This window comes from Oratosquilla oratoria, chromosome 8 (genome assembly GCF_046742065.1).
Source record: "Oratosquilla oratoria isolate Oo_2021 chromosome 8, ASM4674206v1, whole genome shotgun sequence".
Classification (NCBI taxonomy): domain Eukaryota; kingdom Metazoa; phylum Arthropoda; class Malacostraca; order Stomatopoda; family Squillidae; genus Oratosquilla; species Oratosquilla oratoria.
This window is the reverse complement of record NC_134784.1, coordinates 14,576,519-14,648,607: the sequence shown is the minus strand read 5'-3', so window position 1 is coordinate 14,648,607 and position 72,089 is coordinate 14,576,519. Positions and strand designations below refer to the sequence as shown.

The 72,089-nt window shown below is 38.3% G+C and overlaps 1 protein-coding gene across 1 annotated transcript; it reads right to left on the bottom strand.

The window, feature by feature from the left end:
- Window positions 1-13,513: 13,513 nt before the first annotated feature.
- On the bottom strand, window positions 13,514-57,538 carry LOC143027588 (E3 ubiquitin-protein ligase RNF14-like). Its single transcript, XM_076188923.1, has 7 exons — window positions 57,448-57,538; window positions 55,119-55,163; window positions 44,120-44,339; window positions 43,555-43,688; window positions 33,165-33,710; window positions 30,080-30,475; window positions 13,514-27,278 (listed from the first exon to the last, which is right to left on the bottom strand). Exons 2-7 carry the CDS (start codon window positions 55,119-55,121, stop codon window positions 27,099-27,101), a joined length of 1,479 nt encoding a protein of 492 aa, XP_076045038.1. The 5' UTR covers window positions 55,122-55,163; window positions 57,448-57,538; the 3' UTR covers window positions 13,514-27,098.
- Window positions 57,539-72,089: the final 14,551 nt, after the last annotated feature.

The window sequence follows — 72,089 nt, the reverse complement described above, 5'->3', positions numbered from 1 at the left end:
GTTGGAACAAGTTAGATGAGAAAGTGGTGTGTGCAAAAACAATACATGAATTTAAATTTTTTTTAGATAAAATGAGAAATGAAGACGGGACCCCACGAGCATAGCTCCCCTTCCCGTAAAATACAACTAGGTAAATACAAATAGGTAAATACACTTCAACGAATGGACGGCTTAGAAGATGTTCTGAAGAAAATTGAAGTTTTGTGGATCCCAACGCAAAGAGAAGTGCCTATTGTATTTACAGGGTGGGGGGAAATTGCTCGTGGGGTAGTAGGAAAGTAGGGAAAGAGGAAAAGGGGAGGGATTACTGAGGGAAATGGAAGGAAATGAAGAAGGAGTAGACTTGGCCCAGGCAGACAGGCGAAAGGTAAACAAACGGCCCCCCGACGACGATGAAATGTCCAATAAAAATGTAAAGATTAGAAGTATAGATAAGAGCAATACAGTAGAAAGTGATGAGAATATTTTCCAGGGATTTAAAGAGGGTGGGGGGGACACAACCCCCCCCCCCCGACTGACAAGACTAGAAGAGAAGGTCGATAAGATGATCGAGGACTTGGAGCGTAGGTTCGGTCATGTTAACAATATTATACGGAGAGTTGAAAAATTGGAAGAACTAGAGAAGGCGAACAAAAACTTAACTAAGGAAATTGAAGAATTAAAAAAACAGTTAAAAGAAGTAAAAGATGAGAATAGTGTCTTAAAGGAGAATAATAAGGAGAACAAGGAGGGTTAGAAAAAAATTCAAGAAAATAGCAAAGTGAACAATATAAAAAGGTATGGATAAAAAGGGAAATGAATAAAAAGGAAAGAGAGGAAGAAAAACAGAAAAGCAAAGGAAAAAAACGAGATAAGAACGGAGTCAGAAAAAGAGAGATTCTATTGGAGAGTAGTGAATATGAAACTAAAGAAAGTCGACATACAAGAGAAAAACAAAAGGGAAACAGAGAACACAATGGAAGTGGCAGAAAACTAAGAGTGTCTTACACAAATATAGATGGATTAATAACAGGATTGAATGAGCTGAATGATTATTTGAAAGAAAAAGAACCAGACATAATGGGAATTGTAGAAACAAAATTAAAAGGTCCACTACCACCCAACAGTGTAGGACATGATGCATATAATTATTGGATTAGAAACAGAGTGAAAAAGGAAGGGGGTGGAGTTATGTTCCTGACTAAGAAGGATATAAACGTGAAGGGTGTCACATATGGAAAGAATACAGTAGAGATGATAATGATGGAAGTAGAAGACAGAGATAAGAAGAGCAGAAAGTTTGTGATAAATTATGTGCCCCCGAAAACAGCCTCATGAGAAGAGAGTGAACATAAAAGTATGTTAGAGGACACAAAGATAACATTAAACAAGATAATGGAAGAGGGAGGAAAAATAGTTATGATGGGCGACTTTAATTGCAAAGAAATCTGCTGGGAAGAAATGACAGTAAAGGGTGGAGACGGCTCATGGGGAAACGCTCTACTTGAGATGGTTACTGACCATACAATGACACAATGGATACAGGAGAACACTAGGTATAGAAATGAAGAAGAGCCTTCGAGACTAGACCTAGTAATTACATCCGAACCTAGAATAGTGGACAAAATTGAATATAAAACACCAATAAGTAAAAGTGACCACATATTGATTGAACTGGAACTTAATGAAGAAAAGTATATGAAAAGAAATGAACAATATAGAAAAGGAAGAATGATGTATGAAAAAACAAACTTTGATAAAATAAGAGAATTCTTTCAAAAGGAAAACTGGGAAGAAATATACAAAGAAGAAACAACAGTGGAAGAGAAATGGAATATTTTGACAAAAATTTACAAAAAAAGGAGTGGAAAAGTATGTCCCAAGACAAAAACAAGAAAAAGAATATGTAAAATGCTGGTACAACAAAAGCTGTAGGGAGTTAAAAGACAAAAGAGACAAAGCCTGGACCAGATGGAAAAAAGACAGAAGACCTGAAAAATGGAAAATATATACCTGTTATAGAAATGAATATGTACAAATGTGCAGAGAGGAAAAGAGAAAATATGAAAAAGATATCATAGAAAAGTGTAAAGATCAACCAAAACTATTCTACAGATTTGTAAACAATAAACTGAAAAACAAACAAGACTTGGAGAAATTAAGACAGGAGGGAGTTGAATACACTGAGGAAATGGAAATGGCGGAAATTATGAACAAACATTTTAAATCAGTGTTTACAAGGGAGAACATACAACCTGAAGAGAACGAATGGAAAGAGAAAGTCCCCCCTATGGAAGAAATAGAAGTAACAAAAAATGAAATATTAACACACTTGAGTAATCTTGATGTCAGAAAATCGCATGGACCAGATGAAATAGCAAACTGGATACTGAAAGAATGCAGGAATGAGCTGGCAGACAAAATACATAGCATACTAAATAGTTCCTTGAAAGAAGGAAAAGTTCCAGAAGATTGGAATAAAGCAAATATAGTACCTATATACAAAGGAGGAAATAAAGAAGAACCTACCAACTATAGACCAGTCTCTCTAACAAGTACAATAGCAAACATTTGTGAAAGAATTATCAAAAGTAGATGGGTAAAATATTTAGATAAAAACAAAGTGTTAAATCCAAGGCAACTTGGATTCAGACAAGGACGATCATGCGTCACCAATTTAATATGTTTCTATTCAAGGCTAATAAATATATTACAAGAAAGAGATGGATGGGCGGACTGTGCATTTTTAGACCTAAAGAAAGCTTTTGACAAAGTACCACATAAGAAGTTGCTTAAGAAATTAGAAACTGAAGGAGGAATACAGGGCAAACTACTAAATTGGATGGAGGACTTTTTGCAAGAAAGAAAAATGAGAGTAGTGATAAGAAACCAGCACTCAAAATGGGATGAAGTAATAAGCGGTGTTCCGCAGGGAACAGTTCTGGCCCCAATAATGTTTGCTATATATATTAATTATATGGATGAAGGAATTGAAAGCTATATGAGCTTCTTTGCAGATGATGCAAAACTACTGAAAAGAGTGAAAACTGAAGAAGATTGTGAATCACTACAGAGAGATCTAAATAAAGTACAAGAATGGAGTAGGAAGTGGGAGATGGAGTTCAATACAAAAAAGTGTAGTATAATGGAATTTGGAAAAAGCAAAAACAGAATAACAGGAGCATATAAATTGGGAGAAGAAGGAATAAAAAAAGTAGAAAATGAGAAGGACCTGGGAGTCATTGTTATGAATAATATGTCACCTGAGAAACATATAAATAAGATTTTTGGAGAAACTTATAATTTAATAAGAACAATCAAAGTTGCATTTACATACCTGGATGAAGAAATGGTGAAGAAAATCCTAATCACCCTGATAAGACCAAGATTGGAATATGCAGCAACGATATGGTCACCAAGTACAAAAAAATATATAAAAAAAACTTGAAAGAATACAAAGAGCAATTACAAAATTGGCACCAACACTCTCAAAACTATCATATGAAGAGAGACTAGAAAAACTTGAACTACAGACACTAGAGCAAAGAAGAGAGAGAGGAGATTTGATAGCTATTTACAGAATCATGACAGGCATAGAAATTACTGACAGAGAGAATCTGATAAAATGGGATGACAGAAATACTAGAGGACACGGAAAGAAAATAAAAAAAGACAGCTATAGAAGAGATTTGAAAAAGAACAGCTTTCCTCACAGAGTAATAGACAGTTGGAACAAGTTAGATGAGAAAGTGGTGTGTGCAAAAACAATACATGAATTTAAAAATAGTTTAGATAAAATGAGATATGAAGACGGGACCCCACGAGCATAGCTCCCCTTCCCGTAAAATAAAACTAGGTAAATACACACACACACACACACACACACACACACACACACACACACACACACACACACACACACACACACACACTTTCGTCGGATGGACGGCGAGAATTGGAGTTCCGAAGAAAAAGCAAAATCTACGTGGATCTCAACGTCAAGGAAGTACCTTATTGTATTTATAGGGAAGGGGAAAGCTCGTGGTGTAGTGGGAAGGTGATAAAAAAGGAGAAGGGGATGGATTACTGAGGGAAATCGAAGGAAATGAGGAAGGGGAGGACTTAGTCCAGGAGGCCAGGCGTCTTGTAAACAAGAGAAGGACCGAGGATGATTTTCTAGACGAAGGGACTAACAAAAATGTAAAGATTAGAAATATAGATAAGAACAGCACAATAGAAGGTGAAGATAATAATTTCCAGGGATTTAATGACCGAACATTGGGAAAGTAGGTTTGGTAACATAGCAAAGATTGCGCAGAGAGTTTAAAAATTGGAAGAACTAGAAAAGGTGAACAAAAACTTAACTAAAGAAATAGAAGAATTAAAAAGACAGTTAAAAAAAGTAAAAGAAGAGAATGAGGAATTAAAGAGGAATAATAAAGACAATAAAGAGGCCATAGCAAAAGAAGCACAGGGTTGAAAACAAAACAAAACAAGAAAATAGTAAAGTTCCATTTACTGACATAATAAAACAGCAAACGAAAGAACAAACTGAAGACTCAGTTATTAAAGTGATGAAACAGAAGGAGAATATTGTAAGAGACTTAGCAGATAAAAAGAAATGTATAATTATATTTGGAATGGAAGAGAAATATAACCTAAATAGAACCACAAGAATCAATGAGGAAAAATAAAAAGTAAGCAGTTTACTAGAATTAGTTCAGGAAGATGAACCTGAAATCATGAAACAAATTGAAGAGATGCATAGACTCGGAAAGTATAGTACAGATAAGACCAGACCAATTAAGATTAAATTCAGGTCACAAACGACGGCAGAGAATATCTTAGCAAAAACAGGGAAACTAGCAGCAAGTGAACAATATAAAAAGGTATGGATAAAAAGAGAAATGAATAAAGAGGAAAGAGAGGAAGAAAAAATGAAAAGGCATGAAGCTAAGGAAAAAATGAGAACAGAACAGAGTCAGAAAAATATAAATTCTTTTGGAGAGTAGTGAATATGAAAGTAAGGAAATACGACATACTAGAGAAAAACAAAAGGGAAACAGAGAATACAATGGAAGTGGCAGAAAACTAGAAGAGTCTTACACAAATATAGATGGATTAATAACAGGATTGAATGAACTGAATGATTATCTGAAGGAAAAAGAACCGGACATAATGGGAATTGTAGAAACAAAATTAAAAGGTTCACTACCACCCAACAGTGTAGGACATGATGCATATAATTATTGTGTTAGAAACAGAGAGACAAAACAAGGGGGTGGAGTTATGTTCCTGACTAAGAAGGATATAAACGTGAGGTGTGTCACATATGGAAAGAATACAATAGAGATGATTATGATCGAAGTGGAAGACAGAGATAAGAAGAGCAGATAGTTTGTGATAAATTATGTGCCTCCAAAAACAGCCTCGTGAGAAGAGAGTGAACATAAAAGTATGTTAGAAGACACAAAGATAACATTAAATAAGACAATGGAAGATGGAGGAAAAATAGTTATGATGGGCGACTTTAATTGCAAAGAAGTCTGCTGGGAAGAAATGACAGTAAAGGGTGGAGACGGCTCATGGGGAAATGTTCTACTTGAGATGATTATTGACTATACAATGACACAGTGGATACAGGAGAACACTAGGTATAGAAATGAAGAAGAACCATCGAGACTAGACTTAATAATCACATCTGACCTAGAATAGTGGAAAAGATTGAATATAAAACACCAATAAGTAAAAGTGACCATATACTGATTGAACTGGAACTAAATGAGGAAAAATACATGAAAAGAAATGAACAATATAGAAAAGGAATAATGATGTATGAAAAAACAAACTTTGATAAAATAAGAGAATTCTTTCAACAAGAAAACTGGGAAGGAATATACAAAGAAGAAACAACAATGGAAGAGAAATGGAATATTTTGACAAAAATTTATATAAAAAAAAGGAGTGGAAAAGTATGTCCCAAGACAAAATCAAGAAAAATAATATGTAAAGTGCTGGTACAACAAAAGTTGTAGGGAGTTAAAAGCCAAAAGAGATAAAGCTTGGACCAAATGGAAGAAATATAAAAGACCTGAAAAATGGAAAATATATACTTGTTATAGAAATGAATATGCACAAGTGTGCAGAGAGGAAAAGAGAAAATTATGAAAAAGATGTCATAGAAAAATGTAAAGATCAACCAAAACTATTCTACAGATTTGTAAACAATAAACTGAAAAACAAACAAGATTTGGAGAAATTAAGACAGGAGGAATTGAATACACTGAGGAAATAGAAATGGCAGAAATTATGAACAAGCATTTTAAATCAGTGTTTACAAGGGAGAACATACAACCTGAAGAGAACGAATGGAAAGAGAAAGTCCCCCCTATGGAAGAAATAGAAGTAACAAAGAATGAAATATTAACACACTTGAGTAATCTTGATGTCAGAAAATCGCATGGACCAGATGAAATAGCAAACTTGATTTTGAAAGAATGCAGGAATGAACTGGCAGACAAAATACATAGCATAATAAACAGTTCCTTGAAAGGGGGAAATAAAGAAGACCCTACCAACTATAGACCAGTCTCTCTAACAAGTACAATAGCAAAAATTTGTGAAAGAATGATCAAAAGTAGATGGGTAAAATATTTAGAAAAAAACAACAACGTGCTAAATCAAAGGCAATTTGGATTCTGACAAGGACGATCATGCGTCACCAATTTAATATATTTCTATTCAAGGCTAATAGATATAATACAAGAAAGAGATGGATGGGCTGATTGTGCATTTCTAGACCTAAAAAAAGCTTTTGACAAAGTACCTCATAAGAAGTTGCTTAAGAAATTAGAAACTGAAGGAGGAATACAGGGCAAACTGCTTAAATGGATGGAAGACTTTTTGCAAGAAAGAAAAATGAGAGTAGTGATAAGAGACAAACACTCAAATTGGGATGAAGTAATAAGTGGTGTTCCACAAGGAACAGTTTTGGCCCCAATAATGTTTGCTATATATATTAATGATATGGATGAAGAAATTGAAAGTTGTATGAGCTTCTTTGTAGATGATGCAAAACTATTCAAAAAAAGTGAACACGGAAGAAGATTTAGAATCACTACAGGGTGATCTAAATAAAGTCTGGGAATGGAGAAAGGAAGTGGGAGATGGAGTTCAATAATAAAAAGTGTAGTATGATGGAATTTGGAAAAAGCAAAAACAGAATAACAGGATCATATGAATTGGGAGAAGAAAGAATAAAAAAAAAAGTTGAAAATGAAAAGGACCTGGGAGTCATTGTTATGAATAATATGTCACCTGAGAAACAAATAAATAAGATTTTTGGTGAAACTTATAATTTGATAAGAACAATCAAAGTGGCATTTGCATCCCTGGATTAAGAAATGGTGAAGAAAATACTAATCACTCTGATAAGACCAAGATTGGAATATGCAGCAACGATGTGGTCACCAAGTACAAAAAAATTTATAGAAAACTTGAAAGAATACAAAGAGCAATAACAAAATTGGCACCAAAACTCTCAAAACTACCATATGAAGAGAGACTAGCAAAACTTGAGCTACAGACACTAGAGCAAAGAAGAGAGAGAGGAGATTTGATAACTATTTACAGAATCATGAAAGGCATAGAAATTATTGGTAGAGAGGACCTAATAAAATGGGATGATAGAAATACAAGAGGACATGGAAAGAAAATCGAGAAAGACAGCTATAGAAGAGATCTGAAAAAGAACAGCTTTCCTCACAGAGTAATAGACAGCTGGAACAAGTTAGATGAGAAAGTAGTGTGTGCAAAAACAATACATGAATTTAAAAATAGTTTAGTTAAAATGAGATACGAAGACGGGACACCACGAGCATAGCTCCCCTTCCCGTAAAATACAACTAGGTAAAACAACTAGGTAAATACACACACACACACACACACGCATATACACACACGCGCACGCACACACACACACACACACACACATACACACACACACACACACACATATATATATATATATATATATATATATATATATATATATATATATATACACTGAAATGGAAGATTTGGGGATTTACAGGGTTGTAATGTTATAAGCCTACGGAATATGTGTACCACGTTTCAGTGCTTGAAAAACTGACAGACAGTTGCATCTATTTATAGATTGTCAGTAGACATTGATTGTGTAAAGACCCTTGTGAGTGTCGACTGCTGCAGTGTAAATTGGTCCAGGTAGAAAATAGAACAGACTTTCCGTGGTTTTGTGTTTATGCATGTAGAACACACGCGCAGGCTTGCGGCCGTGCGCGCACACACACACAAACAAACACATGGGAGGGTATCACAATGCAGCGAGGTCATGGGGACCATAAAAATGTTTGAAGGAACGTGAAGAAATACGGTTTTCTGTTAATATGCATAAACTCCTTGAATAGCCTGGATGAGGACAACAACCCACACTGGAGCCATAAACAAATCTATATCCGGGTATGGTGAATGGAGAATATGTGTATAAAACCTTTTAATATTCTACTTGAGAGCGATGAATGTGCTGCAAGAGGGGGGTGGGGCGCTGAGTGGACTGTGTCCTTTGACCTAGGGAAAGAGTTAAATGAAGTACCTCGCAATCGTCTTATGTGGAAACTTGAAGACTAAGATACAAACTACTCAAATTAATGAGAAGAGTGAAAAACGAGGATGAATGTAGGCTATTGCAAAAAGATCTAGACACTATATTTGCATGGGGCCAAGAATGGAAATCTAATAAAAAAAAAAATGCATGGTACTGGAAATGGGCATTCGCTAATATATATATATATATATATATATATATATATATATATATATATATATATATATATAACTATATATATATATATATATATATATATATATAAACTAGTCCTTAGGAAGTTAATCCATTACAAAAAAAAACATTAATAAATGAATGAATAAATAATAAAAATAAAAGAAAGATTTGGGAGTGTTGACAAAAGACAACCTGTCACCTGACACATATATCAGCTGTATTGTGGAAGAGACATGGACTGCTGCAGAATATTGAAGTGGCTTTTCACTGTATGAATGAAGAGATGGCGAAGAAACTCTAAGGAAACCTGATCCATTCAAGTCTAGAATATATGTCAGTGGTATGGTTGTAATGATGTACTTGGAGCATTGTATATCTCTTATTGTATATTGTATATATGTTGTAAGAATCAAGTGTTCTGCTGGCTCGCTCGAGAGTTTTCCCGCCGAACTGGCGTCCCCAAGCAGTTTTCGATCACGCTTTCGAACATACGCACGCTTTTGGTTGTAGTGCTTATTTAAGTGATTAAAACAATATTTTACGCTGTTAGTATTATTTCATAAGCCACCCTCGTACATGGTCCCTGTTTGAGTGTTTATTTATTGCCGTTTGGCTGGGGGCAGCCATGTTGGATTTTGTGTGGTTCAGTGAACAGACACCAGGAGGCAGTGTTGTTGAGCTATGTGGAGTGCTGGGTCCCCAGTGTAAAGGAAGAGGTGACTGGAGCAAGATTGGTCTAATACTGGTAGCAGAGCGTAGTTATGGCCTCTTCTAAGTGCCCTCTTTAGTTTGATCATGAATCTATGAAAATTGGAAAAAGGATATAAGCGTATGGACTGAGTTAACTGATTTAGCTAAAGATAAGCAGGCATTGGCTATATTCTCATCATTAACTGGCCAGGCTAGGACGGCGTCTTTTGAAATTTAATTAATGGTTCTGAAGAGTGAAATGGTGTAAAGAGCGTTATTGAGAAACTGGACACATTGTTCTTACCTGACAAAGGTCGACGTCAATTTGCAGCGCTTCATAATTTGTATAATTTCACAAGAAATGACAAGAATATTAATGAATATGTGAGTGAGTTTGAACATAGATAATTTTAGTTTACACAGGAGCGAATGACACTGCCGGACTCTGTGATAGCTTTTATGCTTCAAGCGTGAGACTCAAATTGTGACGTCAGCGATCTCCGAAATCAACCATGATAATATGAAATCTACTTTAAAACGTGTCCTTGGTCATCAGCAATTGAACTCAGGAGTCAGATGTGGACATAGGTACAGTGTCCCTCAAGCATTAAAGCTGAGCCAGTTTTTTGTGGACAGCGACCACATAAATATATCATCAGAGAGATACAGATTTTGAAGAAGAGGAAGAGGAGCAGCAGTGTCGACACAGGTTGACTTGAGTGATCAAGGACTAATCGAAGACTCAATCCTCTGGGTCGTGAAGGCCAAGTTTCACGTTGTGATATGTGATTCGCGTTACCATTGGGCTCGATATTGCCCGCATTCGTACGAGAATAATGAGGTGTCATTTAGGTATATCGGTGAACGAGGTACTGGTGATAATAATGAGAAACATATGATACAAATGGCAGTATTTGTTGGATATACCAATGATGAAAATATAAAAAAGACTTAAGATTATGCGTTTGGTCAAGGAGTCTTGAAATTGTAGTATTTTGGATATCGGTTATTCAACTACAGTTTAATTGCGATCAAGAGTGGTTGGATAATTACTTGAACAATCTGTGCAATGAAGAGTTGGCCATGGTGAAAGAAGAAAAATCTATCTGTACATTTACGTTTGGTGATGGTGTAACCTAGATCCATTAAGTGAGTAGTATTTCCATGTTGGATTGGAGGTGTGAGATCGGAACGGTCAACCGATGTTGTTGAGTGTAATCTTCCACTTCTGATTAGTAAGCAGTCATTGAATAATAAGAGAAATGGTTCTTGATTTTGGTTAGATTCAATGAAGATTATGAATAGATGGGTGAAGTTGAAGGTAGCATTGTGAGGTCACTACATGTTGCCACTGTTCTTGTGACTAGAACCAGGAATCCAGAATGCGTTGTTATCTTCACCGGATAGCAGTAAACTTCATTAAAACTTCATTGTCAATTTGGCCATCCGGGTGCGGAGAGATTAATAAGGATGCTGCAAAATACAGAAATGTTGGAGAGTGAGATGGACAAACAGATTAGAAATGTTACTGAAGTTTGTGAAGTGTGTATAAAATATAAATGCTCAAAACCTAGACCAGTTGTCAGTGTGCAGATGGCAGAGAAATCTAATTAAGTAATTGTAATGGATCTGAAACAGGTACAGCAACATCTGTTTCTTGTCTTAGTAGATCTTGCTACAAGATATAGTGTGGCATCAGCCATCACCAACAAATCTGCTAAGGCAGTGGCTGGCATACTAAGACATGTGGTAGATCATCTATTGGCACTCAGGAGGCATTGAGGAATGTGGAGGACATATGTGATCAGGAGGAGGTGGATGAGGATTCAGAGGGGTTTGCTTCATCTGCATTGACATCTGCAAATACCGAGGAAGTAGATGATAGTGGTGAGTTACACAAGGTACAACAAGGACAAAATGATATTGTGAGCAACTCTGATTTGCCAGAGAACTCTCGAAGAGAAACAAGACCATTTAAACTGTTAGTGGGGCAAAGGATCTGAAGACTGAATGAAAAAACTGGTGAGCACATGTCTGGAAAGAAAGTGAGCAGACGGGGTAAAGCTTAAGGAGAATATGAAAATTGGTTCAACTTCCATAAAGATTCTGATGGGAATATAGAGTGTATGGATTTTTTGGAATTTGCAGAATTGGAAACTCTCCCTGATGAAGTGGAGACGTTCATGTTTTACTCCACTGAAAAAAATATATACAAGCAAAGGAGCTAGTAATAAAAAATAAAAAAAATATGAGGTGGAGGACAGAAAACAGGAATCTAACTGTGGTGGGTTATCACAGAAAAAGTGAAAGATGGAAGTCCTATCAAGGCATGCCTTGTAGCAAGGGGTTTTGAGGTGGACACACCCAGTTTTAGGAAGGACTCCCTAGCTTATCTTAAAGATCTATCTTATTGGCTCTGACAATGGCTTCTGCATTTGATTGGGAGTGTCACAGCCAGGATGTGAAGTCAGCTTACCTTCAGGGCAACTACATAGAGCAAGAAGTTTACTTGCGTCCTCCTCCATAATATAGTGGTCAGCTTTGGAGACTGAAAAAGATGGTGTACGGTCTATGTGACGCAGCAAGAGCGTGGTAATTGTGTGTCAAGAGTCAGTTACTGTCTCTGTTAGCTGAGGTGTGTCCACTTGAACCATCCTTGTTTTCTTGGTATCAGGGCCCCGACATGGGTAAGTGCCACCCCCACACACCACCACCTTCCATATCTGATGGTCACTAGCATGATTCACATGTAACATTCATCCACAAAACGTTTATACACACAACTCATGATGAATAAATCATACATTAAAAGTACATTAGGGGGAATTTGCTTTACCTCCTTTTCACCCAAAATGCCGCCCCCCCCCCACCAAAACGTGCCACCCCGGGGCATTGCAACACCCCGCCCCTGCTTGGTATTATGGTGGTGAACTTCATGGTATCATATATGTATATGTGGATGACTTTCTCTGGATGGACACTGGGGTGTTCCAAAAGGTTATTAATGTTTTTCAAGGAGAGTTCTGTTTTGGGAGCACAGCATCATCTACCTTCAAGTACATAGGTATGGAAGTGGGCAATACGGCTGAAGGTATAATGGTTGGCCAGCATAGTTATGCCAGTCTGCTCACACCACTGAGTTTGGGGTGTTACAGGTTGGCCACTAAGTCCAGTTAGTTGTCGGACAATGAGAAGAAGGAATTCCATGCTCTGATTGGTCAACTGAGCTCGATAAGTACACAAACGAGACCTGATATTGCCTTTCCTGTGTGTGCTTCTGGCCTTTTGTGTGGTTCAGTGAACAGACACCTGGTGGCAGTGTTGTTGAGATGCTATATGGAGTGCTGGGTCCCCAGTGTAAAGGAGAAGGTGCTTGGAGCAAGATTGGTTTAATAGTCCCCATACAGAGTGAAGGATAGAAGCAAGATCGAGAGAATATAAAGGGCAGCAACCAAACTAGTTCCCAAGCTAGCAGATAAGCCAAGCCATATGAGGAGAAACTAAAAGTACTGGGTCTGCTATTGAAAGATTAAAGAGAAAGAGGTGATATGGTAACAGTATTCACGTACAAGGGACAAGAAAGGAAAGTCACCATGTAAGTGAAGTGGTGGAGTAATATAGTTTAGGCTGTCAGGCCCTACTGGGATGTGCTGTGCCCTCTGCATTGCTTCTGACCTAGGCAGTGGGCGAGGGTCTGGGATGGCCTTTCATCCATAAAGAACTGAGAGGGAAGCAACTGGATATTTGATGGGTGTGGGGGTGGGTATATGCCTTGGCTGGCTACCTTCCTTATGAGGGGAAAAACCCTTTTGATAAATAGTTTTGAGCAGGGCCTGTACCACTGGTGAATATTCTACTCTGGGGCAGGTTTCTGTCCATGTAGCCAAAAGCCATTTTCAATGTTTGTCAACAGTCTTGCCCATAATCTTGTTGACAGGCTTCTTGGGTGACACATTATCTATGACCACTGCGTATTGTCAATGCAACAGTCATCATGTAAATGAAAGGAAAAGTTAAAGTACATTCAGGCTATTGATTTTATTTTCATAAATCTTACACTGGGCAAATCTTGAATATATATTTTCATATTGACATCCTATAAAGACCATTACATACAAAGAAGGCACATTTATGTATGTATAGATATATCACAAGGGGATTTGCATATTCCTGAATGTGAGCTTTTCACTTTCACATGCTGAAAAGTATATACTTCAATAAAACCTTAATTACTATTTTTCTTCAAATGTAATGTCACACCAATCAAAAGCAAAAAATAAATATATCAAATGCAAAAATTTTATTGTTCGACAGGCTGATAACAAATCAACCTGAAAGTAATGTGGTGATACATAATATAATAAACATTTTCTTTTACCATTCAAGCCAATATATATGCAAATGAATATCACGGGGTCTTTAACATATACTGTATCCGTGCAATCTTTCAAATACACTCCTGTGATTTCATAAAAACAGTTCAAGAACCAATTTAAAAAAAAATCACACAACTTATATATACCTAGGGACATGTATATGTCTTACTAAAAACATAAAAAACAAATCTTAACACAGAATGATTTTCTATTATTACTTTCCTAAATATCACCAATATTCATGGTCTTCATAAAATACAGTACTTACTTTTATGTAGCACTGTCCAATATCACACTAATCTTTGTAGAACATAGTCAACACCAATTTCTACAGATTATTAGAGCTCTGCATGACAAATCCTTTCCTAATAATAAACACATTCATATGAACAATCCTCTGTTTAATATAAAATATCCCCACAAGGTGTTATGTCCTATTTCACAACAGTATATCCCTGCAGCACTTTGGAAGGGGAAAAGTCATTGCTTATGGTCTAATATAATGGAACTGATTGGCCTAAGTACAGAGATCACCCCCCCTCCAAAAAAAAAAAAAGTACAAAAAATATGCATCAAGCTTGTCCCAACTTTTTGAGTCCTAATACTACCTTGATCAGTTCTATGTCTGTACATGTAAAGCTTAAAGACAATCATATATTTGTGCTTAGTCTTTCAAATCCTCACAATTCCTTGCTTAAATAGCATTTTCTATCCTTTGCATTTCAACAAATTAACAACTCATTGGACTCCTTTCTCAGTTGATAATCCACTTTAACCTGTTGACTGTGTTGTTCTACTTATATCTATTCTGGCTGCCCCAAAGTAATTTCATTCACCTAAAGAACACCCCTCCCACATTCGTATGGTTAAACATTTTGAAAACACTATGATGTCAAACATTGAGGCCCTATTTAACCTCTCTTGTGGGCTCCACATTGGTATCCATGCATACAAATTTATCAATGGCTGTGAATATACATCTGCAAAGATGAATTCCAAAGCCATGAACCTCCATCAACGTGTTTACCAGTGCTCATAAGTACAAAAGCACTATAATACTGTTACCCATAGCAAATACAATGCAATACAACACAATAAAAAAAATTAGTTAACAGCCATGATTTTGTGATTGTGGGTGTGGAGCAAAGTCATGTCATGCATGGTAATTTCAACTTCAGATAAATCAAGATTATTAGGTAATTTGGATTGGCCTTCCTCCAATCGGTCTGATATACAGAGGGTTTATTGTATAACAAAACAAATTGTTTTAGAATGACTACAAAATATCAGTGTACATTACTAAATGTACTCTAAATTTTGCTATCCAATACTCTGAACTAAAGATAATTTCCATCATTCAACATCAATGGAATTCTTTCAGCAACATTAGTAATACCTGTATGGGTTATTGACTATACAGTTGTATGTACTAAATATTTTTGGGACTAGAGGCATAACAATCAATCTCTTGCCCCAGATCTCTCTTGCAGGAGATCCATGGTTCCCTGGTAACCTGCAACAACTACTGGATTGGCCCAAGTCACTCAAGGAAGACATACCAAGTTGTCATCTGGATATGGCTGGGGCAGAGGAGTACAAAATGAGGTCTTTGGTGTCTTCTATGTGATATTTGCACCCGAGGCAGTTTCTTTCAATGACCATGACTATGATGTGTTGATACTGCCTTAATGCAGGATGGTAACATGAATGTAGTTGTGCTAGTGTGGTTCTTGCTTCTCTTGGGAGGGACTTTTCTGCGAGGTTAAAGTTTGGACAAGTATGATATAGTAAGATGACAGTGGTAGGTCTTACATGTTTGTTTTGTGATCTGTGTGTGTGTGTGTATTTACCTAGTTGTATTACATGGGAAGGGAGTTATGCTCGTAGTGACCCGTCAGCATCAAGTTTTTTCTTAAAATCTTGAAGTCTTTGCACACACTGTTTCTTTATCTAAGTTATTTTATATATCCAGCACTCTGTGTGGGAAGCTATTCTTTTTCCAATCTCTTCTATAGTTATCCTTTTTGAGTTTCTTTTCATGGCCTCTTGTTTTTCCATTGTCATTTTTTAGTAAATCATTCCTGTGTTTTTGTGTGGATGTGTTGTGTGGTGCAGGTGATATGTGTTTGAGTGTACATATTGCATTTTTTTATTTTTTTTATTCACTTGTTTGTCCATATGAGATGTAATGAGATGGGTGAGTAGGGTTGAAGATTCTTGCTGCAAACTATATAACTATCATTTACATGTGTGTTCTATGGAAGTTTGGGGTGGTTTTGGAGCACCCTGTTCATATCTTCAATGTTTTACTTTGTATTGTTTGTAGTGTGTTTATGTTTGTATTACTGATTGTTGGGAAGAATTCTGTGGAGGGGTAGTTGAGTGTGGTTCTATGAACTGTTTGTAGACTGTGATTAGAGTTTCTTACTCCTGTTCAAATCCCATGCTTGCTACTGATTTTAGTATATCTGTTTCTTTGTTAATATTTACTGCCAGGTCTTTGAAGTACATGTCGATATCATAAGTGAGGTCCAGACTCTGGGTTTTTTTTCCCAATGAAAGGGTTTAGCCATTCAATTATACTATTGAACATATGTTCTCTCATTCATGGTTACCAGGAGAGAGTAATATTAGAGATGGTTTCTGAGGTGAGGCCTCTAATTCTGGACCTCATAAGTGAGGTCCAGAACTCTGGGTTTTTTTCCCAATGAAAGGGTTTAGCCATTCAATTATACTATTGGACATATGTTCTCTCATTCATGGTTACCAGGAAAGAGTAATATTAGAGATGATTTCTGAGGTGAGGCCTCTAATTCTATCATTTCTTAGCCATTATTCCTGTTTGTCTTAGTAATCTGGGGTGTTCTTAGCTGCTATTGAATAACATGAGAGAGTGAGGGTATTCCTCCTTGGGGGAACTCCATTACTGTTGTTAGTGAGAAGAGTGCTGATGGAATAGCCCTCAATTAATCAATTTGTTTGAGGTGGGTATATTAATTAGGTTTCCCTTATGCTATTAGTCTTTCTATCTCAGATATGGTGAATAGTAATTAAATTAGAATGTAGGGTGCACAGTTTTCTAGCAGTTTGATTTTAATACAACTATTACATTGGCTCTTTTACAAATTGTTAAAATTTTGTTGTACAACCAAGAATAATTTAAAGTTTCAGTCAAGGCCTTTATCATAAATGGGCCAAGGTGTTTTAGATGAATGTTCAAGATCTTATCTGGACCTTTTGTGTGGGAGTTTTTGTCTGAGATGAGAGAGAGGATAATACCTGTACAACACTGCTTCTGACCCAGGGCAGTGGGCAATGTGCAGGGATGACCCGTCATCCAGGAGGTGCTCAGATGGGAGGGAGGGTGGGAGGGGTGTGGAGTGTATTCAGGGATGAAATGGGTGGGAGTGATTTTATGCCTTCCCTTTTTGGCTACCTCCCTTGTAAGGGGGAAAAAGCCTTGGTATATGTATGTATTTATTTTTCTTCTTTTTCACATCTTTTATTTATTTTCCTGTTTTCTGGGTATGAAACTTGTTTCAAGTTACTGTTTTAGTGAAGGTACTTTTCCTAGGGTTGCTCCTATTGGTTTTTGAGTAGGGGGTGGATTCATTTTTAGTGTCCAATATTTTCTTTGTTTGTTTTCTCATCTATTGCATTTGTGTCTTTTTCAGAGTCACACAGCATTCAAAATGTTATGGTATTTGATGACTCTACACTTATTGTGGTGATTGTGATGGTAATGGTTGGAATGTCATCACTGTTCCTACTTGTGTTGTAAGAGACAACTAAATTGATTGAAGCAAGAGTATTCCCCTTTCTGTAAATTTCTCCAACAAAGAATCAAAGCATGCTTTGATTTGGCCATCCCAATTACAAGGGATAGAAATGTCATTGGCACATGCACATGGTAAACAAATAATTCTACTAATATACCAATGCATATAAAAGCACACACATCACTCCCATGACAAGCAAGAATTGCATTTGACTGCCTACATTCAGGTTGAAACTCCTTTGCTAAGAAAAAACAAAAAAAAAAATGGAATGAAAAGAAAAAATCTCTCACAGAAATGGTCTGGCATTAGACAAACTGCCTCAGAGGCAACCACTGCAGAGAAGACACAGAGAACCATACACTGCATTGTCCTACACACTTTTTCCACACAACATAAAATCCCTTTACGGAGTGAATCATGGGTTGAACCAGTGGCTGAGACCATTTCCTGGGGACCAAAAGTCTCTTTCATGAGAGAACTGGTACAACAGATTGAGTGATTGTATAACAAAAAAATTAATTGCTACAATTTACTTGACATATTAGAAAGAGAAAACAAAGGGCAAAAAGAAGATAATGAAAAAAAAAAAATTATATTTGTGATTAAGCAGAATAATAGAAATTAAAAACAAATAAAAAACAGAATAAATAATTGCATAAATAAAAGCTTCAATATAACTGTACCTGATAGGCCTACTGGGCTTGTACCATAAGTTAGGATGTACAAATCAACTTCAAAATTTAAAACTCAAAATTCTGGTTTAGGTCTAATTTGCCATATAAGTAGATAAAGACTAGGGTATAACAATACCACTAAAAATTATACCTTTCATTATGTAAGTATGCAGGTCAACCTTGTAAATTTCAAGATTACACTGCATGAGCTCAACCAGGAAAAAATATTTGATAAATTCTTACATTTGCTGTACTGCTTTTCACCAGGGCAAGGAGCTAATATAAAAGAAGGGATATGGGCATTGGATGGGTGGGGTCATATTTTGATTTAGTCACCCCCTTATAAGATGGAAAAGGGCTTTTATGTATATGTATGTATAGGTCTACCCCAAGTTTTGGAGGTATTTCATTTTTCTCTTATGTATAAAAAAATTAACTTGTACATCACAATTTACAGTAACAAAAATGCAAAGGTTATGTTTGACATACACAAGTCAAGATGAATTACAATTGAGACGTTTCACGATGATTTAACCTAATAAAATATGACATATAGTTAACAAATAATCATTCTTGCTGTTAAATTAAAATAAAAATACAAACATGAATTTGTGCAGTGTTTACAGTCTCGTACCTTTCCTACACATTCTAACCCAAAAGACTAGACCTGCCATGTACAAGGTACAGTAATATGCAGTCTTAATAAACCCTAATTTTATCTACAGTTCCCCATCAAATAATTAGCAATGATTCTGTCAAGTAGGAAGGCACAGAGAATAATAAAAATTTCTTTTACCCCATTCAATATCACACATTTCACTGATTTTAACTCGAACACCAGATGATTTTATTTACAAGTGGTGGCATGATAAAACTATATACCCATTCACCAAGGCTCTGAACTGAATGAAATATGGCACCATAATGGCCCAAACCTAACAAGTGCATTTCATAAATGAAAAGATTATGTCATCAAAGGACTTTGTGATTGACCTGGCAACAACATAATTCTTAAGTTGAGCATTATAACTGTAGTTAACCTTTTCAAGATACAAACAATGGAAATTGTGCATTTTAAGAAAGATGAACGAGAGTTTGAATTGGAAAAAATCAATATTTCATCCACGTTCTATGAGAAACAAGAAATTCATAATGCTTAATGAACTTTAAAAAAAAAAAAAAAATCTTACAATGGTCCACATACCTACATATACTAACAGCCTTTTCTCCCTTACAAGAGAGGTAGCCAGTCAAAGGCATTAATCCACTCCTACTCATTTCATCCCCATATACTCCCATTCATCACCCCTCCCTCCCTCTTTTCTTGGCTCTTCCTGGATGACACATCATCCCTGCATCTCGCCCACTGCTCTGGGTCAGAAGCAATGTAGCAAGACACAGCACATCCACAGCAAGGACATTTCATTTAATCGGTGACCTGTCCACTCCATCATCTCATGCAGAAAAAGAGAAGACAGAGAAATCCCTCCAGGCTGCATCAAAATATCACTCACACATACTCCCTCACTCCCCCAACCCCCACCCACTCACTTCCATGCATCACATCATCATTCATACACAGCCATTCTCCACCCATCCCTATCTTCCGTCTTCTCCCTTCCTTTCTCAACAGACATTCCCCTCTTTCCCAGTGTCCCTTTTACCCCATCCATCTCATTCTTGGTTCCCCTCATATTCACTCCTACCTCTGCCTTCCACACCTCTTTTACTAATTTTTCTTCATTCATTCTTGCCATGTGTCCAAATCATCCCAATACTCTTTCATCAACGCGATCTCCAAACTCCCTTTCCATCCCTGTTCTCCTCCTCACCTCGTTTCTCACTCTATCCAGCCTAGCAACCCCTACTTCTCAGGTATTTCATCTTAAACACAAGTAAACTCTTCTTCTCTTATGTTTCATGTTTCTGCCTCATACAGTGCTGTAGGCACAATCACCCCTTCATACACAAATAATGAGACCATAAGGAAAGAGGTAGATGAAAGAATTAAAGCAATGACCATAGAAGCAGGAAAAAGCATAAGAGAAAATGAATTGCAACAACTCAGGAATGATTGGAAAAAAAGACAAAGGAGAAGATAAGGTAATTTTCAAAGAAATAGTCCATCAACAGATGCAGGAAAAGGCCAAAGATACAGTTATTAAGGTAATTAAACAAAAGGAAGACCTAGTAAGAGATACAGTTGACAAAAAAAATGTATAGTAATTTATGGTCTACAGGAAAAACAAAATTGATTCCCGAGAGAAAAAGAGGACAAAGAAGTGGCAAAAAAAAAAAAAAAAGTCTATAGGCAGTACAGGATAATGAGCAAAAAATAGATATGGAAATAGAGAAAGTGCACAGAATGGTATGTAGAAGGAAAAAGTCAACCAATAAGATCAAGTTAAGGTCACAAATGGCAGTGGAAGAAATCTTAGCAAGAACAGGAAAATTAGCAAGCAGCAAACAATATAAAAATATATGGATAAAAAGAGACATGAATGATGAGGAAAGAGAAAGAATTAGGACATTAAGAAATGAAGCTAAAGAAAAAAAATGTGTTAGATATGAGACAAAAAATGGTATACTCAAGAAGAAAAAAAAAAAAAGTTCAGGGAATGAGATGGAGGGTGCAGAAAATTAAAATTAGCGTATACTAACATAAATGGATTGATCTCAGGATTAAACAAACTTAACGATTACCTGTCAGAAGCAAAACTAGACGAAATGGGAACTGTGGAGATAATTCCCATTACATCAGTGTTGAACATGGATTATACAATCACTGGCTTAGAAATAGGGAGGAGAAACAAGGTGGAGTTATGTTCCTGGTTAAAAAACTTAAATGTGACAAAAGTTACATATGGAGAGAACAAATGGATGATCACAAAAAGGGAGTTGAAGACAATGACATGAAAAACATAAAATTTGCAGTGATTTATGTGCCCCTAAAAATGGGGTCTTGGAGAAAGATTACTTCAAAATGTTAGACAATACAAAATCTTCAATAAATGAGATGCTGAAGGATGGAAGTAATGCAGTACTCATGGATGATTTTAATTGCAAAGAAATATGTTGGGAAGAGATGATAGTGAAAGGTGGAGAAGATCAATGGAGAAATGTATTATTCGACATGACTATAGAACATACAATGACACAATGGGTAAAGGAAAACACTAGATTTAGAAATAATGAAGAACCATCAAAACTAGATTTAATATTTATGTCAGAACTTGAAATAGTAGACAAAATTGAATACAAGACACCAATTGTGAAGTGACCAATACTACTTGAGTTAGAATTAAAGGAGGAAATATAAAGAGAAATGAGTAGCACAGAAAAGGAAGACTGATGTATAGTAAAACTGATTTTTGAGAAATTTAGGAAAAATTCTACAAAGAAGAAACAAGTGGAAGGAAAATGGATGATTCTGATGATCTGTACAGGAGTGGATAAATATGTACCAAAGTAAAAACAGGAAAAGGTGTACATTAAGTGCTAGTTTAATAGAAGGTGCAGCAAAGCGAAAGATAGAAGAGACAAAGCTTGGAAGAGTTGGAGAAAAGACAGGAAACCTAGAAAGGGGCAATTATGCATTAATCAAAGGAATGAATATGTAAAAATATGCAGGGATGAAAAATGTAACTATGAGAAAGACATGATAGAAAAATGTAAGGATCAGCCAAAACTATTCTATAGATATGTAAATACATACATACATATACCTTACACGGGGGGTAGCCAAAAAGAAAAAGGCATAGAAATCACTCTCACCCATTTCATTTCCCATATATTCACTCCCCTCCACCACCCTCCTTCCCTCCTATCTTGGCACCTCCTGGATGACGGGTCATCCCTGCATCCTGTCCACTGCACTGGGTCAGAAACAGTGTCACAAGACACAGCACATCCACAGCAAGGCCGCTTCATAAATTTGGCGACCCCCCCTCTCCATCCCCTCATGCAGAACAGGAGAAGACGGGGAGAAATCCCTTCGGGCTGCGTCAAATTTTTTCTCATACATACTTCCTCACCCCCCATCCCCCACCCACTCCCCCTCATGCATCACAGCATCATTTATACACAACCCTTCTCCATTTATCCCTATCTTCTGTCCTCTCCCATCCTTCCTCTACAGACATTCCTCTCTTTTGTAAAGCCCCTTTCACCCCATCCATCCATCTCATCCTAGGACACCACCTCATATTCACTCCTTCCACCTCCGCCTTCCACACTTCTTTTACTAATCTTTCTTCACTCATTCAAAGAAGAGAAAGAGGTGACTTGTTGACCATTTATAGAATTATGAAAGGCATGGAAGTCCTTTGATAGAGAAGACTTACTAAATTGGGATAAGAGAAACATAAGAGAACATGGAAAGAAGCTCAAAAAGGACAATTATAGAAGAGACCTGAAAAAGAACAGTTTTCCCCACAGAGTGGTGGATATATGTACCTAGTTGTATTATACAGGAAGGGGAGCTATGCTCATGGTGACCCGTTTTTGTATCTCACAAGATCAAGTTTGTTCTTAAATTCTTGTATTGTATTTGCACACACTATTTTTTCATCCAATTCGTTCCATATATCTATCACTCTGGGAAACTGTTCTTTTTCAGGTCTCTTCTGTAGTTATCCTTTTTGAGTTTCATTGCATGTCCTCTTGTTTTACCTCTGTCCCACTTTATTAAGTCCTCTCTATTAAGGCATTCTTTTCCTTTCATAATTCTGTAGATGGTTAGTAGGTCCCCTCATTCTTTTCTTTGTTCCAGGGTCAGCAATTCCAGTTCAGCCAGTCTTTGTTCATATGTCAGGTTTAAAAGTGTTGGGGCCATCTTTGTCGTTGCTCTTTGTATTCTTTCTAATTTTCTTATATTCTTTTTTGTACTGGGTGACCATATCAGCACTGCATATTCCAATTTTGGCCTTATCAGAGTTTGTAATATTTTCTTAATCATTTCCTTATCCAAGTATTTAAAGGCCACCTTTATTGATCTCAACAAATTGTATGTTTCTCCAACTATTTTATCTAAATGTTTATCTGGCGAATTGTCTTTGGTGATGATTACTCCTAGGTCCCTTTCAGAGTTTACTTTCTTTACCTCTTTTCTGTCAATTTTATAATGTCCTGATATTCTATTCTTGCTTTTCCCAAATTCAATTATACTGCATTTCTTGATGTTGAATTCTACCTCCCATCTCTTGCTCTACTCTGAGACTTTGTTCAGATCACTCTGTAATGAGTCACAGTCTATTTCGGAGTTTATTCTCATTAATAACTTTGCATCATCTGCAAAGCAGTTCATGTAAACTTTCAATACCTTCATCCATGTCATTTACATATATAGCAAACATTATCAGAGCTAGTACTGACCCTTGTGGGAGGCCACTACTCATTTCTTCCTATTTTGAATACTTGTCTCAGAGCATTACTCTCATTTTTCTTCCATGTAGTCCTCCATCCAATTCCATAGCTTTCCATGTATTCCTCCTATTGTTTTCAGTTTATATAGCAAATTTCTGTGTGGTACCTTATCAAATGCCTTTTGTAGGTCCAGGAAGGCAGTCTGCCCAGCCATCCCTTTCTTGCAATATATATATCAATCTTGAATAGAAAGAAATCAAATTAGTGGTACATGATCTTCCCTGTCTAATTCCAAATTGCCTCGGGTTCAATACATTATTCTCCTCCAGATATTTTGTCCATCTTTGATGATTCTCTCACAAATTTTAATTGTAGATTCCTTCTATTCCCTTTTCAAGTCCTAGTGGCTCCTCCTGTATTTCTTTTAGTATTTCTGTTACTGTATTCTCCTCTTTTTCCCTTTGGAACCTTATTAGTCCATGTTTCTCTTTGATACCATAGCTTACAATACATTTTTTTTTTGTCTATTGTGTCTCTTACCCATCTATTTCTTCCTTTATTACTTCTATCACCGTGTCCTTTGTGCTTTCATTCATTTGTTCTTTGACTATTTCTTTAAATAGTATTTTTTGGTTTTCTTTGTCTTTCATTTGGTTTTTAATTTCCATCATGTTTTATTTATTTTTTAATATTTTCACCAACTTTGCCTGTCTGCATTAATAACTTTTCATTAACTTCCCTCAACAATTTCATTAATATTTGTGTCTTCACTTTTCATCTTTTCATTATCAGTTTTTTTTACTTTAGCCAGTTCCTTTTTCATTTCTTCAATTTCCCTAATTCATAGTGCATTTTCCTTCCTCAATTCACTCACTTCTTTGTATAACTGGTTATAGGTGAAAGAAGAGTGTGTGCAAAAACAACATATGAATTTAAGGGCAAACTAGATATGGAGAGATACAAAGACTGGACACCACAAGCATAGCTCCCCTTCCCATAAGATACAACTAGGTAAATACAATCTCCTTTTAGTATTCATTCCCAAATGTCTACTTCTCACTACATTTTTTAATCTCCCAAAGCATTTACATGCTTCTCTCAATATACATTCTACCTCAACCTCCACTCCTCCCTTTCCCACCACATTCACACTCAAGTATCTAAAGCTATCTATTTCCTCCAGTCTCTCTTAATACTCACTTCCAATTTGCTGCCCTCCTCTCCCCTTGTACATCTCATCATCTTACTTTTACCCACATTTATCTTCAACTTCCTTCTTTTGCACACCTTCCCAAACTCTGTCACTAACTTCCTTAATCCCTTCTCTGATCCTGCTACAAGCACAATGTTGTCAGCAAACAACAACTGGCTTATCTCCTCCATTTTCTTTAACCATCTCCAATCCCCAGCCTATTACCCTTGTGTTTACCTCTTGCACCACCCCATCCATGTATAAATTTAACAGCCAAGGCAACAACACATCTCTAGCAAAGTCTCATCTTTACCTCAAACCACTCACTCTCTCCATTTCTAATTCTAACACAGGATCTACTACTCTTGTAAAAACTCGTAACTGCTCTTAACAGCTTTCCTCCTATCCCGTATATCTGCAATACCTCCCAGTGCCTTCCTGTCTACCCTGTCATAAGCCTTATCCAAATCCATAAAGGCCTAAAAAACATACATAACTTTCCCTAAAGCTTTCTCACATATCTGCCTTACTACAAAAATATGATTCACGCAACCCCTACCTGTCCTAAACCCACACTGTTCCTCTCCTAATTCTCTCAATCAAAACCCTCCCATATGCCTTCCCAACTACGCTCAACAAACTAATCCCTCTGAAACTACTACTCACACTTGTCCCCTTTTCCCTTGTAAAACAGAACTATACAGGCACTCATCCAGTCCTCCAATACTCTACCTTTTCTTTTATACAAATATTAAACAACCTCACCAGCCAGTCCACAATCACTGTGCCTCCCTTTATTAGACTTTGATTGACACCCATCTAACCCAGGTGCCTTACCTGCTCTCATCATTTTAATTACTGCTTTCACTTACTCTTTCCTTATTTCTCCTCCATTTTCCTCATTCATCACTGTTATTTTCTTAGCACTTCCCACTGCAACTACCTTTCCCTCCCTATCTTCCTTCCCATTTAGCAACTCCCTAAAATACTCTGCCCATCTTCCTCTTACTGCCATCTCTTCCATTATCATCTCTTCACCTGCATCTTTTCCTTTTTCTTCTCTGCTTCATTCGTCTCCTCTTCCTCTCTTAATTTCCTTCCAAAACATCTTTTTATTACTTTCAAAATTTTCTATCATACTCTTACCTCATTTCACAGCTACTCTCCTCTTTGCCTCCTTTATCTTATGCTTTAGTTCTCTTCTCTTTTCTTTGTACCTCTCATGTGATTCTCTTGTCCTATTTTGTAACCAATCTGTGAATGCTCATTTCTTCTTTTCTACAACCTTCTTTGCTTCATAATCCCACCACTCACTACCCTTCCTTCTGTTTCCTCCCATCCTCCTTGTTCCATGGTTAATGAATAAAAAAAAATAATAACCATGTTTTTCATCAACCTCTTATAAAGGAACAAAGTGATCAATGTCTGGTATCTGCATGTGGTGGATATGCAAGATATATACCACAGATTTTCATATTCAAAACCTAACAACCCCCTCACCTCCATCAGGAGGTACAGTACTATGGTCTCTGGATTGGGCTCAAGGTCTCTATCAACTTCTGCTGTATGTCTTACATTTTTTTCAAACAAGAAGAGCTTACAACTGGCAACTGCTCTCCTCTCCCTACCACTTTCAGCTAGCTGGTATACTGGTGCATACTTGGCCTGCTAATTCAGCAGTCCTTAACTTGGTCTCTCCTCAGGGCTGAAAAGCATCATATCACTGCAAGTCCACAACTGCTCCCTTGGGCAAGGAGGGTGTGCATGTAAAAGGTGTGCACTATCCATAGATGGGGCCATATGACCTATGGAGCTCTCATCAGGGAAGGTAATAATTGTTGATCTGAAGTCTAATACATGATCCAAGACCATGGTAAATCAAAAGTGTAGCTCCCTTCCTGTATATTACAATTCAGTAGGTACAATATGAGCCTCTTAGTACAACACAATTATACAAATCAAATACAATATTTTTTTAGTATTCCCTGCTGAAAAAGGTAGGGAAGGAGTCTTGTATGTCCATGGGCCTTTTATACTATCAAATACAGTAAATATCACCTGTACTTGAATGAGAATTGAGAAAAAATAAAAATAATAATAAAACATGAAAATAGGAAGAGTGCCAAGAAATGACTGGGTACAAGTTAACATTGATCATACTGTCCTTGAGCAATCTTTGCCTTCATGTGTGCACTGCACAGGTACCATGGCATCACAATTATATCACTCAAAAAAATCAAAATCATCCTCTAACTCCGTTCCTTGGAAAAGACGTTCGAAGCAGGGTGACTTTGGGTTGTCATAATGGCTGTAAGGGCGGGTTTTGTCCAGAAGATTCATGCAGATCCAGCAGAAGTAGGCATTGCATCGAAAGCAAGTCATCTTGTTGCAGCCATCCTTTTTCTGAGGAGTAAAAGTCAATTCATGAGGTATCAAATCCTTATTAGTATTCATTTTAATTCATACTATTCCTAACCATCCCTTGAGTATGATGGCAAAATCTAAATGTATATTCTTTTTCCTGACATCATACCACATTATACAACAAAACAGAGAAACCTAACTGATTAGCTAAGCTCTTTTCAGTGTGCAATAAACCCCTTGTTGAGTAAAACTGGCAGCTGATAGAACACAAAACAAAAATCCGAGGTATATCACCGTTCAAAAGATGACTATATCATTCACATATATTCTACAGCCTACTCACAATGCCCCACACCAAACACTCCCAAGACACACAAGTCATCACACTAGCTTAACTCTAATGAGGTCACCACCCAACACTGAGGCAGTTTCAACACAGAACTGACCTGTCAACAGACACGACATGTCCAAGAAGCACACTACCTACATACCTATATATCTATATATATATATATATATATATATATATATATATATATATATATATATATATATATATATATATATATATACATACATACATTAACAGCCCTCTTATCCGGCATTCAGGTATCCGGCAACTTCAAGTATCCGGCATATTTTTTTTTAGCATTTCTTATGTTAAGTTAAATGTTTATGTTATGTTAAATGTTGTTAATAGTTAATAAAACGAGTTGATTGTGGACATAGTGTTTTTGTAACCCTTCACTTATTTTAGTAACCCCTTCAGAAAAGTACAGAGAAGGTTAGTGTCTAGTGATGAACTGTATGTTGGCGAGTGAGGTGGTGACGCCACAATCATGTGATGTTTTGTTTATGTTAGAGTATGTGATATGTGTCTTGCGATGCTTCTGACCCAGGGCAGTGGACAAGGTGCAGGGATGACCCATCATCCAGGTGCTGCTAAGATGAGAGGGAGGGTGGAGGGGTGTGGAGTGTATTCAGGGATGGAACGAGTGGGAATAATTTTATGCCTTTTCCTTTTTGGCTACCTCCCTTGTAAGGGGGAAAAAGCCTTGGTATATGTATGTGATACTATATGTTAACTGACTAATATTAATAGTGAGTAAAGGGGGTGATTGTAGACATATTTTTGTACCCCTTCACTTACTTTAGCAACCCTTTCAAGTATCCAGAATCTTCGAGTATCCGGCATGCCTTTGGTCCCAGTGATGCCGGATAAGAGAGCTTTTACTGTGTGTGTGTGTGTACATATATATATATATATATATATATATATATATATATATATATATATATACATATATACATACACACACACACCAATGCCTTCTTCCCCCTTATAAGCAAAGTTAATGGCACACTCCCACTACCACCCCTTCCACTCCCATCCACCACCCTTGTTTCACTCTTATCTTAGCTCCTTGTGGATAAAGGGTCATCCCTGTCTTTTGCCCAGTGCCCAGGTTGGAAGCAATGCAACAAGAAACACCACATCCACATCAAGATTCAGAAGCACACACCACAGAGAAAACAAAACAGATAATCTTATTCTGTCCAACATTAACACCATACTGACAGCTGTACAACATTCTTCCTCTGGGTGATTTATAGGAAAACTTAGATGCCACTGACAGAAACCTCAGGGTCACAAATACCCTGCAAGAGAGACCACATGCAACAAGTTGATTGATTCATCTCTTAGAGAATACTTTTTATCTATAAACCAATAGGCTTCTTCCTCCTTGTAAGCAAAGCAGCCATCAGCAAGACTTGCACCTACCTCACACCCATTAAGGAAAAAAAATTGGTGGGGGTGGGTGTCTAGCCAGCTTTGGTAATATTTCGCATTATTTCTAATAATGAAGCAGCCTTGCTGTGGATGTGCTGTGTCTTGTGACAATACTTCTGACCCAGGGCAGTGGGTTAGATGCAGGGATGACCTGTCATCCAGGAGGGGCCAAGATAAGAGGGAGGGAAGGGAGTGGATGGGAGTAGAGTATGTGGGGATGGAATGGGTATGAGTGATTTTTTTCCCATTTATCTATTTATTTATATATATTTTTTTTACCTCCTTTGAAAGGGGGGAAAAGCCTTGGTATATGTATTTCTAATATGCTCCTGGGTGAGGTAACCACTTTCTAAGCTGTGTTAATATATTGTTCTACAGTATATCTCTTCTCCAAGGATCAGCAAAGTTTGACCCCCAAAGCATATGTTGCCAATGCTTGCCTTGCTTCATCAATACCTCAAGACAACATACATTAAAACAACACCCAAAGACCTGTATCACACACAGATACTCTCTTCTCTTCCTCCACAACCACCAAATACCAGCCTCTGGAAACATATTCATAATCATATCACTCACCGCTCCATTAACACACTGAAAGACAACACATTGCTGCATGCCAGACCCCCTGATATCCACCCTTCTGAATCCTCTCTCCCATGAAAGGATAGAGTCCACCTGGCCAATCTGCGGTGCAGCCACCACCCAGCACTTCTAAGCTACCAGAAGAGGCTGGATGACCGCATTGTGAACAGCTGCCCAGGATGTAACACTTCACCCCATACCATACAACACATAATGGAAGACTGCAGTATACACAATCATGCACGCAAACAACACAACATACACTCTATAAAGGATTTGTGGGAAAACCCAGTTTTGGCTGTGGCATTCCTTAAGGAGACAGAACTGCTTGGACAGATAGTCTAGGGAACGACAACAACAACAACATACCTCTAAATCATGCCTGTTGTGCCCACAATGTGCAGAAAATATAATCACAGGAAGGGTACTTTCCTTCATAACAAACAATAGTAACACTACTTACTTCTACAGGTGCCCTACAATGAGGGCAGTTTTTCGAATTATCCTTAAGATACTCCAAGGTGAGGTAATCATTCTCCAGGCTGCGTAGATATTTCTTTCCATATCTATCCTCCAAAGACTGACGAATTGACTGATCTCCAGATACATATGTTGCCAATATCTGTCTTGCTTCAGTGCCTCTGAGGCGACATGGTTCTAAACCATGCCAGCTACAGCTACACAGTGCACAAAAAACAAAGTCACATGATGGACATTGTCCCCGATGATCATCAATGGTCACAGGGTACTGACAGTGTTTTCGTGGACATGGCATTATGTCTCCAAGGGATGACAGTGTTGAACTCAGCAACATTTCATCCCATTTCTTATACAAATCCTCTGGCACAAGATTTTGTACCTGTTGATCAAGGGAACATGGGGTAATTTACAAATGCTTGTATAAATCATCTAAGTAAAATGGTACCAATGATAAGTACCTGCAAGGGTCCTAGTACATGGACATCATATAGAATCATATCCCTACCATTCATGTGTAAAACTCACCAACATAATTATCTACATCAGGAGGTAAATCTTCGTGGGGTTGACACTTGGTCTCCATACCAGGCCGAAGATCTTTGTCAACCTCAACTATTTTTCCTTGGACTTTTCAAACATGAACAGCTGACAGTTCATGACTCTTTCCATCCTCCTACTATATTACAAACTAATGACAAAGGGAAAAGGGGACAAGTGTGAATGTAGTAGTTTCAGAGGGATTAGCTTGTTAAGTGTAGTTGGGAAGGCTTATGGGAGGATCTTGATTGAGAGGATTAGGAGAGGAACAGAGGGAGTAATTGGTGAGGAACGGTGTGGATTTAGGACGGGTAGAGGTTATGTAGATCAGATTTTTGTGGTAAGACAGATATGTAAGAAAGCTATAGGAAAGGGGAAGGATGCTTTTTGGGCTTTTATGAATCTGGAAAAGGCTTACGATAGGGTAGACAGAAAGGCACTGTGGGAGGTTTTGCAGATATACGGGATAGGAGGAAAGCTCCTAGGAGCTGTCAAGAGTTTTTATGAGAGCAGTAGTGCTTGTGTCAGGATTGGAAATGGAGAGAGTGAGTGGTTCAAGGTAAAGGTGGGACTTCGTCAAGGATGCATTATGTCGCCCTGACTGTTCAACTTATGCATGAATGGGGGTAGAGCGAAAGGTAAATGCAAGGGTAGTGGATCAGGGATTGGAGATGGTTAAAGAAAATGGAGAAAAGTGGGAGGTGAGCCAGCTGTTGTTTGTGCATGGCACCGCTTGTGGCAGGATCGGAGGAGGGATTGAGGAAGTTGGTGACAGAGTTTGGGAGAGTGTATGATAGAAGAAATCTGAAGATAGATGTGGGTAAAAGTAGGGTGATGAGATGTAAAAGGGGTGAAAGTGGCAGTAGACTGGAAGTGAGCATTAAGGGAGAGCGACTGGAGGAAGTGGATAGTTTTAGATACTTGGGTGCAAATGTGGCAGGAAAAAGTGGAGTGAAGGTGGAGGTAGAATGTAGATTGAGAGAAGCGAGTAAATGCTTTGGTGGATTAAAAAGTGCAATGAGGAATAGACATTTGGGAATGGATGCTAAGAGGAGAATGTATGAAGGAGCAATTGTGCCAACAGCACTGTATGGGGCAGAAACATGGAACATAAGAGAGGAAGAGAGAAGGAGTTTGAATGTGTTTGAGATGAAGTGTCTGAGAAGTATGATGGGGGTTACTCGGCTAGATAGAGTGAGAAATGAGGAGGTGAGGAGGAGAACAGGGGTGGAAAGGGAGTTGGGAGATAGGGTTGATGAAAGAGTATTAGGATGGTTTGGACTCATGGAAAGAATGAGTGAAGAAAGACTAGTAAAAGAGGTATGGAGGGCAGATGTGGAGGGAGTGAACATGAGGGGACGTCCTAGGATGAGGTGGATGGATGGGGTGAAGGGGGCTTTGGGGAAGAGGGGAATGTCTGTTGAGGAAGGACGGGAGAGGACAGAAGACAGGGGTGAATGGAGAATGGTTGTATATGGATGATGTTGTGATGCATGAGGTTGAATGGGCAAGGGGGATGGGGGGGGGAGGCAGTATGTGTGAGCAAAATTTGACACAGCCCGAAGGGATTTCTCCCCGTCTTCTCCTTTTATGCATGGGGGGACGGAGAGGGGGGGGGTCGCCGATTTAATGAAGTGACCTTGCTGTGGATGTGCTGTGTCTTGCGACACTGCTTCTGACCCAGGGCAGTGGACAAGGTGCAGGGATGACCCATCATCCAGGAGGTGCTAAGATAAGAGGGAGGGTGGAGGGGTGTTGAGTGTATTCAGGGATGGAATGGGTGGGAATGATTTTATGCCTTTTCCTTTTTGGCTACCTCCCTTGTAAGGGGGAAAAAGCCTTGGTATATGTATGTATGTATGTAATGACAAAGAAACATTCCCATACTAATACAACACAGACAATCCGATGGGGTACGAGTTTGATGGAAATTTTTTGACAGAATAAAAAGATGTTTTGGAAGGAAGAGGAGTGGAGTGAGGGTGAGGATGCTGAAATGTCTCAGGGGGGTTTGCTTGTTGGCTGTACTGAGGATACTGTTTGGGTATGTTTAGATTGACAAATTGGTCTAGGATTTTGTTTTCTCTTTGATTTGCAATTTGTGTGTGTAGCCATATGGAATGATGTGCATTCAGGTAAACTGCCAATACAGTGTTTAAATCATTGGATGGCTGTTGGGATGTGTATCTTTGAGATCTTGATATGAATGGAGGTACATGGCAATGGGAACAAATTGAAAAGGACCAACTTGCTGGTGGCAGGGTTCAAACTGCCATCAACTCGACCTCTACCACAAGTAGCAATGCTCTAACCTGCTTGGCCAGCAAACATCCAGATTAAGGTTAGGGTTATGACAGGTTATGAAGATCAGTAGCAGGAAGATGGTTGTATCTGACATCCATCTTCCTGGACCACAACAAGCAGGTAGTTACTCAGTGTTGATCCTGCCAACTACACTAAATCCTTGACATTGAAATTTACTGTGAAAATACAAAATATAAAATACATCAACAAGACCATCTGACACATACCTGAACGGGATTGGCATCTGATTCACATTTATCTTCAGGACACTTCAGACATTTAATATTTCCTTCATTGATTTGAACCTCAAAGTAGCTCTTCATGCAATCTTTGCAGTAAACATGACTGCAAGGCCAAAACTGAATACACTGGGATCCAAGCTTATCTCCAAAACACACTTTGCACTCAAACATTTTACTTGCAAATACCTGCCTCGTCATTTCAGAGTCATATTCTTTCAATATGCGTAAAAGATTGGCATCTGGAGCCAAGTCTTGAACTGTTCTTTTGTCTAGATCATTTGTGAAATCATTCTTAACACCATTGTCTTGACACTTCATATTTTCATGTGTGTCTGTACTTTCTACTGTATCAACTCGAGTTTGTTTATGTATAACAGCAACATGTGGTTTTACCTTTTCCAAGTCTAAGGTATCTTCAATGTCTAAAAGCATCAGTGTGTTGTCTTTTAAGCACTGTGCCCACATAAATAACACAACACTACCTTTGTATTCTTCCCAGATTGCATCCAACTCAGAGCACAGCTTACTCAACTGGAAAATAATGTCTTTCATTACATTCCTAGAATCCCAGGTAAATATCATACAAAAAAAAAATATATATATATATATATATATATATATATATATATATATATATCAATTACTTCTTATATAACTATTCATATATTCTCACCAATACATATTTACAACATGTGTATGTGTGTGCGTGTGTATTTACCTAATTGTATCTAATTGTAGTATACAGGAAAGGAGCAAGGCTCATTGGGCCCTGTCTCCTATTCCCGATTTTTTTAACATACCTAGACTCAAATTCATGTACATTCCCAACTTAATCTATATTTTTTATTTCCAATTATCACATTTAGATCTAAACTCTAGTATTGTTTGAGCTTAGGTTACATCACCTTGCAAGCTATTCCACATATTTATGCATCTAAATGGAAAACTATTCCTTCACATCCTTTTGACATGTGGTCTTTTTCAATTTACTTCAATGACCTCTTAAAGCCCTCTCATCTTTAATTAGGAGATCTCTTCTATCAATGCAATCTATCCCCTTTAGTGACCTGAACACTGTAATCATGTCACCATAAACGTAACACAAAAAGAAATCAGTGATCAAATTAAAACCCTGGATGTCAGAAAATCACATGGCCCAGACGGAATAGCAAACTGGATACTGAAAGAATGCATGGAAGAATTAACTGACAAAATATATGATATAATTAAATCATCAATTAAAGAAGGAAAAGTACCATTGGACTGGAAAAAAGCAAACATTGTACCAATTTATAAGGGAGGTGATAAGGAAGATCCATCTAACTACAGACCGGTCTCACTAACAAGCACAATAGCAAAAATTTGTGAAAGAGTGATCAAAAACAGATGGGTTAAGTACCTGGAAGAAAAATCTATACTGAACCCAAATCAATTTGGATTTAGACAAGGGAGATCCTGTACAACAAATCTGATTTGCTTTTACTCAAGATTAGTAGACATAATAGAAGAAAGAGATGGATGGGCAGACTGTGCTTTTCTGGACCTGCAAAAGGCATTCGATAAGGTACCTCATAGGAAACTAATAAATAAGATAGAGTCAAAAGGTGGCATCAGAGGAAAATTATTGGAATGGATGAAAGACTTTCTGATTGGGAGGAAAATGAGAGTTGTAATTAGAGAAAAATTCTCCAACTGGGAAGAAGTAAAAAGCGGGGTCCCGCAAGGATCAGTACTGGCCCCAATCATGTTCGCTGTATACATTAATGACATGAATGAAGGCGTGGAGTGCTATATAAATTTTTTTGCAGATGATGCAAAATTACTTAAGAAGGTAAAAACGGAAGAGGACTGCAACTCATTGCAACAAGATCTGGACACAATATGGAATTGGACTCAAAAGTGGGAAGTAAAATTCAATATTAAGAAATGCAGCATAATGGAATTTGGAAAGAGTAAAAATAGAATATCAAAAGATTACAGAATTGGGGAAGAAAAAATAAATAAAACAAACTATGAAAAAGATCTTGGAGTGATGATTGGAAAGGACATGAAACCAGATAAGCATATAAACAAGATGTTCGGAGAAACCTACAACTTATTGAGAGCAATCAAAGTGGCACTTACCTATATGGACGAAGAAATGATAAGGAAAATACTTACTACACTAATAAGAACAAAACTCGAGTACGCAGCATCACTTTGGACACCCAGTACCAAAAAGAATATTAAGAAACTAGAAAGATTACTAGAAAGGTCTCCTGTCGGCATGCTCCGCCTTTGTAATCCTTTGTAATTACAAAGAGCGACAACAAAACTAGCACCGACACTCGCCGAACTAACATATGAGCAAAGACTATCCAAATTGAACCTACCAACTCTGGAACAAAGAAGAGAAAGAGGAGATTTGCTAACTATCTACAGAATAATGAAAGGAATGGAAGTTTTAGAAAGGAACGACCTATTAATGTGGGACAACGGTAAAACAAGAGGACACGGAAAAAATTGAAAAAGGATAGTTATAGAAAAAACTTGAAAAGGAACAGTTTCCCACACAGAGCGATAAATACATGGAACAAATTAGACAACAAAACAGTATGTGCTAACACTATACAAGATTTTAAGATAAAACTTGATGCGGAGAGATACAAAGACGGGTCACCACGAGCATAGCTCCCCTCCCGTATATTACAACTAGGTAAATACAACTAGGTAGGTAAATACCTCTTTCGCTTCTATCTTTCCAAATTGGTAGACCCAGTACATTTAGTCTTTCCTTATATGGTTTATCTGCCAGGCTGGGGAGCAGTTTGGTTGCTGCCCTTTGTATTCTCTCAATCTTGCCTATATCCTTCACTCTGTGTGGGGACCATACTACTGATGCATATTCCAGTCTTGGACTTATCAGGGTTTCAATGAGTTTTTTCATCATCCCTTCATCCATATAATGGAATGCCATTTCAATCTTCTGCAGTTGTCCAAATGTCTCTCCCACAATCCTTCTGATATGTGTCAGATGACAGGTTGCCTTTTATCAACACTCCTGTCTTTCTCCTCTTTTGTTTTTGTAATGTGTTCACTTCCCAAGGAATAGTTTAAGGATGGCCTTTTACCACTATTGCCTATTTCCAGTACTTTGCATTTTTTGGTATTGAACTTCATTTCCCATTCTTGGCTCAATGCATAAATAGTATCTAGATCTTTTTGCAATATTCTACTGTCCTAATTTTTCACTCTTCTCATGATTTTTGCCTTATCATCTGCAAACATGTTAGTATAGCTTGTTGTTCCTTCCATCATGCCATTGACATAGACAAGATCCATTATTGGTGCAAGCACTGAACCTTGTGGAACTCCACTCATTACTGCTCTATAGCTTGACATCTTGTCCTTTACTACTGTCCTAACACCCCCATCGCTCAGATTTGGCTGAATTTTGGTTTATAGGTAATTTTAGGGCTCTAAACACTTTTCTGAAATTGTAAGGTCAATTCAAACAACCATTCATGAGATATGACTTCAGATATTTTGAGGTCATATGAGAGGTCACTAACATTTGGCTTGTAGCAGGATCAGAGGAGGGATTGAGGAAGTTGGTGAGAGTTTGGGAGAGTGTGTGAAAGAAGAAAGTTGAAGACAAATGTGGATAAAAGTAAGGTGATGAGATGTACAAGGGGTGAAAGTGGCAGCAGACTGGAAGTGAGCATTATGGGAATGTGACTGGAGGAAGTAGACAGTTTTAGATATTTGGGTGCAAATGTGACAGGAAAGGGTGGAGTGGAGGTGAAGGTAGAATGTAGACTGAGCGATACAAATAAATGCTTTGGTGGATTAAAAAGTGTAATGAGGAACAGACATTTGGGAATGGATGCTAAGAGGAGATTGTATGAAGGAGTGATTGTGCCAACAGCACTGTATGGGGCAGAAACATGGAATATAAGAAAGGAAGAGAGAAGGAGTTTGAATGTGTTTGAGATGAGGTGTCTGAGAAGTATAATAGGGTTTACTAGGCTGGATAGAGTGAGAAATGAGGAGGTGAGGAGGAGAACAGTGGTGGTAAGGGAGTTGGGAGATAGGGTCGATGAAATAGTATTGGGATGGTTTGGACACATGGAAAGAATGAGAAGAAAGACTAGTAAAAGGGGTATGGAAGGTAGATGTGGAGGGAGTGAACATGAGGGGGCGACATAGGATGAGATGGATGGATGGATGGGGTGAAAGGGGCTTTGGGGATGGGAGAGAAGACAGGGGTGAAAGGAGAATGGTTGTATATGAATGATGTTGTGATGCATGAGGTGGAATGGGTGGAGGGATGGGGGGTGAGGTAGTACGTGTGAGAAAAATTTGAAGCAGCCCGAAGGGATTTCTCCCTGTCTTCTCCTTTTCTGCATGAGGGGACGGAGTGGGGGATCTCCAATTTAATGAAGCGGCTTTGCTGTGGATGTGCTGTGTCTTGCGACACTGCCTCTGACCCAGGGCAGTGGACAAGATGCAGGGATGACCAATCATCCAGGAGGTGCCAAGATAAGAGGGAGGGTAGAGGGTGGAGGGGAGCAGAGTGTATTTAGGGATGGAATGGGTGGGAATGGTTTTTATGCCTTTTTCTTTCTGGCTACCTCCCTTGTAAGGGAGAAAAAGCTTTTGGTATATGTATGTAGTAAAAGTCAAGAGTTATATAAATGTATGTATATTTAAAATCAGAAAAAGACAAGGAATCCAAATATCAGAGTTTTAGAACTCTAGGTTGAAAAATGAAAAAAATCCCACTTTAGTAAAAATTTGATGGTATCAAAATTGAAATTTTTTTAGATGAGCAAAATGAAGGCATAAGGTTTGGATATTAGAAAAAAAAAAAAAAGTTTATGCTAGTATTTTTCATATAATTAACCCAAAAGTGAGCACCATATTTATACATTGTCCATCAACTGTACATATTTTTCACACTTAAGCTCCTAATCTAATTACCTTTATTTGAATAATTTAAAAAAACTTATAAGTGAACACCATGTATTTACAAATTGCATACAATCATAAGCATAATTACAACAAACATAAATTAGGTTAGCATAAAATTGTATTGGATACAATTCTGGCTTATTCAATACTTTCATGAATTTCTTTCTGAAGAATAATATAGTTAATTCAGCTGCCTCCTCTTAGTCTAGGACAAGTCATGACAGATAATATATGATGTCCTGACACTGAACATAAATTTTCATTTGATGGATAATGATATGCACTTGCTCCTGAAGACCAAGATGGATGTAAAAAGTTCACTGTATAATCATCAAAGTCCTCAAATTATTTCTCCACAATTCCAATCCAGACTTGACCATTATAAATGCAGCTAACACAATTTCCTGGTTTGACACATTTTACATTATCAACCATTGTAGGTTCATTAATAATATGACCTTTCTTTATTTGTTTCTTCTCTCCAATGCCACTTGAAATGGGATACACCATCAGTTCTTCCTTTTTTATGGGAACAAATTTCTGATATTTCTGAGTTCCCTGAATAGCCACACTGTGAAGGAATCGATGTTCCAACCACTGTTCTGCATTTTTCAAATCAGATGTGGTTACAAAGAAAATTCTTTTACTGTCTTGCTCAAGTGTTCTTCATAGAATTGAAAGATGTTTTCTGGTGTAAGAATTTGCCTCTGTAGTTGTCTGCAAACTGGCATGAGCAGTAGCTCTCTTCACTGTTCTGTCAATCTCATCATATGCATTTTTGCCATGAGATGTACCAAAAAAATGCCATACAAAAGACAAACCAAATTCCTCTTCGTGGTAACACAGATTTGTGAAGTTGTATCTGTTCTTATATTGGCCAGCACACCCATTCGAAAAATAGTACACCTTTAGTTGTGGGCATCTGAATTTGAAATAGTCCATAAGCTGTTTTATAAATTAACCATTACAGTGTTGTGTTTTAGTGATGGAGATAAGAAACAGCCATTGAAATGGTTAAGTTCTTGGTCTTCAGATGATCTATAATAGATGACAAAAGGGTGAACTGTATATTGTGAATTGTCCCAGTGAAATCCCTGAGCAGCATCTTGGACAACGAAAGAATGATTTTCAGAGAATTCACCTACTATAACTGCCTCGTTCTGAGGTGGTAGTGTTTCTTTCAACTGTTTTAAGTAATGTGATTGCTGCTGTGCAACAAAATGGTGACAAACCATGCAGGATATTTCCTTGCTTAATGATGATAAGTATTCATGAAGTGGTTCCACTTTGTCTACCATTGTACAACGGTAAACAGTCACCCATTGTTTGTAAGCTATTTCATATGGAGTTGATTTAATTGTGTCAAGCAACTATGTTCAGAGCACCTTCTTCTCTTGGGCAGTCCTGGCAAATTTGCATCATGCAAGCTTCTTTTTCTGTACTGCAAACACTATAATCCATAAGATCTTTGTATGAAAGACCCTTTTCTCCCAATGCAGCCTACTGTAATTTTGGGTTTTGATGATATATACAGACAGAGAGAGCGAGTCCCACCACTACCAGCAAGTTCACAATATGATGGCCATAATTTAGCAAATGTGGAGAATCCTATTTTAGGATTATTTTTATCATTTTTAAATAGTTCAAATATCTTTCTTAAATTCCCAAGAACCAGCCACTTTTGCACCTTCAGCACTGGTGATTTTCACACAATCCTTTTGGCCAGAACACATATGACTAACCTAATCTGACTCAGAACTTTCTAACTGAATCTTTGTCCTTTTCTGCTACCACTTTTCCTTTGCTCATGATCGAGTCTTACCAAATTGAATAAAATTATGCTTAACTTCTCTGGAATACTCAGGTGCATTGGCCAAGACACATAAAAATCATATACCCACTCCTGTCATGTCCTGATAATTTTGTCACATCCAATGAGCCCAGGAGATTGAGTATTTCCTTCACTTCTATATCTATCTCTGCTAAACCTGGTTTTTTGCTCCCCTTGCTTTTCTCCAAAAAGTTCCATTCTTTTTTAAAGACCAAATGGAAACCTTCATTCATTATTTATGCCTGAGGTGTGGCCTCTTCAAAGACCTCACTATCTACTATTAAATTGGTGATTTCTTCCCTGTATTTACCTAGTTGTATTATACGGGAAGAGAGCTATGCTCATGGTGACCCATCTTTGTATCTTTCAGCATCTAGTTTGTTCTTAAATTCTTGTATAGTTTTTGTACACACTGTTGCCTCATCCAATTTGTTCCAGATGTCTACCACTCTGTGTGGGAAACTATTCTTTTTTCAGATCTCTTCTATAACTATCCTTTTTGAGTTTCTTTTCATGTCCTCTTATTTTTCTCTTATCCCACTTTATATCTCTGTCAATGACTTCTGTCCCTTTCATAATTCTGTAAATGGTCAATAGATCTCCTCTTTCTCTTCTTTGTTTCAGGGTTGGTACTTCCAGTTTGGACAATCTTTGTTCGTAATATCAATTTTGAAAGTGTTGGTGCCATCTCTGTTGTTGCTCTTTGGATTCTTTCTAATTTCTTTATATTCTTTTTTTGTACTGGGTGTCCATAGTGTTGCAGCATACCCCAATCTTGGTCTTATCAGTGGAATTAATATTTTCTTTACCATTACCTCATCCAAGTAGTTAAAGGCCACCTTTATTGAGCGTGGTAAATTGTAGGTTTTTCTGACTACAGTTGCACCTTGAAAGCCCGGACCCCGAATGCCCGGACCCTCGTATGACCGGTCGAAATGAAAAAAAGGCCGGACTTTTCAACCAAAGTTCCCTATTTGTCCGGTAGGTGGCAGCGATGGCCATACACTTGTACTCAAACCCGGCCCAGTCAAGCCGCCACCAGGGCTGCTGTTTCGTAGAATTTTGTACCAAAACGTAGTAAAATAGCGGCATGTGGCAACTGCACAAGGACATGAGGAAATTTTTTCTACATAGCGGGCTGTTAAAAACATTCAAAAACTCAAACTTTTGTTTAAAAATCATAGAACTAGTTATCAAATAATAAATGGTACATCAAAATATGACTTTTATTGGTAATTGTGTTACTTATAAAATATTATACCCCAAAAGATACGTTTTTACGGTGTAGAAAAAAATTCTACGCTAAAGTTTCAGCTTTCTTTTAGTGATAATATAAAAAAATAATTTTCATACCTTACTGAATATGTTAGGGAATGGGGGCCTTATATACATTCAAGAATAAAAAAAACTAGAACCAATATTTTGTCAAAGTTTGACAAGTATATCTTGCTATGAAAGTCTGCACACGCCCGAGAAAAATGTATGCCCCGGTATGGCAACACTCCCATTCTACACGGCAGTGTAGAAAACGGCGCAACCCTGGCCGCCACCACTGTCCCGCATGCATACCTTCCAATATTTACAGTGTAAGTAATAAAAAATACAGTACAGTATACTGTATGTACAGTACATTTACATGCCTGTATTATTTATTACAGAATTATTAGTATTATAGTATTATTATTACAGTATTGTTATTATTATAGTGTTAGAGTATTATTCTTATGTGTTTCTATGCCATATCATACATTACCTATATGTATACCGCTACGAAAATCTATGGCGACATTTTTGATGACCGGACTTTTGGCATGACCGGACTGCCCTTCCCCCCAATTAGTCCAGGCTTTTAAGGTTCGACTGTATTTTGTTAATATGTTTGTCTGGTGACATGTTTTTGTTAATACTTACTCCTAGGTCCTTTTCCAAGCTAACTTTTTTAACTTCCTTTGTACCAATTTTATATTGCCCTGATCTTCTATTTTTACTTTTTCCAAACTCCATTATACTACATTTCTTGATGTTGAAGTTGATGTTGAAGTATGTGTGCATGTGTGTGTTTACATATATATCAATAATAAAAAAATAACCCAGTAAATATAAAAAGGAAAAAATATGCTTTCTGAATGAGGTTTCTAGCCCTAATTTCAGATCTATAATAACGTATGAATACATGTTCCCATCAGTCAGCAAACTGAACATAAAGAACGTACAAATACTGCAGAATGAAGCATTGAAATTAATAATGAAGTGCACCAAACCCAACTCTAAAATACACCTACATTCAGACACCAAAATCCTCCCAATAGAGCATCATATGAAAATGTCAAGAAACTAATTCCATTCCAGAATCCTAAACAACACACCCTTCATGCTACATCTCACAAGCACCACCAACAAAATACAACAAAAGCTACACCAGCAGCATACTACTCCCATCTACCTCAACCTACCACCTAAATCATACATAAGTCCACATAGAAACATATTCATACCCAGATAACTGAACAAGCACTTCAAAAAATGCCACCAAACTCAATACTCCAACAACAACCCCCAGATATAAGTTCCACAGAGAAAACCCTCCCACACTAGTCAAGAGCCACACTAGCATGTCTGCATTTAGGGCACCATCATTAAGACAGTACCAACATAGAATAGACCTGGCCATAGACTCAAACTGCCTCAGCTGTAACCACTACATGGAAGACACCTTTCACATTATTAAGTCCCACACTAACAACCCCCAAATAAGACAATATATGGTCCCAACTGTAGGCTGTGGTACTCCCCAAGGCAGTTGTAGCTCCTCTTAGGGATTGGTGCTACCTGCGTAGAACCAGTGGCCAGGGCTGGTTGCCACTGTTTGGCCCCCAACTCTTGGGGTTGGGGGGGTAGTCCCACGACGTAGACGCACACAAACACTTGCCGCAACCACAATAAACACATCACACCCACTACACTACATAGCAGAACACCCACACACACCAAGAAACATTAAAACAACACCCAAAGACCTGTATCACACACAGATACTCTCTTCTCTTCCTCCACAACCACCAAATACCAGCCTTCGGAAACATATTCATAATCATATCACTCACCGCTCCATTAACACACTGAAAGACAACACATTGCTGCATGCCAGACCCCCTGATATCCACCCTTCTGAATCCTCTCTCCCACGAAAGGACAGAGTCCACCTGGTCAGACTGTGGTGCGGCCACCACCCAGCACTTCTAAGCTACCAGAAGAGGCTGGATGACCGCATTGTGAACAGCTGCCCAGGATGTAACACTTCACCCCATACCATACAACACATAATGGAAGACTGCATTATACACAATCATGCACGCAAACAACACAACATACACTCTATAAAGGATTTATGGGAAAACCCAGTTTCGTCTGTGGCATTCCTCGGGGAGACGGGACTGACAGACAGTCTAGGGAACGACAACAACAAAAAACTGTAGGCTGTTGCCAGTTTCCTAGAGGCCACAAGTTTTCTACAAGACAGACCAAAGGTCAATGGATTGACCACATGAATACTTACAATGAATTACTCTTTAACTATAAAAAAACACTTACCTGTGTCCTACTGAGCCATTTGCATGATAAAGTAAACTCTGGGGAACTGTGTGATGGATAATCACTTGGTAAGGAGAAATGAAGGTACAATGGAGGCAGATGTTCTACTTTTTGTATTTTTTCTCCATCAACATCTGAAATATAAGGATATTGTTTTGAAACAATCTCACACATTAATATATATGTATATTTACATAGGTATGGAAAGCAGAGGTGGACAAAGTGAACCTGAGGGGAACAACCATGGATGAAATGGATGGGATGAAAGGGGCTCTGAGCAAGAGGGGAATGTACAAGACAAGGAGGTAAATGAAAGAATGGGTAAATAATCACCTTTTCAATACTTTTACCACATAATCATTCTTTCCCTCCTTTCTTTCAGGGGTATTGGTATTTGAATTTATGTGTATGTACACATACTGTATATTGCTAAATCATTAACATTTAAACATAACTGAGTGAACCACATTTTACCAGCAATATTTCAAGTTCACTGATTCAAGTCTTCTACAGCAATTTCAACAATAACAGCTTGGAATAATTTCTGATCAATTTATAAAATCACCTTCATTTCTTGAACAATTGGTGAGGGTAAAGTTTGAGGGAAGATCCAGGTGCACTGCTAATTCTCCTCCTTTGAATTTTTTTTTCTCTAAGCCTCCAACCGCTCCTTCCAGTTGTCCAGAATCATCACCTGTCCCTCTGGATTCAGTAAAGGTCTCCTCATATATAGATGCTAGAGCCATGAGCTCATCCTCCTGAGCTTCTAAATCTGCTGCCATTATCTAGGGAAAAATAAAAATAGCTAAAGCAAAATAAAAATATCATTCATCAACTTGTTTCTTAACAAGTTTCAAAATAATCAGACTGAAAAAATTACTCAAGTGCACAGTACATTATCCCTTACTTATCACCTAACTTTTTAACAGTATGGTACCTACATACATATATACCTTCATACATATATACCAAAGGCTTTCCCCCCTTATAAGGGAGGTACCCAAAAAACAAAGGCATAAAATGCACTCCCACTCATTCCATCGCTAACATACTCCACTCCTCTCCACCCTTTTCCCTCCCTCTTATCTTGGCACCTCCTGGATGACTGGTCATCCCTGCATTTCACTGAGTGCCCTGGGTCAAAAACAGTGTCGCAAGACACAGCACATCCACAGCAAGGCCACTTCATTAAATCGGTGACCCCCCTCTCTGTCCCCCATGCAGAAAAGGAAGAGATAGGGAGAAACCCCTTTGGGCTGTGTCAACCCATTTCTCACACATACTCCCTCACCCCATCTCCCACCCACTCCTCATGCATCACAGCATCATCTATACACAACCATTCTTCATTCACTCCTATCTTCTATCCTCTCCTGTCCCTCCTCAACTAACATTCCCCTCTTTCCCAATGTCCTTTTTACCCTCATCCATCCATATCATCCTAAGTTAACCCCTCATGCTCACACCCTCCACCTCCACCCCCCACACCTCTTTCACCAATCTTTCCTCACTCTTTCTTTCCATGTGTCCAAACCATCCCAACACTCCTTCATCAACCCTATCTCCCAACTCCTTTTCCACCCCCACTCTCCTCCTCATCTCCTCATTCCTCACTCCATCCAGTCTAGTAACCCCTATCATACTTCTCAGGCACCTCATCTCAAACACGTTCAAACTCCTCTTCTCTTCCTCTCCCATGTTCCATTCTTCTGCCCCACACAGTGCCGTCAGCACAACCACTCAGAGACGGAAAAAAATTAGTTTTTTGGAGAGTGCTGGACTTGAGACTGAAAAAATGGTACATAAAAAAAATGGAAACTTAAACCAAAAAAGAAAGGAAAATATGAAACAAAAAGTGGCATACACAAATATTGATGGCATAATCTCTGGAATCAATGAACTACATGACTATCTAGAGACAGAAAAACCTGACATCATGGGAATACATACATACATATACCAAGGCTTTTTCCCCCTTACAAGGGAGGTAGGCAAAAAGAAAAAGGCATAAAATCATTCCCACCCATTTCATCCCTAAATTCACTCCACTCCCCTCCACCCTCCCTCTTATCTTAGCACCTGGATGATGGGTCATCCCTGCACCCTGTCCACTGCCCTGGGTTAGAGGCAGTGTCGCAAGGCATTGCACATCCACAGCAAGGCCGCTTCATTAAATCGCCGACCCCCCTCTCCGTCCCCCCATGAAGAAAAGGAGAAGACAGGGAGAAATCCCTTCAGGCTGCATCAAATTTTGCTCACAATACTACCTCACCCCCCATCCCCCACCCATTCCACCTCATGCATCACAACATCATTCATATACAACCATTCTCCACTCACCCCTGTCTTCTGTCCTCTCCCATCCTTCCTCAAATAGTGGAGACAAAATTGAAAGGACCTCTATCAATAAGCATAGTGGGACATGGTCTATACAACCACTGGGTGAAAAATAGAACAGACAAGCAGGGAGATGTCATGATAGTGACCAAAAAGGGTCTAATGTGACAAATATTATTGAAGGCCAAGGCAATGTAGAATTAATTATGATCAAAATAACAAACAAAAAGATGAAAAGCAGAAAATTTGTAGCAGTGTATGTACCACCAAAAACACGTGTGGTCGGACAGCAAACATTCTAAATTACTGGAAGACAAAATGATCATGCTAAACGAGTTACTGAAATAGGGTGGAAACATAGTAATCATGGGTGATTTTAGAGCTGAGTTTATTCCTCACTGGTTTCGCTTAGGATTTTAATGCAAAAGACATAATCTGGGAAGAAATGATAGTTAAAGGGGTAGATGAACTTTGGAGCAACATTCTACTGGTTATGACCATTGAATACACCCTAACACAATGGGTTAAGGAAAATACTAGATATAGAAACAATGAGGAACCGTCAAAACTGGACTTAATATAAACTTCTGAACCAGATATTGTGAACAAAATGAAGTATAAAACACCAATTAGAAAGAGTGACCATACACTAATAGAGTTTGAATTAAAAGAACAGAACAATGTAGACAGGAATGACAAACATAGAGAAGGATGATTAATGTACAACAAAACGGACTTTGTAAAACTTAGAAAAAAATTCCAAAACACAAACTGGGATAAATTCTTTAAAGAGGAAACAAAGATGGAAGACAAATGGAACATATTCAAAGAAAAGTACAAGGAAGGAATTAACAAATATGTACCAAAAAAGAAACAAAAAGAGATCTACATAGTGTTGGTTTAACAAAAGGTGTAGTGAGGCTAGAGACAGGAGACAAAGCCTGGAAAAGATGGAAAAAAATAAAATAACATCCAAATGGCAAACATATATAAAACTTAGGAATGAATATGTAAATATACACAGGAAAGAAAAAAGAAATTATGAAAAAGATATTATAGACAAATGTAAGGATCAACATAAACTCTTTTACAGATAGATATATATATATATATATATATATATATGAAAAACTAAAGGATAAACATGAAATAGTGAAATTGCGTGAAGGAGATAAAGAATATATAGCATACATACATACATACATATACCAAGGCTTTTTCCCCCTTTCAAGGGAGGTAGCCAAAAAGGGAAAGGCATAAAAACACTCCCACCCATTTCATCCCTAAATACACTCCACACCCCTCCCACCCTCCCTCTCGTCTGAGCACCTCCTGGATGACGGGTCATCCCTGCACCTTGCCCACCGCCCTGGGTCAGAAGCAGTGCCGCAAGACACAGCACATCCACAGCAAGGCCGCTTCATTTAATCGGCGACCCCCCCTCTCCGTCCCCCCTTGCATATAAGGAGAGGACAGGGAGAAATCACTTCGGGCTGCGTCAAAATTTACTCACACATACTATCCCCCCCGCCCATTCCTCCTCATGCAATCACAACATCATCCATATACAACCATTCTCCACTCACCTCTGTCTTCCGTCCTCTCCCTTCCTTCCTCAACAGACATTCCCCTCTTCCCCAAAGCCCCCTTCACCCCATCCATCCACCTCATCCTAGGACGTCCCCTCATGTTCACTCCCTCCACATCTGCCTTCCATACCTCTTTTACTAGTCTTTCTTCACTCATTCTTTCCATGTGTCCAAACCATCCTAATATTCTTTCATCAACCCTATCTCCCAGCTCCTTTTTCACCCCTGTTCTCCTCCTCACTTCCTCATTTCTCACTCTATCCAGCCTAGTAACCCCCACCATACTTCTCAGACACCTCATCTCAAACACATTCAAAGTCCTTCTCTCTTCTTCTCTTATGTTCCACGTTTCTGCCCCATACAGTGCTGTTGGCACAATCAATCCTTCATATAGTCTCCTCTTTGCATCCATTCCTAAATGTCTATTCCTCATTACACTCTTTAATCCACCAAGGCATTTACTCGCTTCTCTCAATCTACATTCTACCTCCACCTTCACTCCACCTTTTCCTGCTACACTTGCACCCAAGTATCTAAAACTATCCACTTCCTCCAGTCGCTCTCCCTTAATGTTCACTTCCAGTCTACTGCCACTTTCACCCCTTGTACATCTCATCACCTTACTTTTACCCACATTTATCTTTAGCTTTCTTCTATCACATACTCTCCCAAACTCTGCCACCAACTTCCTCAATCCCTCCTCCGACCCTGCCACAAGCGCAGTGTCGTCCACAAACAACAGCTGGCTCACCTCCCACTTTTCTCCATTTTCTTTAACCATCTCCAATCCCTGACCCACTACCCTAGCATTCACCTCTCGCACCACCCCATCCATGTACAAGTTGAACAGCCAGGGCGACATAACGCATCCTTGACGAAGTCCCACCTTTACTTCAAACCACTCACTCTCTCCATTTCTAATCCTGACACAAGCTCTACTCTCATAAAAACTCTTGACAGCTCCCAAAAGCTTTCCTCCTATCCCATAAATCTGCATAACCTCCCACAGTGCCTTTCTGTCTACCCTATCATAAGCCTTTTCCAGATCCATAAAAGCCAAAAAAACATCCTTCCCCTTTCCTATAGCTTTCTCACATATCTGTCTTACCACAAAGATCTGATCTACACAACCTCTACCTGTCCTAAATCCACACTGTTCCTCACCAATTACTCCTGTTCCTCTCCTAATCCTCTCAATCAAGATCCTCCCATAAGCCTTCCCTACCTCACTTAACAGGCTAATCCCTCTGAAACTACTACATTCACACTTGTCCCCTTTTTCATTGTAAAGAGGAACTATACAGGCACTTCTCCAGTCCTCCGGTACTCTACCCTCTCTCCAGCAAACATTAAATAACCTCACCAACCAGTCCACCATCACTGAACCTCCCTTTTTCAGACATTCTGCATGGCCTCCATCCAGACCAGGTGCCTTACCTGCTTTCATCATCTTAACAACTGCCTTCACCTCATCCTTTCTTATTTCTCCTCCATTCTCCTCACTCATCACTCTCATTTTCTTCGCATTTCCCACTGCAGCTATCTTTCCTTCCCTATCCTCCTTCACATTTAGCAACTCCCTAAAATATTCTGCCCATCTTCCCCTTACTGCCTTCTCTTCCATTATCATCTCTCCATATGCACCTTTTACCTTTTCTTCCCTACTTGATTCGCCTCCTCTTCCTCTCTTAATTTCTTTCCAAAACATCTTTTTATTACTTTCAAAATTTTCTGTCATACTCTTACCCCATTTCACATCTGCTCTCCTCTTTGCCTCCTTTATCTTTTGCTTTACTTCTCTTTTCTTTTCTTTGTACGTCTCGTATGACTCCCCCGTCCTCTTTTGTAACCAATCTGTGAATGCTCGCTTCTTCTCTTCTACAACCTTCTTTGTTTCCTCATCCCACCATTCACTACCCTTTCTTCTATTTCCCCATGTCCTTCTTGTTCCACATACCATCCTTGCACACTTTAAGACTCCCTCCTTGAACCATCCCCATTCCTCCTCCACACCCATCTCTGCTCCATCCTGTACTCCCTCCCACTCCTCCTTCAGCTTCTTTTCATACTCCTTCTCCTTTTCCTTTTCACTCAAGGAGTTCACTCTAAGAACCTCCCTACCTTTTGTCCCTTTCCTCTTTCTCCATCTATCCTCCACTCTCAGCTTACCTTCCACCAAAAAATGATCTGATATTCCCCCACCCTTTCCCCTTAGCACATGTACATCCTTAACTCTTCCTATCATAATCCTATTTACCACTACATAATCTATTAGCGCTCTATCTACCACCCTTCCCTCCACCACCCTCTCCCATGTGTACTTATGCTTGACTTTCTTCCGAAACACTGTATTTGCTATCATCAACTCTCTTTCTAGACACATTTCCACCATCAACTCTCCACTACGATTCTTTCCTGGAACTCCACACTTCCCAACCACTCCATCGATTGGACCATTTCCCACCCTAGCATTAAGGTCTCCCAGTACATTGACACTTCTTCCTAAACCCTCTATGCACTCATTTAAATCTATCCAAAAGGCCTCCCTTTCTTCTACGTTCTTCTCACTGCCAGGCCCATATGCACTTACAAAGACCCACATCTCCTTTCCCAGTTTCACCTTCATCCACATTATCCTTGAGGAAACCTCCTTCCACTCCACTACCCCTTTACCTATCTCCTCACTTACTAGAATAGCCACCCCTTCCCTCCCTCGCCCTCTCTTCACTCCTGATAACCTCCCACTTACACTCCCAAACTTACACTCACCCTTCCCTTTCAACTTAGTTTCACTCAAAGCCAACACATCCATCTTTCTTCTCACAAACATACTACCTATCTCTTCCCTTTTACTCTCATCTGTACCACATCCACGCACATTAAAAGACCCAAACCTTAGGGTGCTGGTCCGAGGCCCTCCAGCACCCCTTATGCCTTCACTTTTGTTTTTAGGATATATGCCCCGTGGGGCTACAGGGAGAAGGATGCCTAGTCCCACTCCCCGTCCCTTTCTTCTCGCCTCTTACGATCCAAGTGGGATACTTGGTGGCAGTATTCTTTTCCCCCACCACAGGGAATTCCCCCATCACAGAAAGAGAATACTCAGAGAAATGGTACAGGACAGCAACAAGGGGTTGGGGGACAGCATAACGGAGGGACAGTCGTAGTATAAAAGTGTCATCATTTCTCTATGAACAGAGTTTTCTTCTATCATAGACAAAATGATGTGTGGCTCTGGTCTGTAGGGGCACCCCATATAGACACTAAAGTATCGACTGCATGCTACTTTGCCACAATAACAAGCAGCCAATACCCCAGACGGGGCAGCCAATACCCCAGACGGGTATAGACAACACAGAAATGGCAGAAGTTATGATCAGACATTTCAGGTCTGTTTTTACATTTAAGAGCTCACAATCTTGGGAAGATGGACAACAAGAAAGACCACACATGATGAAAGAAATAAAGGTAACACAAAAAGAAATAAGAGACCAGATAAAAAAAACCTAGATGTCAGGAAATCACATGGACCAGATGGAATCGCAAATTGGATAATGAAAGTGTGTATAGACGAACTGACATAAACTATACAAGATAATTGACTTCTCACTCAAAGAGGGAAAGGTGCCGCAAGACTGGAAAGATGCCAACATAGTACCAATATATAAAGGAGGAAATAGGGAAGATCCTACAACCTTCAGAACAGTATCCTTTACAAGCAAAGTAGTAAAAATATGTGAAAAGGTCATCAGAAAGAAATGGACCAAACACTTGGAAGAGAATAAAATAATAAACCCCAAACAATTTGGCTTTAGAAGTGGCAGATTGTGCACCACAAACCTAATCTGCTTTTACTTGTGATTAATTGAGATAATACAAGAAAGAGATGGCTGGGCAGATTGCGCCTTCTTGGATTTGCAAAAGGCATTTGACAAAGTACCACATTAGAAATTAATAAGAAAATTGAAATAATAGGAGGAATACAAGGTAAACTGCTGGAATGGATGAAGGATTTCTTAACTGGAAGAAAAATGAGAGTGGTACTTAGAGACAAAAATTTGAACTAGGAAGATGTGAAAAGTGGCATCCCGCAAGGCTCTGTATTGATACCTTTAATGTTTGCTATATATATAAATGATATGGATGAGGGAGTAAATTGTTACATGAACTTCTTTGCTGATGATGCCAAATTACTCAAGAGAGTAAGAACAGAAGAAGATTGCAGATCAGTGCAAGAAGACCTAGACAAAATATGGGAATGGAGTCGGAGATGCGAGATGAATTTCAACATTAAAGAATGTAGTGTAATGGAATTTGGAAAAAGTAAAAACAGAGTATCAGGACAGTATAAAATTGGAGACAAAGAAGTCAAAAAAGTTTATTCAGAAAGGGACCTAGAAGTAATTATCTCAGGTGACTTGACACCTGATAAACATGTCAATAGATTATTCAGAGAGACTTATAACTTATTGAGATCAATGAAAGTGGCCTTCAACTACATAGATGAGATGGTAAACAAGTTGTTACACTGATAAGACCTAAACTAGAATATGCTGCAACACTGTGGGCACCTAGCACAAAAAAGAACATATGAAAATTAGAAACATTCCAAAGAGCAGTGACAAAAATGGCACCTACACTGTCAAATCTGACATATGAACAAAGATTAGAGAAATTACATCTGTCAACACTGGAACAGAGAAGAGAAAGAGGTGATTTGTTGACCATTTTCAAAATTATGAAAGGGATGGAAATTCTCAAGAGAGACAATTTATTAAAGTGGGACAGAAGAGAAACAAGAGGACACAAAAAGAAACTAAAGAAAGACAGTTACAGAAGAGACCTGAAAAAAGATAGCTTCCCACAGAGTGATTGATGTCTGGAACAAACTGAATGGAGAAACAGTCAATGCCAGAACTATACACAATTTTAAGAATACAGTGGATGTGGAGTGATACGAAAATGGGTCACTACAAGCATAGCTCTCATCCCATAAAATACAACTAGGTAAATACAATCCCCTCTCAGCATCCATTCCCAAATGCCTATCTCTCATCACACTTTTTAACCCACCAAGGCACCCACTTGCCTCTCTCAATCTACATTCTACCTCCATTCATCCCTTTCCCACCACATTCACACCCAAGTATCTAAAACTATCAACTTCCTCCAGTTTCTCTCCTTTAATACCTCCAGTCTGCTGCCACCCTCTCCCCTTGTACATCTCACCACCCAACCCCCACCCATATTTATCTTCAACTTCCCCCTTTCACACACCTTTCCAAACTGTCACTAACCTCCTCAATCCCTCCTCTGATCCTGCTACAAGCACAGTGTCATCAACAAACAACAGCTGGCTTATCTCCCACTTTTCTCTATTTTCTTTAATCATCGCCAATCCTTGACCCACTACTCTTGCATTTACCTCTCACACCACCCCATCCATCTATAAATTAATCAGCCAGGGTAACATAACAAATTCCTGACGTAGTCCCACCTTTATCTCAAACCACTCACTCTCTCCATTTCTAATCCTAACACAAGCTCTACTTCTCTCATAAAAACTCTCAAATGCTCTTAACAGCTTTTCTCCTATCCCATATATCTGCAAGACCTCCCACAGTGCCTTCCTATCTACCCTGTCATAAGCCTTTTCCAAATCCATAAAAGCAAAAAAAAAAAAAAAAAACATCCTTACCTTTTCCTATAGCTTTCTCACATATCTGTCTTACAACAAAAATCTGATCCACGTAACTCCTACCTGTCCTAAACCCACACTGTTCCTCACCAATTACTTCCTTTCTTCTTCTCCTAATCCTCTTATTCAAGACCTTCCCATAAGCCTTCCCAACTACATTTAACAAGTTGATCCCTCTGAAACTACTACATTCACCCTTGTCCCCTTTTCCTTTGTAAAGTTGAACTATACAGGTACTCCTCCAGTCCTCAAGCACTCTACCATCTCTCAAACATTGAATAACCTCACCAGCCAGCCCAACATCACTGTACCTCCTTTTTTCAGACATCCCAGAAGACATCCATCCAACCTAGGCACCTTACCCAATCTCATCATCTTAACAACTGCCTTCACTTCATCTTTCCTTATTTCTCCTCCATTTTCCTCACTCATCATGGTCATTTTCTTAGCACTTCCCACTGCAACTACATTTCCTTCCCTATCCTCCTTCACATTTAGCAACTCCCTAAAATACTCTGCCCATCTTCCTCTTACTGCCTTATCATCTCTCCATCTGCACCTCTTACCTTTTTTCTCTACTTGATTCACCTCCTCTTCCTCTCTTAATTTTTTCCAAAACATTTTTTTATCACTTTCAAAATTTTCTGTCATACTCTTACCCCATTTCACATCTGCTCTCCTCTTTACTTCCTTTATCTTATGCTTTACTTCTCTTTTCTTTGTACCTCTCATACGAGTCCCTCATCCCATTTTGTAACCAATCCGTGAATGCTCACTTCTTCTCTTCTACAACCTTCTTTGCTTCCTCATCCCACCACTCACTACCCTTCCTTCTATTTCCTCCCATCCTCTTTACTCTACACATCATCTCTGCACACCTCATGACTCCCTCCTTGAACTGCCCCCATTCCTCCTCCACTCCTAGTTCTACTCTATCCTTCACTCCCTCCCACTATCTCAGCTTCTTCTTATACTCCCTTTCTTTCTCATTTAAGCAGTTCATTCTAAGCACCTCCCTTCCTTTTGTCCTTATCCTCTTTCTCCATCTATCCTCCACTCTCAACATATCCTTCACCAAAAAATTATCTGATATTTCCCCACTCTCTCCCCTTAGGACATGTACATCCTTAACTCTTCCTACTATACTCCAGGTTACCACTATATAGTCCATTAATGCTCTATCTACCACCCTTCCATCCACCACCCTCTCCCATGTGTACTTGTGCTTGACATTCTTCTTAAACACTGTATTTGCTATCATCAACTCTAAAGACATCTCCACCATCAACTCTCCACTACAATTTTTTCCTGAAACTCCACACTTCCCAACCACTCTGTCTATTGGTTCATTTCCTACCCTAGCATTAAGGTCTCCCAATATAAACTACATTGACATTTCTCCCTAATCCCTCTATGCACTCATTTAAATCCATCCAAAAACCCTCCCTTTCTTCTACACTCTTTTCACTACCAGGCCCATATGCACTTACAAAAACCCACATCTCCCTTCCCAGTTTCACTTTCATCACCATTAACCTTGAAGAAATCTCCTTCCACTCCACTACATGCTTACCTATATCTTCACTTACTTCCTCATCCTCTCTTCACTCCTGAGAACCTCCCAACTACACTCCCAAACTTACACTCACCCTCCCTCTCAACTTAGTTTCACTCAATACCAATACATCCATCTTTCTTCTAACAAACATACTGCCTATTTCTTCCATTTTTATCTCATCTGTACCACACCCACACACATTAAAAGACCCAAACCTTAGGGTACTGGTCAGAAAACTCCTAGACCCTCTTATGCCTTTACTTTTTTTTTAGGAATGTCCCCTTTGGAGCTACAGTCCCATTTTTGTCACCTCTTACGACTCAAGTGGGAAGACTTGGTGGCAGTATTCTTTCCCCCCACCACAGGGGAAATCAGTACCTACCATTTGTATATATTAACTTGCTAACTGCTCCTTCTACAGCAGCACCTGAGAAGAAAAAACAACTACATAAGTTTCAAGATTACTCCACCCACTTCTGCCTTCCACACCTTTTTCTAGTCTTTCTTCACTCATTCTTTCTGCTAAATCAACCCACTAAATATTACCTCAAATGAACATGTAAATACCAAAACAAGTAAATTAATAAATAAATTAATTGTATCACTGGGTTGAAAAGTCCATGTTGTCTAATAGAAATAAAAGAAACATGAAATTCATGCTTCAAAAGAAAATACCCACATGCTAAACATGCAATCCCCCTAAAATAAAGGATACCTAGTCAAAACATTGATTAGGTTTAATGTTGTAAACTCCCCCTTTCATGATGCTAGGACAGTACCCCTCATAAAGGACTTTGTAGCATGGAATTTAATGAAACATGGTCCAACTTGCTGGTGGCAGGGTTCGAACTGCCGTCACCTTGACCTCTGCTGCAAGTAGCAACACCCTCAAACTACCCCTATCTCAGCACCTTGCGAATGAAAGGTGACCTGACTCCTCACCACAATGCAGAGGTGAGACTCCCCAGAGCACAACATATTTCACCCACCACAGGGACCAACTGCCAAAGTTGGTTTACACTTGTATCTTTGTCACACGTCAATCCTACCCTCATCACAGCACAAAATAAATCTCAGGACTATTCCTTAGGGTTGATATTCATTTATCTATTCACAGCTAGGCTGGGATGACATGTCATCCAGGAGGTGCTAAGTTGAAAGGGAGGGTGGAGGGGTGTGGAGTGTATTCAGGGATGGAATGGGTGGGAATGATTTTATGCCTTTTCCTTTTTGGCTACCTCCCTTGTAAGGGGAAAAAAGCCTTGGTATATGTATGGTATGTATGTATGTATTCACAGCATCTTTCAACATATTCCTATCTTTAGCATTCTCTCTTCCCTGATCTAATGACATACCAAATACATAAAAAGCTTTGTTCACTCTATCTATCCATCTCATTCTAAGTCATTTTCTCATATTTACTTTGTTAAACATATCAACATGAATTGGATCACATTAGAATATGGAAAAATTACAAAACCTGTGTCACTACTGTCTATTAACTTTTACAAGTATATTCCTACATTCTTGTATAAAAAGCATACAGCTCCTTGAAATAGACATGACATAATACTGGAAAAAGGCATATACCTGTGCTTCCAGCTGGCTCCCAGTGACAGTTTTAGTTCTTCAGTGGTTGCAGTCAATTTATTGTGATTAAATTTGGTTTTATAATTATACAATAAATCTTGATTTTTCCAAAATTTGCCTAGTTTATTTTAAAATGCTCTCACAGTTTTTGCTACTTTGATTACCACAAAGACACAAATTGGTGAAAAGGCATCCTTAATGATACTACATATACCTACGACTACAATATTCTTGGCAAGTTCTTTCTGATGTTCTGGCAAATATGACCTATTCAATTTCCATTCTGGTGCTCCTCTGGCACTTCGACTAAAGCCTTCATTATTGCTTGTGATATTATAGTATCGAGAATAAATTTTACAGATAATTAGATCTCTTAAGAGCAAAAAAAAAAAAAGGAACAGGTACTTCCTTCATGCATACTAGATGTCTAGGAAAATAGTATCCTATTACTGCCCTGATGTAATTCCAAAATGTTGCAAAACAAGAATTAATAATAAAGATAAGAATATCACCTATGCATCTATCTAGCATGACATAATGCTCAATACTATTCATCATTTTCTTCAAGAATAACTGCACTATAGTTATTCAATGTATGTGCTGCAAAGGTTAACTTGGTACAGAAAAAGGAACATGATAAACAATTGTTGAGAACATGGAATGGAGTGCCATAATTGTTTAAAAATATTATGTCAGTTAAAAACTGCATATATATATGATATATGAACACACATACTTCCACTTCCTGAAGAAACCACAATCTACAGGCACAGCAAATTTATACACAGACAGTTCTAACTGTATTTACTATTTGTAAAATAACACTGACAGGTATTTATCCCATATTTTGACTCATTTGTATATGTACTAATGACTCAGCACTAGGCAGAAAATCAGCAAAAGAAAATGATGTAATTATATAATGAAACAGGTGCTAAGCCTAAGGAATAGTTACGACTTATAATATAAATATTGAGATTGTTACTGTAATTCAGTCTAATAAAAGTTACTGAAATTTGATTTATGAAAACTTAGTAACCATACAATGGTTACTAATTGTCATCACTAGATTGGATATCCATGATACATTTGTTGACACTGCTCAAACAAAAGTAACTTGCCTTTGGTTACTCATACATTGCAATTATGATGTAACTTCCTCCACATGCCTACGATCTTCTAGTTTACGACGAAATGTCAACAAGGAATGGGAATTACTTGATGCAAAATTAAGAACTTTCGTATTTGATTAACGCAAACTTACTAAAAAAAAGTAAGATAACATAAGTTACCATTGTGTAAAGATTTATTTTTCCTACGCTGAAGAAACATCCTTTCAGTCAATCTACAGTTTCTGTAATACCTTATACAGTTCTGTCTCTAAACAAAAACAGGAGTACTATTCATTATGATGAATTAAAGCATACACTTGCCAAAAGCGGTATTCATGCTACCCTCCAACAACAGCAATAGCCATACCGGTCTATGTTCAGATCATCCGTATCAACTTCAAAGTCAACTGGTTGTGTGTTGTGGTCGGCATCGTAATTAAATTTCACCTCCTGATTTTCCCAGTATTTGTCTAAGCGATTTTCAAAGGAATGCGCACTAGGTGCAGACTATTCAAAGTGTCGATAATTCTTAGAGAGAACTGCTGCTGTCTCATTTTTCCTGCTGCCCTAATCATGTAGAATTTCAAATCATGGGTCCTGGCGATACCTTCAGAGTTTATCAACGTCGGTGCAGTGTCCTGATCATAGTAATTATGCATAATATTGTACATTTCAATCATATCTCCCCTAAGCCTTCTATATTTCCAAGTGGGCAGGTCCAATCTCCTAAGTCTCCTCATATGAGAGCTTCTTCATCCCAAGAATCTTAGTAGCTCGCCTCTGTACATTCTCTATTGCTGTGATATATATTTTTCCTCCAAGGACTCCACATATTTTGTACATATCCAAGATGTGTTCTAACCATTTTTAAAAAGCCACTTAAAAATGTTTGATTCCATGGTCTGAAATGTCCTCCTTGTTATCCCCATAGTCTGATTGGCTGGCGTTACCTTAGCCTGGATGTGTTTCTCAAATCTTAGTATGCTATCTATGATCACACCTAGATCTTTCCGTCTCGGTCTTCTGCAATATCCAGTTCTCTTCTTCATTTCTTCTTCGTATTATATATTGCCTTTCGTCTATTCTTTGTGTTGTTCCTTGGATCGCCATGTATTTGCATTTATCAGGATGAAATCATAATAACCATTTGTTCGACCAGTCTTACAGTGCATTCAAACCTCTGCATTATTTCGCACTCTCCTGCTTCTCTGATTTTTCTACATACCTTTGTGTTATCTGCAAATAAGTATGCTTCTGACTGGACTGTGTCTGGAAGATCACTGATAAAAATCACAGATAGCACTGGTCCCAGCACACTCCTCTCAGTATTTTTGTCTATGGAGACATTGCACCATTCACAACTACTCTTTGCTGTTAAAATGTACTGATCCAGTTTAGCAGATTTTCTGCTATTCCATAGCTCAGAAGCTTTGTGATTAACCTTTGACGGGGGATTGTATCAAATGCTTTGCAAAAATCTAGATATATCACATCTATATACCCTCCCTGGTCGATAGTCTCCGTCCAATCATCTATCACCTTCAGCAGCTGAAGAACTTTTCGATAAGCAATATGGTTTTATTAAAACCATATTGCTTATCGAAAAGCTTGTTCTTCCTCATATGTGAGATTAATCTATCTCTTATAATAGATTACATTATTTTACATACGGTACAGGTTAAACTGACAGGTCTATAGTTCCCGGCTTCTCTACGGTTTCCTTTCTTAAAGATTCCACTTACATGAGCAGTCCTCCAACCATCTGGTATATTTGCAGTGCAGTGCTGAAAACCAGTGTCATGGCATCAACTATTTCATACCTTAGTTCTTTAATCTCTCTAGGGTGAAGGCCATCAGGGCCTGGTGATTTGTCTATCTTAATTTTATTCAAGATATCCATTACTTCATTTTTATTAATACTAACATCCTTCAAAGGATTATCAAATATCCGTACTGGCAGGTTTGGTACATCATGAGTCTGCTCTCTCACAAAAATCTTTGCAAAGAACTCTACTAATACTTCAGCTTTTTCCTGGTCGTTTGTGGTGATCTTCACTTGGCCTTTTTTCTAAATCTGCAATACCTGAAGAAGTTTTGAGTCTTCCTTTAACGTATCTCCAAAATTTCTTGGTGTTTTGTTCTGCATCTCTCGCTATTGCTAGTTCCTTTTCTTATCTTTCTGGTTAAGCTTCTTACTTTATTTCTCTAGCTGGTGTAGTCTTGATATTTTTCAAGGCTTTTAGTTTCCATGTATTGCTGCCAGTCTATATTTCTTTCTGATTTCACCTACAGTTTTCTTATCTAAGTGGGTTTCGAACTTTTTCCTGTCTTAATCACGACATATCATGTTTGGTACATACTAAGCCGGCTGCTTTTATTGTATCTTGCAGAATTATGCACTGTTTCTCTTCAGGTGTCTTGCTCTTGATAATATTAAGCCATTCTGAATTAAATATTTTTCTAATTTCCTCATAGTTCCCTTTGTCATAGAAAAATATTCTTCTAGGCCTCATTATTACTTATCAACTACGCTGTGGTGCCACAGTATAAATTGCACCACTATGAGCAAGGCCTAAATTCCAGAATTTTTGTAGCGGACATGAAGATTAATAGAATCATATTTACCTAATTGTAGTATGCAGGAAAGGAGCAACGCTCGTTGGATCCCGTCTACTATTTTCTAATTTTCTAACAGACTCAAATTCATGTACGGTTCCAACTTAATTTATATCTTTGATTTACAATTATCATATATAGATGTGAACTCATGTATTGTTTGAGCTTGGGTTATATCACCTTGTAAGTTGTTCCACATATTTATGCATCTAAATGGAAAATTCTATTTCTTCACATCTTTTAGACATGTGGTCTTCTTTAATTTACTCCCATGCCCTCTTTAAAGCCCGCCCATCTTTAATCGGGAGATCTCTTCTGTCAGTGCAATCTATCACCTTTAGTAACCTGAACACTGTAATCCTATCACATCTTTCTCATCGATTTTTCAAAGTTGGTAGACCCAGTACTTGTAGTCTTCCCTCATATGGTTTATCCGCCAGGCTGGGGACCAGTTTGGTTGCTGCCCGTTGTATTCTCTCAATCTTGCCTATATCCTTCACTCGCATGTTCCATTGTTGACGGATCAGGATTTCGACGAGTTTTTTCATCATCCTTTCATCCATATAGCGGAACGCCACTTTCATCTTCTGCAGTAGTTCGTTTGTGTCTCCTACAGTCCTGTTGCTATGTCGTTAATCCATTCTAATAGTTTGCCTCTCAGTCTCCCAACATGCTCCAATGTCCACATAAGTCAACTGTAAATGTACTTTATCAAATGCTTTCTCTAGGTCCAGGTACATGCAGTCCACCCACCCCTCTCTCATTTGCAGCACATCAGTCACTCTCAAGTAAAACCAAAGGTTCAACACACACGACCTTCCACATCTGAAGCCAAACTGAGTGCATGTCAGAATATCCATCTTTTCAAATCGTGTACAAATACTGGCAAGTAGAAATTCATTCTGCCTTGATATGCTCTTTTTATTATGTTTTTAGCAATAATCAGGGTTTCTGTCCTTCGTAAGGATATCACTAAAGTCTTCGAAATACTAATTGTATAAAGCATATGGGGATGTATTCTTGAATATGCCTCCTTTATATATATTTGTCCAACATTCGTAGCGTTTCTTCAGGAACAAGGTTTACACCAAGATCTAAGAATATCTAAGAATATAAGGTCTAACCACTTCCGACCGAATTTCGAGGGAGTTGGCGCAGCGAGCCCGTGAACGTCACCTGGCTGTTCAAAGTGGGGTTAGCGGGTCCTATAGCTGTCAGTTGAAGTTGGTCCGTCGTTGGAAAATGACGTCGCCTTCGCTCGCACCGCTCCACTCAATTAGTTATATTCTGACAAATATTATATAAAATATATATATAGATATATATAAAATATTATAGTTCCTGTCTATATATATGAATATATAATATATATGATATATAATATATAAAATATTATAGTTCCTGTCTTCCTTGGCGTTTCAGTTTTCTTCAGTGTATCACAAAGAGAAAATGGATGCATCCAAACGACGTCAGAAGCTGCGCAGAACTGCTCCAGCGGTTAGACCTGTTTACTTAGACCTTGGTTTACACCATTAAAAAAACGGTGGTAATATGAATTCGGACGAGCTCGAATTTGCTCTCTCTCTCTCTCTCTCTCTCTCTCTCTCTCTCTCTCTCTTCTTCTTCTTCTTCTTCTTCTTCTTCTTCTTCTTCTTCTTCTTCTTCTTCTTCTTCTTCTTCTTCTTCTTCTTCTTCTTCTTCTCCTTCTTTCTCTTCTTCTTCTACTTCTTCTTCTTCTTCTTCTTCTTCTTATTCTTATTCTTATTCTTTTCTTCATTTGCTGCGTCTAAGATGAGGCTGTGTGGCGGGAGGTTCAAAATAGATTCTGATATATTTACAAATTTACCGTTGTTAAATGCTCATTTTGCTATTGTTAGTCCAGTAATCACCTGACTATAATTATATATATATAATATTATATACAGTATATATATATATATATATATATATATATATATATATCAGTGGTGGGCAGCGATAAATTTTGCGATAAAGCGATAATGATAAAGCGATAACAATTTCCGCTAAGTCCTATAACGATGAAGCGATAAATTTCCAAGATACCTTAAAGCGATAAGCGATCAATCCTGCGATAAATCTAAAAATACTCTATTTTTGCTACTTATGCATTTAAAAAAACTCTTTTTTACACTTACAACACCATATCTGTTTGCCGCGTAACAATGAGCCTGTAACCTCCCGCCGTAACGGTTTTTCGTCTTCTACTTTATCGCTGGATTTATCGCGGGAAATTTGAAAGCGATAAATATAAGCGGTAAATTTTTCCGGTCTTGCGATAAACGATAAACGATAAATTTTCGGTTAAAGCTATATTATCGCTTTACTTATCGCAACGCCCACGACTGTATATATATATATATATATATATATATATATATATATATATATATATATATATATGTGTGTGTGTGTGTGTGTGTGTGTGTGTGTGTGTGTGTGTGTGTGTGTGTGTGTATTGCTTTGCAATTATTTATACATTTTTTGTGTGTTCTGACCCATTCCACGTCTGTTGTCGATATTTTGTAATTCGCTTTGCATTCAAATGTGCGTGAATGAGAGTTGGAGAAAAATGTAAAATGTAAACAAAGACTGATAACGTCATTCCTATAAAAGCGGCTCAGCAAGGATGAACTGACAGCAATGCCGAAGAAAATAAGAAGTGCAGATCTCGCTTGTTTATAGCGGGGAGGACTGAAATTAACTTGTGGCAGAAATAAAAGAAAATGAAAATGTTCTCTCATGCTTAGCTACCTCGCCCAGCGGGTAACGGCTGATTGGATGAATTTCCATCTGCCCTTGCCGAATTTACTCATCCATCTTACTTCATTTTCTTAATATAGATTTAACTATTTGTTGATTAATTTATTCGTCTTACTCATTTGTTTATTCATGTATTCATTCGTTTAATTGTTTGTTTGTTTACTTATCTATTTATATCTAATTTTAGTTTTTGCATCCTCGTTCTACCAGCTACTTATATTATGTTTTAAGATAATTAGTGAGTATGAAGTGAATTTCTTGAAAAAATATTATAACTAAGACATATATCACCCTAGATTTGTCCACTACAGTTCCTTATTTCAAAATTACCGTTGACTCGAGTCTCATTGAAAGTGAATCTTTGGATCGCAACACCAGGGATGCCGTTTTGTGGGAATTTCCCACAAATTTGTGGGAGAAATTTGCTCACATGGGATGTTTTGTGGGAGGACTTTAACACCTCAATATCTGTGGGATTTTTTTGTGGATATTTTGCATTTTTGTTGGAGGTCTCATGGGAATTTTGATTTTTGTTGAATTTTTATGGGATATCAAGTAAATATTAAAATAATAGTAATAATAATAGTGCAAAAGTACATACACAGCTAAACAAGGCAAGACACCCCGTCAGTTTTCAAATATGTATCAGCCAAGTATCAACAGAAACGGTTATAGCTGGCCCAGGCCTGGCGGTGGGGGTGGGGGGGGGGGCATTGGTGTTCTCATAAATTCGTATTTCGTAAGCAGTGTACCACTCCTTGTGTTTTCCTTCTAGATCTGGCATTTTTTTGCTTTGATCTTGGAGTCTTGTAGTTTTTTTCTCTGAAAACACCACAAATCTTGTAATTTTTCATTAACCAAGATAAAAATGTGACAAATACCCTAGATTTGTAGATAAATAGGCACTGGTAAAGAAATTAAGACTACCGAATACCGATTATATTCTAGCTAAGTCTACCCTAATACGAAAAACATCATATTTAATCTTTATTGCTTAATGTCTAGTTATATGATGTATGTATACGGAGAGAACCTATAGAGGTAAAGAAGAAGAACGTTTTGCACGTTTCACGGGACCGCAAGCGTGATTTCACATAGAACGTGTGAGAGCGGACAGTGGAGAGTGGGACCAACGTACAGAACGAATTACGAAATTTGAATTGAGTGCGCAGTAAAACTCGGACGGACCAAAGGTAGACCTTAAGTGACAACATACAGTTTACATAAAGTAGGTGGACAGGAACATTTAATTGTCAGGACAGTCAGTCTACAGTCCACAGGATTGGTTTTCGTCAACATACCGGACTCGGAGTTTGCTGAACTGCGTGGTTTCACTTAGAACGTGTGAGAGCGGACAGGGGAGAGTAGGACCAACGTACAGAACGAATTACGAAATTTGAATTGAGTGCGCAGTAAGGCTGCGGAGAAGCACATAGAAAAAATTTAAATCATCAAGAACTAAAATACAGATGACAATTGAAAAGAGCTTGCAACCTTTAGTAAAAGACCCTACTAAAATAGCAGAGATAACATTGACAGTCTATCTTAGAGCATCTAATAAATGTGTTGATCATTTAGGTGAAGTGATACCACAGCTTGACAAGAACTCGGGCTTTCTCCAGAAAATCAACCTTCATCGCTCAAAATGCTCTAGGCTACAGAAGCATGTTGTAGCACCTTTCTCAAAGAAATTAAGAAATTATATTTCAGATCATCACTTTAGTTTGCTTGTAGACGAAAGCACAAATGAGGCTAATGTATCCGGTTTAGCATCTATTCGTTATTTCAGTGAGTCAAAGAAGAGCATGGTGGGCACCTTTTACCGTTTAGTACCTCAAAGGGATGCAAAAGCAGACACCATTTATGTAACTGTCAAAAACTGTTTAAGATGGATTAGATGTTAACAAACTGATAGGTATAGGCACAGATGGGGCAAATAGTGTAGGCTGATTTGTCACAAAAACCACGTTTCGCTTTTTCTGCTTGTTAAAATTGATTTAGCAACAGATTCTGGTCCAGAATATGATCAAGATGAGAAAAAAATGGGGTTCAATTTTTTCTTACATATTTGATAGGTAGTATTTTGAAGAAATCCAAGATGGCCGCCGTAATACTCATAAAATAGACTTTTTCGCATATCTCTGCATGTAGACATGATACAAACATGAATAATGTGTCTTTTTATATGTTTTCATACCCGAGGAAGTCATTTATAGCATTAATTTTACAAAAAAAATGCAAGGAATATGAAATATTGAATCAGTATAGTCCAAATTGATTTCTTTACAGCAAATATATTCAGAGTGGGTTCTGCTATCATGAAATCCGATCTTCAGTGAGGCATCTTTATATAATCGTATCTCGATTAAACGAACGAGCTTCAATTAGAACATATATTTTGAACACCCACCTACATACACACTTATACACGCATATATTTAAGCGATCACAATGAACAAGCCAGAGTAAACGATTACAATCGAAATAATTTTTTTACAGTTCACATAAAATGTTTCTGTCATCCTCGCCGATATTTATAACACTGAGTTCACTGATGTTCGCTTTGTTGTTACAAGTGTAACCGATGCACTCACACACTTCAGTACAAGGAATGTTGTTATTGCGACAGGTGCATCTCCCCATGCACCCTTTCTTGCATCCGCACTTCAAGAGATTCATTAGTGCTTCAGGGGCTGGAGGATTCAGGCATCGAACTGGAACATAAGTGTTCTCATCTGAAAGTAGCTGCCAACCATATCCGACAGGTGATGGAAGATATGGATGGCTTTCTGCAGCTTTTCTCCATACCATTGCCATGTACTGTGCTCGCTGAACATGTAGATTAAGGCTTGATTCACACTATCGGTCCGGTCGCGCTCCACTCCCGTTCCGCTCTCGGTCCGGTCCAATATTGTCTCATTAATTTCAATGGAAGCATTCACACTGGCGCTCTCGCTCCAGTCTCGCTCCGGTTTCGCTCCGGTCACGGTTCCGTCAAAAGATATTTTTACTGGAGCGAGACCGGAGCGTGACTGGATCGTGAGCGCCAGTGTGAACTCAGTTGCCACGGTCCTGGTCCACTCCAGTCGAGATTCAGCCTTCATATAAGCAAGTAGTGTTACCTGCTGTCCTACCAAACCATGGGTAATCCAAAGGAAACACCACAATGGGATCATGAGAATGTTAGAAAAATTATAAAAATACGTTTTCTTTTTATTTATCACTGATACAATGACAATGCGTACAGCGAGGATATACATAAGCACCAACTGAATAAAATATAACCTACAAAACTTACTTTAATTTTGTGGATTCAGATGAAATGCTAATAGAATTAGTCAAAAGGTAAACCAGAGCTGTATGACCTGACTTCGCTGCACTACAGTGATAACGTGGCGAAAAGAAGAAGCTGTGTTGAAATAAGCAGGCAGCTGGGTTGTGAAGATAAGAAATTCCATACAATTGCCTAATGTCCACTGTGGAAATGCATTTCCTATCCTCACTAAACAATTTTCCTATACAATAATGTTTGCATACTTATCATATTGCCAAGGTACTGAGAGAAAAAAAATACACATTATTAACCGAAGAAAGAAATTCCATATGTATAATAACCTATTATCCACTGCGGAAATGCATCTCCTTAGCTCACTCAACAAATATTCTTACACAAGTTTGTTTGTCTACTTATATTTTATTATTTTGCCAAGGCATTGAACCAGCTAGGGAGCTGAAATAATCTTTCAGTGTTTCTTTCACGCCAAAAGCCTCCTTCGTAGCATTTCCCCCCTCTTCCTCTCATTGGACGTACTATGTTTGATGGAGGCATGACAACAGTATCTGGTAATGCAACAGCATTTGGGTGTATCAGATTGTGAAGTATGCATGTTGTTGTAATGATCGCATTAGCGTTAGAAGGCATAGCTTTAAGTTTCCTTAAATATATTCTGAAGGTTTGCACTAGAATACCAAATGTGCACTCAGCTATCCTCCTGGCTCTAGATAATCTATAATTAAAAATCCTCTTCTCTACCTTATGTTCAGTCTGTGAACCTGGGTAGGGCCTCGTCAAATTTCTCTTCAGCGGGAAAGCCTCATCTCCCACTATAACGTATGGTGCAAGCACATCAGTGTCAGGAAGTGCAGCATCTTCTTGTACATTTCAGGTCATCCTTAATTTTGGATAGTATTTTCTCAAATGTTCCTTTGTTCATTCTGAAATAGCTGTGGAATTTACTCTCATCATCAATAAGACGAGGATACAGAGTATGAAATTCTCCTTCAGTCTTCCTATCTTGCAACATAGGATGAACCCACAATTTCTTTCTTTTTCTATTTTGTTTTCCTTCTTCTTCTTCATCAAGTGCAATAGCGATTATTGCCAACTCGGCGTCAGAAAAGTCACACATCCTTCGTAACTGATGGTAAGACTTCTACTGGTGTCGAGGGAGGGGGGATGACGGGAACGAGAGGGGACCGATAGTGTGAATACCTCAGAACCGAGAGCGAAGCGCGACCGGACCGATAGTGTGAATCAACCCTGAATACCTCAGAACCGGAGCGGAACGAGACCGGAGCGTGACCGGACCGATAGTGTGAATCAACCCTTAGTGAACCTGTTGTAGGTGGAAGACTCTCTCCTTCAGCAGCACGACTGGAAAACAAGAACCAGCGAAGCTCGTTTACGCTTGTGTGAATTTTAGACTTGTACAGCAGACAAACAAAGCGTTCCAGCTGAGAATGCACTTGTGGTGATGGATCTGCTTGTCCCAAAGACTCCAGAACATCCAATATCTTCACTATAAACCCACTATCGGAGAAATAACAACGGAAAGTACAGAGAAACTGTATATTTCGACTACTATCTGTAGTCCTCTTCAGCAAAAGAGGACTACAGATAGTAGTCGAAATATACAGTTTCTCTGTACTTTCCGTTATTATTTCTCCGATAGTGGGTTTATAGTGAACTTTTACAAATGTGTTATAACATACCAGTTTCCAATCCAATATCTTGCTATCACACCCCAAGAAGACCTTAAAGCACCAGTCCTTGCTCCTATCAGCAAACCTACCGGACATGTCACTTCCCGTGAATTTCCATGACCTTTTGGTAGGAGATAGCGAGGTCCAAATGAGCAAGTGTCTCTACAAGCACTTTGGATCTTGTATTATTGTGTATGTCGAGAGCTAAGCCGACAGTGAGTGGAGTTTCAGGTCGTTGTTTGAATGTTCCATCCTTGCTTTTTGATTCATACGATAGCTGTCGATTAGATTTATAAGAACTGACAAAGTGTTGTGCAAGCAACGATGCACCCACATCAATGGATTCCTCCCTGCTGCTATCGCCAACGTCCCTTATTCCCCCAACTGCGTGTTTACAGAAGATGCTGAGCATGGGGGGCGGCTTGTAATCAGCAAAGGTTCCATTAAACTTCCATGTTGGAGAAGATGCGATGTCCCTCCTCAATATTTTTGCCGCTTGCAAAAGTACCTTTGAGTCGTTTTTGAGGTTGTCTGCTGTAATTGTGGTTGATATTGCTTCATCTTTAAGCTTTGTAGAAAGAACCTGCTCTGGCTTGGTTCTGTTATGGGGCTGGCTGAAGTGAACATCAGCAATGTTCTGTAGAATCAGTTGCTTCAGGTAAGGCTTATAATTGTGGTTCTCCAAGAGGGTTAAGTCATGCTCCTTAAGTAGGTTGACATAGGTTTCCTGAATTTCATTCATATTGAGCACAACATTTTTGTAGTGTCATTGAAGGCAGTCTCTACAATATCAAGAATTTCAAGATCTGATAGCACCTGACGAAAGTTAACTTTGGTTGATTCTCCTCGATTTTCTCTTAGCGATATCACGTTTTGCCTTAACTAAGCATGGAAGGTGATATTTCATGTCTTCAGCTATTGCTTGTAATAAGTCTGGTGAACTAATTACACTGTTCAGTCTCACTTTGAGATTCTCATTGTTTGTATTTTGGCCAATATTTTTGAGTTGGAGTCCCATGTTTTTGGTAGAGACATTGTGCAATTCACTGATTGTGTCTTCCTGACATATGATACACCTCTGTTTGTCAAAAGATTCTTCTCGGGCACACCTTCTGGGTATCGACACTCCTTCCCCCAGATCAGTACTGTAGATGTTGGCCGTCCTCTCTTTTTCAGTCGGACTTCTGTGGCACTGCCTGACGCTATTCCTTTCTCAAACCTTGCTTTTGCTCGGTCAATGTGCATTTTATTAGTAACATCTTTGTAGCAAACTTTATGGTATCGAAGACCTTTCGCAAGCAACTGTTTCCCCGTATTTGTATTGTTGCTCAGCACAAGTAGCAAGTTTCTCAACAGAAGAAAGTTGAGGCTTCAACACAAAATTGGTATCATCAGTTGGTCCGATGGTAGTTTGGCAAATAAAGCAAAGTCCAAAATCAACAGACTTTTCAATCTTCCATGGTGGAGAATCACTCATCTTGGAGGTAGGCTAGGTGTTCTTTTCTAGACGCTCATGAACTGCCTCTTACCTGAAAACATAAGAAAAATCAAATTAGCCATGGTTATATCATGTTCACTTGCAAAGAAAAAAATCTATATTACGAGTACTACAGCGGGAAATAAACATAGCATTACTAGACTACGTAAGATTAACTATGAGATTTCGTGCGGAACAATTTTTTTTATTTTCCTTGCATTTTTTCGTCAAATCAATCACAGAAATGGCTTCCTTGGGTGTGAAAACATATAAAAAGACATATTATTTATGTTTATATCATGTCTACATGCAGAGATATACGAAAAAGTCTATTTTATGAGTATTACGCGGCCATCTTGGATTTCTTCAAAATACTACCTATTAAACATGTTAGAAAAAATGTAACCCTATTTTTTTCTCATCTTGATCATATTCTGGACCAGAATCCGTTGCTATATCAATTCTAACAAACAAAAAAAGCGAAATTACAAATGGACCTCCACTAAAATTCAATGGTAGGTCATCACTCACTCATAACATTATTGAAGAATGACAACCCTGAAATAACTCCTATTAGATGTGTGTGTCATTCCCTACATCTAGCATTAAGTAAGGCATGTGAAAACTTCCCCACTGTTCTTGATTTTTTAGTTACAGAGACACACATGGTTCTCTAATAGTCCAAATAGGATCAACAAATATACAGTGTTGTATAAAGTTCTTAAGGATCGTGTACCCAAGAAAGTGCCTGGGTTAGCTAGCACACGTTGGTCGTCCCGTTTGGAGGCAATCGGTGTTAGCCTTGATCAATGGGACTCCCTAAAACTGCATTTTGAAATGTGCGAAACAAGTGAGCGTTGCTACACAGCAAAACAACTAATCCAAGCATACAATGATTCTCATAATAAGTTGTACCTTTTATATGTTCGGAAAATACTTAAGGAGGTGGTGAGAGTCAACACACTTTTCCAAGGGCAAAATGTTGAGGTAGCTAAACTTACTGAAGACCTGATCGATATGTATCCTAATATTATGCATATGGTGGTAGAATCAGGTCACTTATCAAAATGTACCAAAGAAGATCTCCCTTCTTTAAAATTTCAGATTTATATTTTGCCGTTGAATGCTATCAATTTTGGTTATGAATTCAACACATTTGCAGACTCTTCTACCGCCGATAAACAATTGATTAACGTTAAAGAGAAATGTGAAGAGTTTGTACTTGAGTTGATTAATCAAGTGCAGCTGCGCCTGCCAGATAATGTTGACACCCTACTTCTTTTATAGAAATTGCATCCTCGTGTAGCCACTTCTCAAATCAAGGGTTCTATTGCAAATATTTCTTCCAGGTACAGATCTATAGTCAGAGATATAGATGAACTAGAAAATGAATGGGGTGTACTACCTTGAGCAATGGCCAAAATCATGTTTGGAAAGCAGTGTTGCATTTTGGGCAGAGGTATATGAAAAACTAGATTCTGCAGGTAACCGGAAGTTCCCTAATATTTCTGCCTTCGCCTTGGCGTTATTTTCTTTGCCTTTCTCAAATGCAAATGTGGAAAGGGTATTTTCGGTTATGAACATCGTGCACTCAAAAGTAAGGAACAAATTTAGTGTACGATTTGTTGAGGCTATTTTGCAAATTAGGTATGGCTCGTCTCTTCAGGGTTCATCTGTGTTGAATTTATTCCCACTGAAGACATGTTAAAGAACTTTTTTGCTAAGGCTGAAGAAAAAACAAGAGAAAATCAAGACATTGTTTATTTGGAAGTAGACATAAAATGAAATTGTATTTTGAAAACCATTTTGATAATAATTTCAATGCAGTTTTAGAAGAAATCATTAAAACTTAATTTCAATGTAAAAGTCAATACTTTATTTTTATTCTGAATTATATCTTTCATACAAAAGTAAACTTTAAGTTACTGTAACTTCCAACCTATCATGTTTAAACTGCTTACCATTATTTTTGTGTAGAATTTTATTAAATATATGTTGCAATGAACTTATTTGTGTTTATAATAATTCCTTCTTTTTTGTGGGAAAAAATGTGGGAATTCAGATTTCCTTGTGGGAATTTTGTGGGAAAAACTCACTCATTTGTGGGAACTGGCATAGGCACAGTGGCAACACTGATTGAAACCCACCGCTCCTCTACAACCGACAATGGTCACCGGGCCCTCCCATGGGAACAGAATCTTCTTGAGAAAGATATGTTGGACTCTATATCCGGGAACCGAGTGCCAACCCCTTGGATGGATGCGAAGAATTAGTGAGCTTTGGAGAAAGGAGCATGGAGATGACCACAACCGATGTTATTCCGCTGGACCAGCACATGAAGATATGGTGTGGGTCAAGGTCTACATACCTTGGTGTGGGTCACCATGGTTACGCGTGTGGATAGAGTAAATAAAAGTCGCAGTTACGTGGTATTTGGTATTATTAAGTTACAAGCAACCAACGCAAGCAGCTTACTCCTTCTCACTAACCCTAAGTCTAACCTACCTACGTAGGACATACTTGTATATACAGAATTACATTATGAGCATAGATACATATAAAGCATCTACATGCTAAGATGTTACAGGGAAAGGTAGAGCTGGATACGAATAGAATATATGCATAGGTATACATAGTTATATATCATATGTTGTGGCATCGACATATTGGCGTATGTTGCTTGCTGCACTACAGAATGCGCGTAGGTGAATACGCAGTTATAAATTCCGTATTACGTTACGTTACATTATATTACAACTACAGTGCCACCGCTGACACCCAAAAAATATGTAGT

What these genes read in the sequence shown, in the direction of transcription:
- LOC143027588 (XM_076188923.1), bottom strand. An exon ending in CAATTGTTCAAGAAATGAAG is followed by an intron (nt 43,689 to 44,119) that starts GTGATTTTATAA and finishes CTTATATTTCAG; the next exon opens with ATGTTGATGGAGAAAAAATA. An exon ending in ATTGTAGGGCACCTGTAGAA is followed by an intron (nt 27,279 to 30,079) that starts GTAAGTAGTGTT and finishes TTTACTCCTCAG; the next exon opens with AAAAAGGATGGCTGCAACAA.